The sequence below is a fragment of the Taudactylus pleione genome, unplaced genomic scaffold (genome assembly GCF_031769625.1).
Source record: "Taudactylus pleione unplaced genomic scaffold, aTauple2 ptg000366l, whole genome shotgun sequence".
NCBI lineage: Eukaryota > Metazoa > Chordata > Amphibia > Anura > Myobatrachidae > Taudactylus > Taudactylus pleione.
Genome location: NW_028284767.1, coordinates 5,157,066 through 5,229,154, shown reverse-complemented (window position 1 = coordinate 5,229,154; position 72,089 = coordinate 5,157,066). Strand labels below are relative to the sequence as shown.

Here is a 72,089-nt window from a genome sequence, read left to right as displayed (position 1 = left end):
CTATTTTTTGCAATACCAAATCCTTGTACAATGTACCATGTTTTCTGCTGTCTGTAAAGCGACTTTTGGGAGAAAAGTGCTGTATAAATAAAATTATTATTCGTGGCAGCACAGACGGTGTAATGGTTAGCGTTACTGCCTCACAGCACTGAGTTCATGGGTTCAATTGCCACTACTGTGCAGAGTTTGTATATTCTCCCTGTGCTTGCGTGGGTTTCCTTCGGGTACTCCGGTTTCCTCCCACACTGGTAGGATAATTGGCTCCCCACAAAATTGACCATAGTGTGTATGTGTGTGAGCATGTGGTAGGGAATATAGATTGTAAGCTCCACTGGGGCATGGACAGATATGAATGGTAAGAAATTCTCTGTACAGTGCTGCGGAATATGTGTGCGCTATATAAATAACTGGAATAAATAAAATAATAAATTCTCTGTCTTGTATTGCTCCTCTTCAAGGCGTCACGAATAGAAAAAAACCTTTATTGCGCTGGGCTCCATATTTATGCCAGTGCACTGCAATATTCACTGCAGCTGCACAGGCAGGGCTGGTGGCAGTGGTCTAAACCTAAACTGGGCCCTGCAGTCTCCTGAGTGGTCAAGCCCTATGTATCTCAGTACACCGGTCCCCCTAGCACCCCCTGTTGCTGGGTCTGTATAAAATCTACCTGCATATGGGTCCTGGGGACACATTATACTCTATGGCAGAGGTGCCCAAACACGGTCTTCAAGGCACTCCAACAGATAAGGTTTTAGAGATAGGGATATCCACAGTTGAGCACAGGTGGTTGAATCAAATCAACTGAGATACTAATTAAGTCAATTGAATACATAGAGGGGAATTCAATATGAAACGTAAACCTCGCTATCGAAGTTTACGTTTCATATCGGAGTTTTTACCTGGGATAAAGTATCGGGCGCGCGCCCGCTTATCCCTGTATTCAATATGAAACTAACGAAAACGGGAGCCTGCGAAGTGGGATTTGCGTAAAGTTATGAAATTTTCCTTAAAAAAATTGTAGGATCCCCCCCTAAAGTTGTAAAAACATGGGGGATCACTATGGGTACCCCCGTTTTAGCCTGCAAATGAAAGTCAGGGATTTAAATAGCCGCAGCAGGTGTTTTTTCCCGACATTGAAGAAGTGTTGCAGAAGAGCAATTAGGTTATTTTTTTCGGTTTTTTAAGTGGTCCCATCAAATTTGGAGTACATGAAAATGGGTACTAGCATATTTTGATGTCCCTAAAGTAAGTTTTTAAAAATTCTGCAATTGTGCACCTGCCGCTATAAATCTATTCTAGAACACACCTGCCGCATACTTGCAGAATAGCCCTGAACCTATTTCCCTATTGTTAAACAATTTTTTCCCATTTTTTTTTTTTCACCCCAATTTTTAAATGAATTTTTTGGGGTGTCCCTATTTTTTTTTAAAACTTTTTTTGACACAGTTCTTTTTTAAATGTCATTCCCAGGGGTGCAGGCTATTTTTTTTAAGCCTGCACCCCTAAACCCCAATTCTGCACTTTTTTTCGACACCTATTCAATGGTGAAAAGTTATCCCCGTTTTTTATCAAAGACTTTTCGAACCTGCGAAAAGTCTTTGAAATGGAATACGGTGTAAAACTAAAACCTGCGATAATGATGTCATAGGTGCGATATTAACGCAAAAAGTTGAGTTTTCGCTCCCATATTGAATACCTCTGATAGTCTTTGCAAAGGCAAAAGAAAAATCCCTTTGTGGGGCACTCTTTTTGAAAATGAGATATGATATGTAAATATAACCTAACATTTATTAATTACTCGCTAAAATATGTATACACGTGGCGTGATGTACAATATAGTGTTTTTCACGGTGGGTGTCTGAGGTAAAATACAAACAATATATATAGTGATAGTTCAAATGAATGAACCACAATTAAGGTGAAAATACAAAATTAAGGAAGTATTGACCTTGAAATAATAGGGTACTTCCTATCAAATCCGGTTCAAATTTGACCTCTATAATGGTTGGAATCAAATGAGATACCAGAACATGTGTACACATAAGAGAGAAAAAGGGGGGAAAGTGAACAATTTCAGTATGAATAACTGATGGGTGCTATAAAAAAGGGGGAAAAAATGTAAATGCTACAGCACATGTCCTTTATTTAAAATGGTGAATAATCAATTGATACCACAGTGTCAAAAATAGTTTCCTTAATAGTAGCAGCACTAATACCCGTTTTACACCGGAGCTAAAACCAGGGTTATTGCAGGGTTAACTCGGGCAGCTCCTTGGTGTAAAAGGGGCGAAGGTTGGATCGCCGGGTCGAGTGACCCGGCAATCCAAACCAGGTAAATAGCAGGGTTTAGCACGGGCGTAGCCCGTGAAACCCTGCTGTGTGTATGGCGCACTCCGGGTCTTGATGACCTGGAGTGCGCTACAAGCCGGCCGATTGGTCCAGCTTCAGTGGCGCTTGGAGATGACGTCATCTCCAAGCGTCCACTTTCACGCCAGAAAAGCCGGGTCTATGCAGACCCGACTGCGGTGTGAGCGGCTCCGACTCGGGAATATCCCGAGTCGGCGCCAGCTAAATTCGGGGTCTGATCCGGATAGGAACCCTGTAATTTTGGTGGAAAAGGGGTATTACAAACAGAGATGACCAAAGCAATAATCAGTGAGGATGGTGTTCAAATATTAACATATAATGGCCACAAAAAGACATACAAATGCAAAAATAATATATAGACCTATAATGGTCGGTAATTGCGTAGTAACACAGCTGACTTCCTAGACTGACGGAGGCCACTGCGGGATATGTGAGCAACCGCCTGCAGCACACCGTGCGCTCGACAGGTTCTATGCTAACTATTTGTTTTTCAGCTGAGAGGCATCTATAGCGGGACTCTGTATCTAGATTTATAGATTTTTCTCACATAACTGCTGACTTCCTATACCGATGGAGGTCATTGCAGGATATATGAGCAACTGTTTGTATGCAGCACACTGTGTGTACGATTAAGGTCTTATGTAAACCTATTGATTACAGAGGACAGGTTGTTATAAGGGGACCTTGCAATCCGGTTCTTGATTACGCTCATCAGCAGGCAGATACACAGGTCATTAACCTTATCTTTCTATTTTCTGGTGGAGATTTGACTGATCTAGGTGAATTTAACTCCTGCAATGCCATTTGGCACCAGGGGTTATCTTGGGACTAAATCCCAAGAATCTTTCGGGGGACCATTGAAAGAAACCCTTATACGCAGAACATTATGTCTGTAATACGTAAGTAGGGTATGCATTATTCTACTGCCTTTACCAATGACGTGTGATTATAGGAGACTTATTTGGAATCACTGAGTGGGCGGGAAGAATAAAGAAACCTTTTTGGGATTTCTATTATATGTTCTGATGTGAGTTGGGGTACGCACTGATTGAATTCGACTAATTGACGGAATTATGCCATCTGCCCTTACGTTTGATACATAATTATTATTTGGAACATTATATTAGACCAGTGATTTTCAACCTTTTTCAACTCGAGGCACACTAGGCAAGATTTTAAAATTGCCAAGGCACACCATCCGGCGATGCGGCGTGCGCGACCTATGCAAAAACATACACATTGGCTCTCACATAAAAAAACACGCATTGGCCTTCACAGGAATAAAACACACATACAATGGCCCCAAAGATATAACACACACATACATTGGCCCCCACATAAAAAAAACATAACATAGGCCCCCACAGAAAAAAAAACATAGGCCCCCACAGAAAAAAATTAACATAGACCCCCACAAAAAAAAAAACATAGGCCCCCACAGAAAAAAATAACATGGGCCCCCACAGAAAAAAAAATAATAGACCCCCCACAGGAAAAAAATAACATAGGCAACCACAGAAAAAAAAAATAACAAGGACCCCCACAGAAACAAACAAAAAAACAACAACACATTGCTCTCCACAAAATCAAATCATACTGGCTACCACATCAAAAATAAATGTAAATTTTTTTAGACTTACCTGTCTGTCATCGGCTGCAGGTTCCCACGGTGCAGAGCTGTCAGCAGTGGCTGGCTGGTCGCGGGCGGCTAGGAGGAAAGGGCTTCCTGGCCGCTGGAGGGAGAGATGTACTGGCTGGCCACGGGCGGGTGGGAGAGATGGGGGGGCTGGTCGCGGGCGGGTAGTACTGGTTGGCCGCAGGCAGGAGTTAGTGAAGGGGTGGCTAACCGCTGGCGAAGGTGGGAATACTGCCTGGTCGCAGGTGGGAAGGAGAGAAGGACTGGCTGGCCGCAAGCGGGAGGAAAGGACTGGCTGAGACTCTGTTGGGGTGGGCAGGCAGGCCAGGCAGGCAATGCGGCATGCGTGACCTGTGATGTCATGCTGCCGCGTTCAGGCAGGTCACGGCCCGGACATGCCCCTGAGCCTCCCAGAGGAGCTCAGTGGCAGCGCTGCCCGGGCCGCAGCTCTTTAATGTGACTGGCGGCTCTAGCGCTGCGGCACACCTCACAACCGCCCGCAGCACACTAATGTGACGCGGCACAGCGTTTGAAGACCTCTGGATTAGACCATGAAGACGGTCTCTCCCGTTTTTGTATTTTTTCCTTTATATGTGCCAACTGGACTAATCCCTGGAGACCCTAAGGACTATCCACAGAAAGTGATTTGTGCGAGGACCTTTTCATCTCTTGAAAAAGATTGAGTATCTTTTCTTTTTTGCTCTACATTTTTTTGTATATCCAGCGCCACCTGGCAACACAATAATCTTCTTGTTACAGCTATATAAGGGAGATGATATATTTCCTGTATACATCAGAGGGACTTGTGCAATAATTCTCGCTCACTACCTCATTAAAGGAATATGTGCAATATTAATTGATAATTGTCAATATGAAAGTGTTGACCACTGGAGGTCATTTCATATATTTTAATCGAATCCCAGTCTCATGATATATTTTCTGACTGTTATCTTGTACAATTGTCCTTGTTCTCTTTATTGTTTTTGTGTGGTAACCAAGAGTAGCGGGAGATATACAGTATCATCAATTTATTACCATCTTTACCAATCAGTACTATTCTTGGTTAAATCTGTTTTTTCATTACTGCTTAAAGGGGAATGTGCAATATTGCGGCTTATTAACACGTGCTATACCATCCGATTAAACTTATATATTTTTTCCTTTCATTTTGTTGTGGCTGCTATAAGGGAGACGTGTAATATTGTTATTGGATCACTGCTTTTTACAAGCTTGTTGTGGCTGCTATAAAAGGGAAACGTGCAATATTGTCATTGGATTATTGCTATTTACAAGCTTCACCAATATATTTTTTCTCTTCTGCTGCTAGCATTAGGGGTATGTGCAATATTAGTTCTCATTTGAGACCTAATTAAAATCTCTCTTACTACCTCATTAAAGGGACTTGTGCAATAACAGTTGACCACAATTACTACACAATTACCGACCATTATAGGTCTATATATTATTTCTGTATTTGTATGTTTTTTTGTGGCCATTATGTTAGTATTTGAACACCATCCTCACTGATTATTGCTTTGGTCATCTCTGTTTCTAAGTGTTGCTAATATTAAGGAAACATGTTATTTTTGACATTGTGGTATCAATTGATTTTTCACCATTTCAAATAAGGGACATGTGCTGTAGCATTTACATTTTATCCCCCTTTTTTATAGCACCCATCAGTTATTCATACTGAAATTGTTCAGACTTTCCCCCCTTTTTCTCTCTTATGTGTACACATGTTCTGGTATCTCATTTGATTCCAACCATTATAGAGGTCAAATTTGAACCGGATTTGATAGGAAGTACCCTATTATTTCAAGGTCAATACTTCCTTAATTTTGTATTTTCGCCTTAATTGTGGTTCATTCATTTGAACTATCACTATATATTTTGTTTGTATTTTACCTCAGACACCCACCGTGAAATACACTATATTGTACATCACGCCACGTATATACATATTTTAGCGAGTAATTAATAAATGTTAAGTTATATTTACATATCATATCTCATTTTCAAAAAAGAGTGCCCCACAAAGGGAATTTTCTTTTTCTTTTGCCTTTGCAAATACTATATATTCAATTAATATTTTTTTCCCTGGGAGCACCACCAACATTCTTATATTTTGATAGGAGTCCATTCCAGTGATTTGTTTCTACTGTTGGTTCATTCATACTTTTCAATATTATCTAATTATTATTTGGTTTAAATAGATCTTGTACATTGAATCTTTCCCAAATCCCTTTTTCCCATGATTTTTTACTTTATACTAATTAAGTCACCTGTGGTTAAGCATGGATATACTTAAAGCCTGGACTGTTAGGGTGCCTTGAGGACCGAGTTTGGGAACCTCTGCTCTATGGGAAAGATGCTATAATTGAGTACTTATTAAGCTCCATGCAGTTATCACAGATGTAGAGGGTAATTCCGAGCCCCTTACAGAAGGCCCTTCAAATCTTATCCACGATCTGGGCCCCTCAATTGGAGACTATCTTCATGGTAAGTCCATGCAACCTGACAATGCTTTGGTGAAAATGTGGGAGAGTTGGAGCACCAACTGCAGTTTTATCAAGGCTGTGAAGTGGACTTGCTTAGTATTGTGCCTGCACAGGAATTTCAGGATTGGGGGAAGAAAGAAACAGAATTTCTTACAATTGGCCAGCAAAATTCCAAGAGAATAAAATCAATTGTTTTCCTTTTTAAATCTCTTTATCAGTATAATGAACAATTTACAAACATGTTCAAATGTTTTCATAAAAAGTATAATGTTGAACAGGAATACAAAACAAAATAGTGTTTTGTAAATACAATAAAAAAATCTGTCAAATGACTAATTTTGTATTTGAAATATCTTTAAACAACAATACATCGAGAAAAATAGGGACGGGTAGAGAAAGAAGGAGGGAGGGGGGGGGGTCAGGCAACGCCTAATACAACCAGTAACTGGTAAAATCAGTTGTTTTCCTGATGATGGGATGCCCTGCCAATCATGTCCCCATTGCTGAACCAACAGCAGGTGTCCTGGAAAAACAAACCTATTGGCCCTAGGCAATTTGGTCAGTGTTGACATTTCGAAATGGTTCCTGTCCAGCATATTTAAAAAGATGATTGCTACCAGATTTAAACCTAGAGGTATAAATGCCTTGCTCTCCATGACTGATGGTTTGGGAGAGAATTGCTGGGAGAGTGTGGTGGTCTTAATATTACTAGACTCAGGGCCTGATTCAGCAAGGATCGCAATTGCAAAGCTGCACTCAGGCAGCATTGCAATAATGCAAATGCAGCAGGAGGTGTATGACACCCCCTGTTGCATCTGTGATCCCAGCACTGCGATGGAGGTTTAGGGAGTGGGAAGGTTAGGTTTAGGCACTAATGTGGGTTAGGGTTAGGAACCCCTAAGGAAGGGTTAGGGGGGGGGTGAGAGGGGAGGGTTAGGTTTACTTACCTCCACTATCAGGATTTACACCTGCCGGGCTCGCGTTGTTGGGATTTGAACCGGCGGCTAAACAGCCGCGGGCAATACAATCCTATTCCCTGGATGGGTACCTGTCCTTTTAAATTAACCCTCATTCCAATTTCTACTGTATGTATTTGGTAATGCTGTCGTCTCAGGCTTAATCAGCAAGTATTTTCTGCGCCTTTGTGGCATAGTGCCAGGTATAAGGTCAATTGGGCAGTCCCATACTTTTTGGGGTGGTAGATTTTATTTGTCCTTGTAATCAGTGGGTTAAATAGTTAATTTCTACATAGGCATATAAGTTGTAACACACATATATACCCCTTGCTTGGCCTCTTTGAGATTTGCTAAAAGAGATTGTCTTAATACAGTTGCTGTTTTTCCATAGAATGGTCAAATGACCTTTTGGGGTCAAAGAAGCCATAAATATTGAGGCCTAGCTCTACCTGTCATTTCTATTGCAACTATAAGTATAATGAGCCATTCATAGCTTCTATGTTCTTATCAGTTAGCTACATTCCATTGTAAAGCTGTGTAGAGATGCTAAGCATTATGGGTAATTAGCAGTGATGTCCAGTCTCTACACACAAAGGAGCCTTGAAATAGAGTTCATCTCCAGACATTAGGATACGTCATTACTGTATGTCTTTGTCTGGTAATATCTTAGTGCTTACAGAGCATGTGCAAGAGAGATAAGTTTGGTCAATGCTATGCTGGACCAATGAGTGCTTGATACCTAGCACTGTATGTAATTAGTATGGGCTTAATATCCGGCAAGCCAACACCCCAGACTAGGGTATATAAACCAGAGGTACACAAAGGACCCTTTAGCTCATGCTCGGATTTCAAAGTCTGCAGAAGAGGTGCCTGCAATGTATATTGAATTATCTGGGAGTTGGAAAACGAGGGCTCCCCAGAAGAGAAGAATATAAGATGAAGTACATCTTATGCTGAGGATTATGATTTACCGGTGTCATTGGAATACATAGATAAAAGTTGAGTATACTCTTTACTTTGTATGTTGTTTGTTTATTGTTTGTTTGTTACTTGTAAATAAAGTGTGTTCATTTGTACTCACTCATATTGGTCACACATGTGTACTATTTCATTTCGATCAGAACGAAACCCACCGTTATGCACTTGGTGTCGAGAAGTGGGATTGGAAGGGTTAATTAGTTTGTGACCAATTGACTGATTCTGTAAAAAAAAGTGCAAAATTATGTTTTGCGTTTTCTCTGCTTACCTGTATATTACATTGTAATGTTTTCTCTGTCTCATTCCTGAGAAAAAAGATTGTGATTTAGCTTAAATCACATTGTATGTTGTTTTGTCTTTTTCTTTTATTAAAAAAAAAGAGAATTGAGAAAAAATGTTTTGCAAACTTTTGAAACATGTGAAAAATGCCAATGGTAGATTACAGAATAAGTTGAAGAAATTTCAGATATGTGTTAAAAAATCTCGGTTTAATCCAACATGTTTAGGGACGCCTTTTCAATGTAGTGATGTGAGGTTTTTAAAAGCAACCGATTTTGAATCAGATGAAGTTTTACGTGTTTCTGAGTATTCTGCCATTTTGCCTTTAAACAATTCCTTAGGGAGGAGGAGGGAATCCTCACAAGCAAGAGATGAGATGTCAGCTAGCGCAGATATAAGTGCTGATTTATTACACACAGAAAGTGTAGAAATTTGTGAGCTAGAGATACAAAGAGAAGTGTGTGAAGTTACGCAGAAAGAACTTGAAACAGAAATTAAGCAATGTATTCACGCTACAGAAAATGCATTTGATCAGAGCAGTGATTGTGTGATTAAAATTTCTGATTTCACAAAATGCAAACAAAATGTTGAAATCCATGAATGCAAGGAATATGTCCAGAAATCAGAGTCAAAATTGAATGCAGATGAGGTTTCTGATAACATGCCATTGGTTAGTGATACTCTTAAGGTGAATGATGGTATGTCTGACTTGTCCAGGAGTGTCCCGTTTGCTATGCACTGTGAACTGATTGAAAAAAAAGATGTGTTTGCATGGCCATTCGAAGGGGTGTCGCTGAGTGAAGGGGTGGTGATGATGCCTTGCCCAATGAGACATGGGCATTGCCCAAAGCCAAGAGGTGGGAAATGGGCAGGATTGCAGTTATAGACCATGCCCCTGAGACTGAAGACTTCCCCCATGACAACATTAAATTTACATGGCATGATCAACGTGTCATTGTTGAATTTAAAAATGCAGAAAGTGAAAAATCCATTGCAAATGATGTTCATGGTTTACTTGCTCATTGTGAAGGAGGGGTTGGTGGGTACACACTGACTAACGACAAGGGGCATACATGCAGTACAGACACACTGACTGTGGGTTTGTGTAGTGACAAAGTTGCAGATTTTGTGTTTGGTAATGAAATTCGCATCCCAGTGTATTTCCTTACAAAGCCTTACCAGCCAAAGGTTTTGAAGCAGCTGAAAGACACACAGTTGCTAACAACAACGGCAGAAACTCTCATGCTAATTGAGGAGATCAAAGCGCTACTTGCTGGCCGAGTGAAATTTAAACCAATGTTTGAACTGTCCATACTGGATTTCTTTATGATCACAGCTCCACGGTGGTGGGAAGATTTCCAAGACAGAGAGCATTATTGGTTCATGGACTATGGTGTCGCCTGCACCCACACAGGATTGTTGTGGATTTTTGCTGAAGCAAAGCAGCTATTTTTACAAGCTGACAGCCGACAGACAGAAGAAGGCACTAACGAACTTGTGGAATCTATGACTGTTTTCCAAGTCGCTGACAAGACTGGATGCCCTGTAAGTCTTCAAACTGAGAAATGGACATTTGACACAAAGTCTATATGTGCTGCTGTCCAAAGCTGGAAGATCGACGTGGGACATGCTGATACACACACGTACAGCTTCAATGGTGTGTGCACAAGTGAACTGAGCACAGAACATGGTGTGCAATTCACCGCAAAGACAGCACCGATGGTGCTAGAACTGTTAAGCCATGACGGAGCTGACGCTGCATCCGAGCAAGCTCAAATCAAAGGGATTCCTTGTATCCAAACCATAGTCAGAGACTTTGCAAACACCTGTTACATTTGCCAACAGCTGGAATTGTGGCCTACCTTGCTTGCTACTGAAGGCCTCATATACTGTGAAATGACTGCACAAGTCTGGCAATTTGAATTCATCGTTTGCCACCAAGAAGATGGAGAACGAGTGCTGTACTGAACAGCTACAGAACACTGTCATTCAGGAGTGAAGTTGTCTCAAGCAGAGTGATACAAGATAAGAGACTTTCCTGAAGATGTGACAGACTGATTTGTTGATATTATGGGATGTCTGAGAGCATTCAAGCAGACAAAGACACCCATTTTACAGAAACAACATGGAGTATATTGGGTTTTTCTATGCTTCATACCATTCACAAAACTGACATCAGTATGATTGAATGAGTGAATGTGTTGTTTAGAAAACAGGAATGTTCCTATATATATATATATATATATATATTGTGACACAGTCAGATTAGGAGGTCCCTCTCCTGGGTAGGGGACTCCTTCCTTACACACACACACAGCAGCAGGGAAGCAGCACACCAGTCTGGATGCGAGTACAAGCTGGTCGGCGCCAGTCTTTATTGTACAAAGTCAGAAATAACATAAAGAAAACATAAACATAAATCCTAGCCCTGTCTGGGCACTAACTTCACAGGTGGTTCCCTCACTACCAGAACCTGGCAGGGCCTAATGCCCTCACCAGCAACAAAAGCACAGCACAACACTCACAGTTAGGTTTTCAAGTGTCTCTGAGCAAACTCCCTGTCTGCTCTCCCAGGTGAGACAATCAGCCCTAAACACACTAGGCTTATATTGGGCACTCTCAGGTGGAAACCCTAACAAGCCTGTTACCAGGCTAAGAGAACCAAAACCTGGAGTGGCCGTGGGTGGAGCCCTCCCTCTCCTCTCACCCACAACCCCCAGGTCCCAAACCGGCTTTTCAAAAAGCCGAAACTCAAGCCTGCTACACTGCAGACTTTCTCCTGGGGGTTTAAAACACACAAGACAGGAATCTGGGACAAATGGACCTGCCACAGACCACTTTACCAACGATCCTATCACATATCCCCCCCTTTTGTTTCGACCTGTGGGGCGGAACAACTGAAGCCCCCAAACAATGAACGCATGACAACGCGTCAGCATTGGCCAGCTGGCTTCCTGGCCTGTGTTCCACTGAAAATTTAAAAGTTTGTAACGCCAAGAACCATCTCGTAATTCTCGCATTACTGTCCTTATTTTCGGACATCCACTTCAAAGGGGCATGGTCAGTGATCAATTTGAACTTTCTTCCAACCAAGTAGTACCTGAGAGCCTCTAATGCCCACTTTATGGCCAACGCCTCCTTCTCCACTGTGGCATAGTTTCTCTCATGTACATTCAACTTTCTACTTAGATAGAAAATAGGGTGTTCCTCACCCTCCTTGTTCTGGGACAGGACCGCTACTATACCTACTTCTGATGCATCGGTTTGTACTATGAATTCCCTTTCAAAATTAGGAGTCATCAGGACTGGTTGGGAACACAACGCTACTTTCAACTCCTGAAAAACATTCTCTGCCTCAGGACTCCATTCTACCATGACTTTTTGTTTGCCTTTGGTCAGGTCAGTCAGTGGGACTGCCATGGTGGCAAAGTTGGGTATAAACCTCCAGTAGTACCCCGTAATTCCCAAGAAGGCTCTCACCTGCTTCGTATTCCGAGGCCGTGGCCAGTTTTGTATGGCATCAACTTTATTGAGCTGAGGCTTTATCAGGCCTCTGCCAATGGTGTATCCCAGATATTTTACTTCCTCCATGCCTAGACAACACTTTTTTGGGTTGGCTGTCAAACCTGCCTTATAGATGGAGTCCAACACTGCTTGTACCCTGGGTAAGTGAGACTGCCAATCAGGACTATGAATGACCACGTCATCCAGATAAGCAGCCGCATACCGTCTATGGGGCCTTAGAATCCTGTCCATCATTCTTTGGAAGGTAGCAGGTGCCCCATGTAGCCCGAAGGGCAACATCTTGTACTGAAACAAGCCCTCTGGTGCTGAAAAAACTGTCTTTTGTTTGGCGCTCTCGGTTAACGGTACTTGCCAATACCCTTTGGTTAGGTCAAGAGTGGTTAAATACCTTGCCGTCCCTAGTCTCTCAATCAGCTCATCCACTCTTGGCATCGGGTAGGCATCGAATTTTGAAACACTGTTCAATTTTCGGAAGTCATTGCAGAAACGCACACTCCCGTCGGGCTTTGGAATCAACACAATGGGACTTGACCATTCACTATGTGATTCTTCAATAACCCCTAACTCTAGCATATTTTTAATTTCTTTCGACACCGATTCTCTTTGTGCTTCTGGTAACCTATAGGGCTTTAGATTAACTTTAACCCCTGGGTCAGTGATGATGTCATGTTTAATGACCGAGGTTTTCCCAGGTACGTCAGAGAACAGCACCCTATTTCTAATCAGAAACTCCTTGACCTCTTGTTGTTGAATTGCCGACAGGGTTTTTGCCACTGTCACTTCGGGAACTAAGGGCCCTGGATTTACTGGAGGGGCTCGGTCGGCCGACAGTACCGTTCTATCTTTCCAGGGCTTTAACAGATTTATATGGTATATCTGTTCCGGCTTTCTTTTCCCCGGCTGGTAAACTTTGTAATTGACCTGCCCCACTCTTTCTAAGATTTCAAAGGGCCCTTGCCATTTAGCCAAAAGTTTATTTTCCACAGTGGGAACCAATACTAACACTCTGTCCCCAGGAGCAAAGCTGCGTAACCGAGCATTGCGGTTGTATACCCTCTGCTGTGCCTGTTCAGCCTGTTCCAGGTGCTCTCTCACTATCGGCACTACCGCAGCAATTCTCTCCTGCATTTGAGAAACATACTCAATCACCGTTTTGTAAGGACTAGACTGCCCCTCCCATGTCTCTTTGGCAATGTCTAGTAACCCCCTTGGGTGTCTCCCATACAACAAGTCGAAGGGTGAAAATCCGATGGAGGACTGGGGAACTTCTCTTATGGCCAACAATAAATACGGCAATAAGTAATCCCAATCCCTACCATCCTTGTCGACCACTTTCCTAAGCATGTGTTTTAACGTCTTGTTAAACCTCTCGACCAGCCCATCGGTTTGGGGGTGATAAACCGAAGTTCTTAACTGTTCGATTTTAAACAGGCGGCATAACTCTTTCATGACTTTTGACATAAACAGTGTACCCTGGTCAGTTAGTATCTCCTTAGGTATACCCAGCCTGCTAAAGACATGAACTAGCTCTCTGGCAATGGTCTTGGTTGACGTATTGCACAACGGGATCGCTTCCGGGTACCTGGTAGCGTAATCCATTATGACCAGAATATACTGGTGTCCCCTGGCAGACTTCATTAAGGGTCCAACCAAATCCATCGCTATTCTTTCAAACGGCACCTCTATAATAGGCAATGGAACTAGTGGACCCTTAAAATGTGGCCCGGGAACATGATACTGACACTCAGGGCAGGATGCGCAAAAGTCAGATACCTCTTTATGCAGCCCGGGCCAGAAAAACCTCTGCATTATTCGCTCAGTGGTTTTCTCTACCCCTAGATGGCCTGCCGTTATATGACCATGGGCCAGATCCAACACTGTTCTTCTGTAGGCTTTGGGAACTATTAGTTGTTCCACAACATCTTCCCCCTTCTTAGTCACCTGATATAACAAATCCTGCCACATTGCCATGTGGGGATAGGACAAAGGACTATCAGGGTCTACAGGTTTACCATCAACTACTTTTACATTCTCCCTGGCTTTTACCAAAGTACGGTCATTCAACTGCTCCACGGCAAAGACCTCTCTTCTGACCTCTAAATCAGGCAGACGATCACCTGGCCCAACAACACTTCCCACCTCAATGGGAGGCACATCAGTTGGCGGGCCACCGTCACACTCCGCATTCTCTAGTTCGCCAATCATAGTAGATAAAGGGAATAACTCTGACTCAGAAGAAACTCCCTCCTCCACTACATCGACAACCTTCTCAAATGGATCGGGGTTGTTCACCACTGGAACAAAACGGCTTTCCCACAACTTCCAGAAGTGAGCAAAGTCTCTCCCCAATATTGCATCGTACATCAGACCATGCACCAAACCCACAGAAACTATAGCAGAACCACATGGTGTCTCGATGTTCACCTCGGCAGTAACATAATATCGAGTATCCCCATGTATGCAGGTCACACCAACAGTTTTCCCCTCATGCCACAAGGGGTTCACCAGCTCAGCTTTTATAAGTGTCACCAAGCTACCAGAGTCTAACAGTGCCTATCAGTCTCAGCCTGCCGGTCAGCCGTACAGGCTATCTGTGCAAAGAAAGACCCCCTGCGGTAGACATGAGCAGTATCACATTGCATAGGTTCAGTTGTAAGTGAACAATTAGCGGCAATATGGCAGAAGCCACCACATCGGAAACACTGAGTCATATTAATGTCTAGTCGTTTACGGGGAAGAACCTTCCCGGCCTGGCAGGCCTGTCTCCAGGTTCTACACCCTCAGTCTTAGGTACATTCCACCGCCCAGCACCCTTCTCCCCTGGAACAGTCTTACCAGTGTTTGTGGGAGTTCGCCGGTGCGCCATCGGGGCTCGGTGGGGCATACTCATCAGCTCCTCAGCCGCCACATACCTCTCCACCAGCTTGACCAACTGGTCCGCGGACTTAGGGTCTGCATAGCTCACACACTTGCGCAGAGTCACAGGTAATGATCGCAGGTACCGGTCCATCACGACCCTTTCCACGATCTGTGGTCCCGTCAGCGTCTCGGGCTGTATCCATTTTGAGGACAGATGGACGAGGTCATGCATCTGTGAACGTGGAGGCTTATCCCTATGGAACTCCCAGTGGTGAACCCGTTGGGCACGAACAAAGGTGGTGACTCCCAAGCGAGTTAGGATCTCCTGTTTTAGTTTTTTATAGTCCTTGGCATCAGCCAGGCATAAGTCGAAATAGGCCTTTTGTGGCTCCCCAGACAAAAAAGGTGCCACCAGACTTGCCCACTGCTCCTTGGGCCAACTCTCCCTTTCGGCCGTTTTTTCAAATGTTGTGAGGTAGGCCTCCACATCATCGCTCGAAGTCATCTTTTGGAGGAAGTGACTGGCTCGTATTGAGTGAGTGGTGGCGGGAGGACCAGTGGTAACATCTCTGGGCTGGGCGACCAGGTGCTGTACCACCTCTTTTATGGCCTGGCTGTTTTCCGCTAAGGCCCGGCTGTTTTCCGCTAAGGCCTGGCGGGTTTCCTCGATGGCGACCTGTTGTTGCCTCTGGGCTGTCTCCAAGGCCAACAGTTGCACCCTGGTGGATTCCTGCTGAGCCCAGGTAGATTCCTGCTGAAGTTTGTTCGTCTCCTGCTGAGCTCTGGTATATTCCTGCTGAAGTTTGTTTGTCTCCTGCTGAGCTGATGTAGCTTGGAGCAAGGCCTTAATAATGTCCTCCATTTTGTCCTGGGGCGTAGGTTGGAAGCTGAACCTTGCCTCTCTGAGCATTGGCTGACGCCTCCTCTATGGGACTCCAAGGACACAGTGTTATTTCCACACTCACAAATTGGGTGTCTGTCCCTTTAATTTTTAAACGGAAAGTTTTCCTCTCGCTGCAACTTCAGTGTGTGTGGGTGCCCGCATTCTCCACCATATTGTGACACAGTCAGATTAGGAGGTCCCTCTCCTGGGTAGGGGACTCCTTCCTTACACACACACACAGCAGCAGGGAAGCAGCACACCAGTCTGGATGCGAGTACAAGCTGGTCGGCGCCAGTCTTTATTGTACAAAGTCAGAAATAACATAAAGAAAACATAAATCCTAGCCCTGTCGGGGCACTAACTTCACAGGTGGTTCCCTCACTACCAGAACCTGGCAGGGCCTAATGCCCTCACCAGCAACAAAAGCACAGCACAACACTCACAGTTAGGTTTTCAAGTGTCTCTGAGCAAACTCCCTGTCTGCTCTCCCAGGTGAGACAATCAGCCCTAAACACACTAGGCTTATATTGGGCACTCTCAGGTGGAAACCCTAACAAGCCTGTTACCAGGCTAAGAGAACCAAAACCTGGAGTGGCCGTGGGTGGAGCCCTCCCTCTCCTCTCACCCACAACCCCCAGGTCCCAAACCGGCTTTTCAAAAAGCCGAAACTCAAGCCTGCTACACTGCAGACTTTCTCCTGGGGGTTTAAAACACACAAGACAGGAATCTGGGACAAATGGACCTGCCACAGACCACTTTACCAACGATCCTATCACAATATATACAATGTTGGGGTTTTAGAGCAGGCTGTATACAGTACATGTGTATTTTGATAACCGGAGGGTGGTAAAAGGTTGAACTTTTAAGTAAGATATCTGGTGCACAGACACAAACACTTATGATAAGGTTGTTATGAAGAAATGTTTAGTAGGAAGAGAATAGAGACAAGTGTAAGATAATTGCAGCAGGATAAGTAAATGCTTATTTTGTTTTGTTATGGTTTATCTCACACTGTTTATTTGTTTAAGCCAACAGGTTGATGATGATCGTCGCTGGAGATGAGAGAACGTTGCTGGCGATGGCCTGAGAGTGATTTCTTATACAGGAGAGAGAGTCCATGAGGACAACAGAGTTATAAGATTTGACAGCACAATCATTACATACATCTATGTGTATTGTGCAAGACTGAACTTGTGCCTTATATTGGTTGGATCCACACTCACCAATATTCTCAAGACTTTTTCAAGATTCCATTGAACTGAACTGAACTTTGCTTTACTTTACTGATATATATATGATCTTATAAGTAACTGATATATTTGATACAATCATATGTATTATTCACTGTTATTAGAGTATTCACATGATATAAAGGAATATAATTTAGAGAGTTAGAAATGAAACAAGAGTTCAGTGATGCTTATTGACAGATTCTGCAATACAGCCAAAGTGGTCAATTCCTGAATGGAAATGTTACTTTAGTGATTTTATGTTACTTGTTATATATAATCATAGTATTAACCTTGTTATATTATATATTGTTACATAGTGTGTTAAGATAAGTAGTGAAAGTACAATGGAGGTTTAGATTATGCAATGGGGATCATGTTCCTTATATTTAATATGTAGAAATTAAGGTGGAATGTAATCAGTGGGTTAAATAGTTAATTTCTACATAGGCATATAAGTTGTAACACACTTATATACCCCTTGCTAGGCCTCTTTGAGGTTTGCAAAAAGAGATTGTCTTAATACAGTTGCTATTTTTCCATAGAATGGTCAAATGACCTTTTGGGATCAAAGAAGCCATAAATATTGAGGCCTAGCTCTACCTGTCATTTCTATTGCAACTATAAGTATAATGAGCCATTCATAGCTTCTATGTTCTTATCAGTTAGCTACATTCCATTGTAAAGCTGTGTAGAGATGCTAAGCATTATGGGTAATTAGCAGTGATGTCCAGTCTCTACACACAAAGGAGCCTTGAAATAGAGTTCATCTCCAGACATTAGGATACGTCATTAGTGTATGTCTTTGTCTGGTAATATCTTAGTGCTTACAGAGCATGTGCAAGAGAGATAAGTTTGGTCAATGCTATGCTGGACCCATGAGTGCTTGATACCTAGCACTGTATGTAACTAGTATGGGCTTAATATCCGGCAAGCCAACACTCCAGACTAGGGTATATAAACCAGAGGTACACAAAGGACCCTTTAGCTCATGCACGGATCTCAAAGTCTGCAGAAGAGGTGCCTGCAATGTATATTGAATTATCTGGGCGTTGGAAAACGAGGTCTCCCCAGAAGAGAAGAATATAAGATGAAGTACATCTTATGCTGAGGATGATGATTTACCGGTGTCATCGGAATACATAGATAAAAGTTGAGTATACTCTATACTTTGTATGTTGTTCGTTTATTGTTTGTTTGTTACTTGTAAAAAAAGTGTGTTCATTTGTACTCGCTCATATTGGTCACACATGTGTACTATTTCATTTCGATCAGAACGAATCCTACCGTTATGCAGTCCTTGTTATCAAAGACCCTGCTGAAACCTTGATACTCCTCAGCAGGCCTTCTAGACTCCATTATTTGGGTAGTAGCACTTATCATTGCTGCCTTCACTGGTTGTAGGCAAGTGGTTTGACATGACTCATCCCACTCCTATATTATTTTTAACCCTCCATTCATTGGGTTGTGCTTACAACTGTTTACCTTGAGATAGATGGACACTGGAAGGGAAGGGGCATGCAAGCAAAACCAAAGTGCACTAAGGACATTTTGCGCATAGTGTGTAAATTTTAGAGGTGGAAAGCAGTCACAGATAAACCTGTAAGCAGCATATTGGTTGCATCTGCTTCACCCTCAGTGCAAGATCCATGCTTATGATTATTAGCATGGACCTTGCTATTATGTTAAAATAATAATTTAAAAAAAGACCTACCCTAGCCACCCAACAGTAGTACCAACATCAAAACTGATAACAGAGGCTGGAAATTGCAAAAGCCAAATCTTGGAATCCCATCCAATAATGTGGATACCAGCACTAAACCATAACAGCCAGGGCTGGTGCCACTATGGTGAAACCCAAAGTGTAGGGTCCCCTTGCCATAATGAGAAGCAGCCCTAGGCCCACTGGGACCAGTAGTACAAGCTATAAAAATGGTGGAAACACATAAATACTGCCTCACACACTCCTTCAGAATTTTTTTGCTCATCTAATTCCTGGGTGTTGACATGTAGTTAATTGGTTAAATGCTGTAAGCTGTCTCTTACAGTAACTAGTGTTCATTCTAGCACCCTGCACCTGTACAGTTCCTCTTTCCTGACTGGAGTGTCGCTTTCTGCTCTGGGGCTTCCAGCACACCTAGCTAATGCAACAAACTGCTGAGATACAGATAAGAGTGCGCTAGAATCACCAGAGCAAAGAGCAACAACCCAGTCAGTCAGTCAAAGAGGACCTGTGACATGTGCAGAGTGCTAGAGTGAGCACAAACTGTGTGTTATTGAATGTGTATGTCTCATCAGCCCCAATAACATCACATGTCTATAGTGCATGACTTGTCACATGTCTGAATCACCTAACTTAAAGGTCAACCCAATTAGACGGCAGGTGCAAGACTTGTTTACATGGCTCTATAAAAAAGTCTGCATGTGCCCAAGCCTTTCACTGCGTTATTGTAACCTCACAGTGCTCTACAGCTGTACAGTACTTAGTCCAAGAGAGATTATTACTTTATCATGCTGACTGCTGTTTATCTTCTATCACCTGTGACCCGTTATCTTCAATAAAAACTTCTCTGGTTTGGAATCAATGTGTGAACTAACCTCCTTGTTCACATCTGCTATGCACCTACCAACTTGTATGCATCTATCAATACTGGAGTGTTTGCAGATCCTCTGTTCATGTTAGCAATCCATGGGTTAAAATTAAAGCCATCAAAGAAACTAGGAACTACAGTACAGTGACGTATCAGTTGTATTTATTACAGTAGGGCTTTTAAATGGTATAATGTTAGCCAAATAAATAGAAGTAATATGCTGCTAGTGTATGACACGCTCAAAGTGTCTCATATACTATGTGCATATAATATCCTTTAGGATCTTAAGGCTGCGCATTCTCTGTAAAATGAATATTTTGTTCTGGCGCAAATTGTATATGTTTTAGACATAAATTACGTCCAACCCTACATCAGTTGCACTGTTGTTAATTTGCTCGGCAGGGAAACTGTAGAAGGTTATGGTATAAAAGATAGACAGTAAAAGGTTGATAGTGTCTAAATAGACACCAGATGTTAGACAGTCAATAGGTCGACAGAAAAAAGTTCGACATGGAAGGTCGACAGGTACAAATGATCAACATGGTCAAAAGGTCGGCCCGAAAATGATTGACATGTTTTCTTTTCCTAACACTAATCTACACCGTAACCCTCCTCTTGGTGCCTGACCCTTACCGTCCCTTCTAGTGCCTAACACTAACCCCCGCTCCAGGTGCCTAACCCTAACCATCGGGGTAAGTCTCTAACCCTCCAGTAACTGCCTAAGCCTAACCCTAGAAAAAAAAAATGTTGACCATTTTCATGTCGACCTTTTGTCCCTGTCAACCTATTGACTATCTAAAATCTGGGGCCAAATGTAATAGGGTGAGAGTTTAGTAAATGTGAGTGTTTAGCCAGTAAAACTCTCACACTATTACATTGATCGAGTTGTATTTTCAAAACAGGAAGCACCTGGATTAGAGTTTAAATCTTGAGAGTTTTTTGAGTCTGAAAACCATACAAGTCTGCATGTTCTGTGACTTTATTACATTGACTGAGTTTAAAAATGTGAGTTTTCTCGCATTTTCTAAACTCTCACCCTATTACATTTGGCCCCTGGTGTCTATCTAGACACTCTCGACATTTTTACAGTCTATCTAAATCCGGATACCACTGTAGAGGTCCTACTCAAATGTAATTATTGGTGTTTAATATAATGTAAAGGGGAGTTACCAACAAAAAAGGAGTATTCCTCTTTCAAACAACTTAAAGGTCATTTAGTTTTCTGTAAGAAACAATTTTTTTTTACAAACATCTACATCCTGAATTGAATGTTAGAAGATGCACAACAACATTCTAGAAAAAAAGAGGAGTTGCAATATTGATATTTAAAGATTCTTCTAAAGATAAAGGGGAAAATTCATTGTGCAGGAATTCATTGTGCATGTTAAAAAATGTGGGACAGCTCCAATGTCATATAGCTCACCTACATAGTGAGTAAAATACCTGTAATTTCTATTAAATGTGTCACAGACACATCCCCTGTTCGTTTGGTGCGACACATCCCACCTGTTATTACCCTTTACAGTGCTGGAGAAATATGTTTTTCCATTTTAGGGTTTGGTGGGGGACCCTTATTCTCTTTAGGCTTCAGTCAAGGGCATCCATAGTCCTTGATTTAATAAGGTAGAATAGCCTACAGAGGTTAAGAGGGTCTTCAGTGAGCACAAAGTTTGGAGGCTAGAGGAAAGATTTGTTTTGTGACAGAGGAAGCTCCATGGAGTTGGTGTAGACGGAAAAAAATTGGGAATGGGAGCAGGTGAGTGTGTGTGGAGGAGAGACACAGATCATGCGCAGAGTAGAGGGGTCCAGTGGGGAGACATTTTGAAGAGTGAAGATGTGCATGTTGATGACGTTTCATTGATAGCCTTGTATGTTAAAAGTATTTTATATTGAATACTGTAAATACAGGCAACAATCTAGGGATTGACAGAGTGGAGAAGTAATAGAACATTTAAAAAATGTTGCAAGTGTTAAAGTACATATTGTCGTATATAGGGTTAATAGAGTCATTTCCACATTGTTAAAGAACAGTGTTGTTGGGAAGGCCTTAAAAAGAAGATACTGTACTGCAGTGTTCATTCTAGGTGCACTCTAGGTGCAGGCTGCTGATCAGTGAAAAGGGTATATTTTAACTTTGAAGGGGAAAATGTTGCCCTCCTCACTGACTAGCACCCTGCACCTAGACTGAACACTACTGCAGGGATGGTGGAACATTGCCTCTGGTAACTGTGCTGACTATGCTAATAAGTCATTGTTGAGCACTGAATGATCACATGTTGACATGTGTAGAAAGTTATTATCCTGATATTGGCAGGAAGTTGTCATTGTACATAAACAAGTTGCTTATGCATAAACAAGCTATATATGAGCTTGGTGTTTGTGCTTTATACATTTGTAAAATACATGTAAACAGATCCTACTAGTGTACAATACTCATCTGCATTTTCTCCATTGTGGAAGATTTTTTTCATAACACCATTGTGCAATTCCTTAGTATTTAAACAATTGGAAAGCATGCGCGTGCTAGTAAAAATGCACATCAGACAAAAATCAAAGCATTCATATTAATTTTGTATAGAGCTAATTCAGTACTCTGATCTGGAGGACTTTATATGTATATGGAAGATCAGAGCTTGTTATATTATATGAAAGGGCATAAAGATACTGTAAGCCAGCTACATGAGCTGAGTGGACACAGATAATATCGTACTCAAGTGTGAATTCAATATATGACTGAGTTCAAGTAATTGTGGCTCCCATTCATTAAAGAATATTAAATAGCCACGATTGGTGATAACACCAATCTGTCTATTACCATCAGAGGGTGTTCAGATAATTTGAGGATTCATCCTTCAGTGCTGCTTTCTTTTATGTGTCAGATATGTATGCCAATATATCATTGCTATTTAAGTTAAGTGTTTTGTTATTACTAATAAATTTGACCATTTTGATATGATAACTTTATTATTTGCACTCCTACTTGTGTCTGTTATATTACCATTTCCCTATCATATTGTTGTATTTAGTAACATATTATACAAGTTACCTAATTAGGAACTGCATTAATGTGACATAGTTGTATTTATTTTAAATGTTCTGCACCTAGTATTTTGAGATTTTCACTCAAACTCACCTATTCACCCTATCCCTGTGTTTCTCAAACTTGGTAATCAACAGCATGTGTTTTCAAGGTATCCTCAGGAATATTTAGTACCACCAATTATTGTGTTAGTCAAATAAAACACTTGTGATCAGCTAGATGATCTGAAAAACATGTACTATTAAGGGGCCCATACATTTGCTGCCCGTTTCACCGATTCCCCATACGACCTTCGGACAGCGCCCATCGATGATCGCCGAACCGTAGAGGAATTGGTGAAATTCTTTATGTTAAAAATCCCCTATTTGCTGATCGTGATAGACAAATCAGTGAAATCCAACATGTTGGATTTTACCGATGCCCTGACCCCGGAGTCGAGGGATCGGGTAATTGGCCCAATACATCGCAGATGTATGGGGGCCTTTAGGGTTCCATGAGGACCGGGTTTAAAGGTGCCCACAGACACAGCGATATGCTCACGATCCGACATCGTGTACGATTTCACCTGAACTCTCCTTGGGAGTTGTGAGCACGATTAGGTCCAAAGAGCTGCCAATTTGACTTCCAATCTCACGATCTATCGGATCGTACGCATCGTGAGGATAAATTGTGAGTTTCCCAAAACATGCTGGACCAAGGGCTGGCTGCAGCAAAGGGATACTCGCTCTCACTTGTCCCTGCTGATGGAGATCAAGGAGAACAACCCGGCCGACTATCGCAACTACCTGCACATGTATGACGTCACCTTCCAGGAGTTGCTGAGTATGGTGAACCCCCACATCCGGAGGCAAGACACAAGGTGGCGGAGGGCAATCCCTGCTGAAGAGAGGCTGGTGGCTACCCTAAGGTACCTGGCTACCGGAAGGTCATTTGAAGACCTGAAGTTTGGGACACTCATCTCACTTCAGTCCTTGGGCGTCATCATTCCAGAGACCTGCAAGGCTATCGTTAAAGTGCTGCAGTATCAGTATTGCAAGGTAAGAAAAAAAAAAAATACACTACACATTCGTTTCTTGTGAAAGAAAACAAGTTTTTTTTTTTTTTCCAATTTAACTCTTTATAATAACTGTGATAGCCAATAAGGCTGCATTAACAAAACTGTGCTGCATAGCAGTCATGAACATTTGTGTGGCAACAACAGTACACTACGTTATTTTTAATATATAAAATAAACATGTATATAAATTGTACAAAACAGCATTACCACCAAATTTTATCAATCCCAATAAGTAGCCTGCTGTATGTTGTACGGTGGGTCAGACACCAGATTAAACAGGCCAATACACACATGGCACAAGTACAGATTATGGCCCCGGCTTCCAGCAATCTGTACTTGTGCCATTTGTGTAGTGACCTTGTCCAATTAGTGTCATCACCACCGTATAGCATACAGCCAGCAACTATTGGGAGTGATAACATCTGGTGATAGTACAGACAAGAAGAAGAAAAAAAAACTAAAAATTAAGAGTAATGCGGCAAATCTTCCTCTGACTCCAGCAGAGCATTATAAATGGTCTGGCTTGTGGTTGGGGTGCTGGGTGGGGGAGTGATCTCCAACTGGGCTGGGGGGGGGGGGCTGACATAGGCACTTGGGGCAGGCGAATAAAGCAGTGGGTCTGCAATGTAGGTGGAGTCGTGCAAATTGCTGTTGCTGTTGAGTGACCTAATGATAAGCTCATAGACGAGCCTGTGGAATTTTTTCTTAGTGACCTCATCGATTTTTCTGCGACTATTAACATGTGCAGTAAAATCGATATCATAAGGGGCTTTCTGAAGGATGCTTTCAGCTTTTTGGAGAAACAAGTCCTCCTGTTCTGTTTGCTGCTGATTTCTTGCCTGTTTTTTTTTGGGGTGGTAGTGAAGATGATGGTCCTGGTAGAATGGGTGTTATTGGGGTCAAGTTTTCCAACTCGCTGTCCCCGAGCAAACTTTGGTCCGGCGTGGAGGACAAATCAGGCTCTTGGGTGGGAGTCTATATAGAAAAAAAAAAAGAAAAGCAATATTATAGTCATGTTTTAATACATTTTTTTCACACATTGGTGGGCAGTTGGGTTGCATTAAATACAGCACCAATACTCACCAAAGTCCTGCAATCAGGACTTCAGGTGTGCAGGCTCTATCGTGCTTCCTTCACCTCTATCCATGATGCTGCACAAGATGGCGATTGGGCGTGTACAGAGTCCTGTCTGTCAAATTCCCTAACATACGATGAATCGTGAGATACATCGTGAGTAAAAAACACTCATGATTTGGATCACATAGTGTCCCAGATTGGCAAATCTGCCCTACAGCACGGCAGATTTGAAGATGTGATGTACGACGAGCGGGGACGCGCATTGGCATCATGATCGTGAGTAGAAACGTACGATTTGGACATATTTTACACGATTTGTCATCACGATTCGTCGAAATCGGGCAAATCGTTTAAAAAATCGCTATGTGTGTGGGCAGCTTAAGAAACACAGTCCTAGCCAACCAGACCTCTGCCTGACTCCAACTTTTCTTCCCACTCATCTTTCCAATATCTCCAGTCCTAGACATGTGATTATTTATATTGCCATTTCTTTGCCCTGTTATGTATCACTGCTATGTACAGTGCATAAAAAGGCTATAATATAAATAAAGGCTAATAATCATTCCTAGAGGTGTTTGAATTGTATTATTTTATATGATTTTCAGCGCAATCAAACAAATAGCATCAGCATAACAACACAGATATACTCTATGGTCAGTGGCGGGCTGGGCCGGGGGGCAGTGTGCCATGTGCCCCCGGGGCTGCAGCGTCATGCGGGCCGCGGGAAGTCAGTGTCACTGTGACACAGACTGCACCGCGTGTGTAGCGTTGACCGGACGGAGTTCGGTCGGCGCTACACAAGTGACAAACACACAGCCGCTGGCTCCGGCAGCTGTGTGTTTGTTTTGATCAGCAGCCAATGAGAGTCTGTCAGACTCTCATTAGCTGCTGCTGCGCCCACTGTAGGAGCCGCTCCATCTTCCGGCTCCCGCAGTGGGCAATGGGAGAGGCGTCATGATGTCATGACGTCTCTCCCATAATGCAGAGCGGCCCGGCCTGGGAAGGACAGATGGAGTAGCGGATGGCGACGGCAGGAATTGAGGTGTTTTTTTTTTTATTACGGGTGTCTACTGGGGGAGGGGCGGGCACTACAAGGGGGAGACCACTACTGGGGGCACTACAAGGGGGGGACTACTACTACTGGGGGCACTATAAGGGGGGGGCACTACTACTACTGGGGGCACTACAAGGGGGAACCACTACTGGAGGCACTGCAAGGGGGGACTACTACTACTGGGGGCAAAACAAGGGGGGGACTACTACTACTAGGGGCACTACAAGGGGGAGGACTACTACTACTGGGGGCACTACAAGGGGGGAACCACTACTGGAGGCACTGCAAGGGGGGGACTACTATTGCTGGGGGCAATACAAGGGGGGGACTACTACTACTGGGGCACTACAAGGGGGGACTACTACTGGGGGCACTACAAGGGGGAGGACTACTACTACTGGGGGCACTACAAGGGGGGAACCACTACTGGAGGCACTGCAAGGGGGGAACCACTACTAGGGGCACTACAAGGACAGGGGACAACTACTAGGGGCACTGCATAGGGGGGAGGGGACTACTACTAGGGGCACTACATAGGGGGGAAGGGACTACCACTGGGGGCACTGCATCGAGGGACCACTGCTGGGGGCTCTATAAAAAGGGCAATACTGGGGGTACTGCATAGTGGGGAGACTACAACTGGAGCCACTATTTAAGGGGCACTGCATAACGGTTACCACTATTGGGGACACTGCATGGGGGTGGACTGCTACTGGGGGCACTGTATATTGGGTACCACTACTGGGGGCACTATATAAGGGGCTTACTATTGGGGGCACTGCACAGGGGGGATCACTACTGGGTGCACAACTTGAGGCCTGCATAAGGGCGTCCTCTCCTGGGGCACAGTGGGGCACTGCATATGGGCACCACGACGGGGCTGCCATTAATCTTTATTTTTACTTTACATTAATCCCATATGGACCCGCTTCCTCCCTGGAACACTTGAGGGGGGGGGGGGGCCGTAGCACTCACGTTCTTCGGGCACCCTGGCTACACGCTACTCCTCTGTCAGGGCCGCCTGCATGCATTTGCTCCCCATGCTAAAAGTTGTGAGCCAGCCCGTCTATGGTACTTATTAATACATTTACTTGTTATACTGAATTTATTAATTTGTGCCACACCACTTCTTTTCAGCTGGTTACACACCCAAGTTAGATAAATGCCAATAAGTACACTGAATGTTAAACTGATAAGGCAGCTATCAAAAGCCATTGCCACGCCGCAATTGCTCTTCACTGTGGGCAGCTTGTCATACAGGGTTTACCATTGCTGCCTCACAACATTGGGGTCACTCATGTGTTCATTTCCCACCATGGCCCTATTTGTGTGGAGCTTATATATGTTCTTCCAGTATTTGTGCAGGTTTCCTCCCACAATCCAAAAGCATACTGTTATGTTAATTGGTTGCTAAAATGTACCCTAGTATTTGTGTTTATGGTATGTGTGGTAGAGAATGTAGATTGTAAGCTCCACCTGGGCTGATGTGAATAACTAAATATTCTCAGTAAAGTGCTGTGTACTAATGTGCACTATATAAATATCAACTGATATTAAATAATAAATATCACTGGGTAAGTAACTATAGGCAGTTATAGGAGACGAGATACAAATGTATAAAAAGCATTTGTTTTCACAGATCCTTAAGGTGTGAGAGTGGATAGCTTTAGGAGTTTGCTGTGCAGATCAAAATTGGAGTCAAGTTGTGTGCTTTTATTTGTATATGGTTGGGACAAGGAAACTGCTGCAAGCTGCCAGATCAGGGATATTGCATGGAATTATATTGCATGGATATTGCAGCGAATGAACTGTAATCTTGCAGAATACACCTAAATGAACTCACACAACCATGAAACGTACATGGTAAGGGTCCCAAAAAAGGCCCTTCCAATATGCACATCTTCTGTCCTCCTAAAATGTGGCTTTGGGCAGTTATGCCAGAAGCATGTGTGTTGCTATGTAGGGATAGATAGGGCAAGGAGGGCATTGAATAATTCCTTGTGATGGCATGTAGTTATCACAATGTAACCATTTGATGGTTAGTTAGTGCAAATGCACAGTGGACATCGGGAGTTTGTGTATGTGCAAACGAACTCTGGAAGGAGTGTCTGCAGCAGAATGGATGCCAGCAGCTTTTGGAAAAAAGCATGCCATGATGATAAATATCGCAATGCTGGCATCAAATGGAAAAAGCATTTCCATTTGATTGGTAACATTGATAGAAAATTATCAATGGTTCGGTAACCCCTAGCTAAGTATGGCCAATTTACCTTTATAATATACTAGCAAAGGGACCAGAATCACCTCAGTCTGCCCCTTCCCTGCTGTATACTTACCCTATTTCTGTTGCAGAATGGTCCTCCGTCCTCTCCAGGGGGAGAGACAAGGCTCCCGAAGCGTATGTCGGAGATGGGACAGAGCTTAGCCAATTTTTTTAGAGACTAGTAAAGGAACATGGCATATCCAAGACACCTTATCCTGTCCCTGCTGTAACCCAGCAGAGTTGTCGGTACTTGTGTACTTTGCAGACTCATTGCAGAGAGAACCCAAGTGTCCTACACTCATTATTGTTATCAATCATGGTAATGTCTAAATCCCCTTCAGCCAGTGTCCAGCATCATTCCCTACCATCCAAGTGGGCACAGACGGGGAACATCCCCATGTGGCGAGCGCAGCGAGCAACCAAGCCCAAAGTGTGGCGAGCTCAGCAAGGGGACAACTTTCTTCTTTAGGTGGGGACAACTTTCAGTACTTGTGTACGTAAAGTACACAAGTACCATTTAAAACATTCATTGGGTTATCTCTGCAATGAGTCCGTAAAGAACACAAGCACCGAGTTGTCTTCCACCTTGTTCTGTCCTATCGCTCGCTGCAGTGGGAGCCGGAGACAGGAGGGACATTAGCCGATTACTATACATGCAGTGATTTCATTTATTACCAATTATTTATATAGGGCACATATATTCCAGAACGCTTATATTTGGCCTAACACATCAGTCCCTGCCCCAGTGGAGCTTACAATCTATATTGATATTCCCTGCCCCATGCTCACACATACACACTAGGGTACATTTTTGTTGGGAGCCAATAAATCTACAGTATATTTTTGTAGTGTGGAAGGAAACCAGAACACCCAGAGGAAACCCACGCCAGCACAGGGAGAATATACAAACTCCACAACGAGGGCCGTAGCAGGAATTCAAACAGTGCCGTGAGGCAGTAATGCTAACCATTACACCATCTGTGCTGCCACAATACAGACTAGCATGACATGTGTAGCCACGGAAAGTCAGAGTAACATACCTCCATGGCCAAATACTATCTGACCTCTGGCAGCCTTTACCATCTCCACATGATGTGGCCTATTCTTCTATATCTTCATTTCTAGCCTCAAAGCTAACTACACACGGTGCTCTTTTGTACTGTATATAATACCAGCCTTTCGCTAGCTAAGGGGAAGTCCTGTCTCTGCTTCTAACCGTGAGGGAATTCGATAACAGGATTTTTATTTGGGTGGTAAAGATAGGGGGAGACAGGGTGTGATACGTGCACATTATTATTATTATTATCGCTAACATTACACTACACGTCACGTTACTATAGTGCCTGTCCGCTCAGACTCAGCCCTATATGTATGGCGCCCTTTGTTCTACCTCCCCCTCCCCCACTCTCCACAGCAGAGACACACTCGGTTCAAACGGTAATTTCTAGTCTCACGATACTTGCACTCTGCTGGTGATTGGTTCAGGCGAGCGTCATTCATTTGTAGAGGCGGGAGCAACCACAGCAACCAGCACCCTAGACTACGCCCACCATTCCTGAGACAATAAGAAAGCGTGATTAGGTCCCGCCTATGTTTTCCGGAAATAACCGAAGTGCCCAGGAAGCCCCGCCTCCCTCTTCCGGACACAGACGATTCCACGCTTAGTCCCACCCACTTATTCCGGAAACTGCCGAAGTTCCTAGGTAAGTGTGGAGCGGGCGCCTCGTCTTCCTCTCCCGGAGTAGCAGAGCGCTGAGGAGGCAGTGAGGGCGCCGCACTCACACATCGGCCGCACCTGTCTCCGCCATGTCCGACTTTGACGAATTCGAGAGGCAGCTGAACGAGAACAAGCAAGGTGAGTGGAGCTGGCTGCTAGCGGCCGCTGGGTGGGGGCGAGACAATGTGCGCGGCGGCTCGGGCCTGCTGCTGGGGCGGAGCTCCGGCCTTATCGCGCCCTGGGCCTCCTCCACGCGTCAGGCGCCGATCTCCAGCGGGCCGTGGTGGGCTGCACTAACGTAGTCTCGCTAGCGAGTCGCTGCTAGGCCTGGTCTCCATTGCAGGCGGAAATGTGCATCATTGTACTATCGCCCTGTAGCCGATGGCGCCTCAGCTTCCCTAGTAGTCTGTGCCCGACTATCATTACCGTATGTGAGCACGGCTCCTATGGGCCAGTCCTCTCATACAGTATACGGTACATGAAGGAAAGCTGCAGTGTCCTTTATTATACTTTCAATTAAAAAGTTTAATGTGCAAATATCGAAGTTATGTGTGTGTGGATAGAGATATATCTATTTGTGTAATAGAAGTTCTAAGAGGGCTGTTGATCACTAAGCTTACGTTAACTGTTTTACCAAGTAAAGGTTCCATTTCCTTAGGGCAGGGGTCTTCAACCTTGGCCCTCCAGCTTCTGTGGAACTACACATCCCAGCATGCACTGCCATAGTTTTAGCATGCTGTTATATCAAAAAGGTGGCAGTGCATGCTGGGATGTGTAGTTCCACAGCAGCAGGAGGGCCAAGGTTGAAGACCCCTGCCTTAGGGTATCAGTATGTTCTTATGGACAGGACACATAAACATGATGAGTAATTGATTTACTTTTGAATGCATGTAAATTATTATTTTTTTGTTTAAAACACACAAGTTTACAGCATGCGTGATGTAGTGTGTGTATATCAACAACGATAGTCCGTATCTATTTAACTAACATCAATGGAAGCTAAGGTAGTGTGTATGTGCTCTGCCTTCTAAGTCACTAGACCAGTAAAAAATTAATGTGGCATTTTAAATGCTTCATTAGGAATAAGTGTCGCTACATTTGACCTTATAGGGAGCAGCTAGTGCTGATCATTACAATATGTCTTTGCAGTTCTATGTTGTTCAAATGACACTCAATGTAGACAAACTGAAACAGGTGTCTGGGAGTTTAGAGGTAAAGCTGCATTGAGAAGGAAGAGTTTGTGGGGATTTCTCTTCCCTCCTTATGAAATACCTCAAGATACAAACCTGGGGGAGGGGAAACGGAGAGACAGGGAAGTGTGTATTTATGTACATATTGCTCCCCTACATTTTTGTATTAAGTCTGGTAATTGGTATCTAATACCCCTTTCAAACTTAAGCCTAAAACCATGGTTATTGCATGTGAACATGCATCAATCCAGGTCTGGCAACAGTGACGCTTTGAGATGAGATCATCTCCAAGTTTCCACTGAATGCGGGAAGATCAGGGTCACTGCAAGACTTGGGTCTGCTGTGAAGGGTGGCAACCTAGAAATAACGCGGGTCATCCCCATAAGTGTGAAAGAGGTAGCCCGGCTTCAACTCGTGCTCAGTATCCCGGGTCCAAGACTGTTTGAAGCTGGGAATTTGTCTGAAAGAGGTAATCGTACAAATCCTGAACACTCCACCCCTTCCACACTTTTCTTTGTGGGTGGGGGGGCATTTTTGGAGAACCGTTCTGGCCTAATCCAATTGAAAGAGTTTGCAAAAGCGAGGTTTGTTTCCTGAAACATGTATATATCGCAACAGAGAAATGAGACCCAATTAGAAATGGCAATTTGTGGTAGTTGTGACTGTTTAACTTTTCTACAACATGCAACCTGGGAGAAGTGAATAAAAAGTAGATAAACCATCCTGACCCCAAAAAAGTAGATGGCAGATATCATTGTTTGATTATTCATTGGGGGCGGGGGTCACAACATTTGTAAAAATATATATATATATATATATATATATATATATATATATATATATATATATATTTATATATTTATCTTTTTCCCCCACCTACCTTTTCAATGGGACTGTGCAAAAAAAAAAATCACAAACTTCCTCTGGAAAATTAATGCATCTAATTGGGTTGTCCCCTAGGTATTAAGTTTTTAGCACTCGCATATTACGCAGCACTTTAGAACGAATAGTTCTTCACATCAGTTCCTGCTTCAGTGAAGCAGTTTTTGCCTAATGGGTGCCCAAAAACAATAGAAAAACATCCCCAATCTCCTCACTTTAGACCTGAGTGAAGGCGATTTAATCTTTGAATCACCTCCACTGTGTTTGCAGAAGGATTTTGATGCCATTTATTGAAATCTGTCACTTTAAGTACAAGTACATTCATTTTTATAAGTTCATCAATTCGTTAGTGCCTTTTTTTTTTTTTTTTATGCGGTCCTGATTGGTTTCAATGACTGTTTGTTATAAGTTCCCAATACGCATTTAACCAGACTTCAGGATTTCTTCGGTGCTTTTCAACATATTCTCTGTCTAGTGTAAAAATAATTTAGTGATTTTTTTTTTTTTTTTTTTTAAATCTCCAAGCTACAGAAGTGCACATAAGAAAAAAAATAAATACATTTTTGAAGATATTTACATTGCTTACATAGTGTCATTGTTTACTGTATTTGTGAAATGTAGCTTATAAACTGAAAAGAGAAAAATTTGAGGCACTATCAAAAAGATCTGTTAAGTAAGTCAAAACTTCAATTATGCTCCGACGCGGTAAAGCTGCATATCCACTAGACACTGAATTGGACTATTTGAACGATGCGCCCCTTGTGCTGGTAGTTGACATCTTTCATTGCCCGTACTTGCAGGGCAACCTGACGATATAGTCGGTTCTGCAAGTACGAGGATGAGGAAGGTTGACTTCACTGAACAATATTGTTCAGTGTGGGTGCTCAATGTCATCAACGACATTGAGCACATCACTGCTGGGGAAACACTAGACGATATCGTTTATGGAGCATATTGTCTAGTGTATACACTGCTTAAGTTATCGTTTTAACTAGCACAGAAGAAAAGGTAAACTGTATTTGGTCACTCTGGGGGCGATTCAACGCAACTTGGATAGCGTCGGGAGCGAGCTCCCAGAGCTATTCAATTGAGTGCGCTGTGTGGTCGGAGAATACCAGTGTATCGCGCCTTAACAAGGGTATTAAGGAGCGTTAACCGGCATTCTCTGACCAAAGTGCTGGGTGTGCGGCTGTTAGTGCCGCGCTAAGCAGAGAAACAGCTGCGCGCCTGGTACTTTGGTCATATTTCTCCTCGCATCCCCATGGCGGTGCGAGAAAAAAATCCTTAGCCCGCCCAAACAGCACATTGAATAGCGAGCTCCCAGTGCTATTCAATTCGCGTTGAATTGAATCGCCCCCAATGAATATTATCCGTATATTAAACCATAAGTGTTAGAATACAAAGTAATTATTGGGGGGGACTACAATTCTGCGTGAAGGACGTGATGTGCTGTTCCAGAATAGCATATTGCGTCTTCAGCATCGCAAATGTTTCCTCACACCTTATGCTAATGCGAGGAGGAATAACTGTCATTACTGTAAATGGCTGATATGTACACAGTCAGGCTTTGCTGCAATGCCTAGCTGCACATTAGTGATTTAAATCTGCCCTTTTGTGGTAGATGCATGTTGGCATTACAGACAGTCATTTGAAGGTGGAAGATCATTTGCTCTCCTGAAATAAATAATACAAAAGTGTCCTCGTATACTATTGCTGCAGTTCTTGGCATGACTGGTCCTGTGGGTCCTGTTTGGGTAGAGCATATTTCTTGCTTGGAAATAAGTCTTAGATGCAATTGGAAGACCAACCACTTCATGAGGCTGCACTGATTAATTTGATATGCGACACTCAGTACATCTTAGTCTGAGGGGTGATTCTAATGTCTTGTGTGCCGCCTGCTGGATGTCTATACAAATAGGCACCAAACTGAGTATTTAAATTGTGTCCTTGTTTAGGCGCCCATTAGTATTTAACGTGGCTAAATGCACCGTGTTAGCCACGCAAATCGGCTAAACCCGTTTTCAGAAGTGCTTGAGACGCCCAAAGCAATGGACTTGGCACACTGCTTTTCTCACCTCAGGTGGCTTGGGGAATAAATGTCGGGCACCAAGTCGTACATAGACGCCCAGCCGGGTGGTGTCCAAAACAGTTGAATCGCAGCCTGAATCTATACAAAGTGCTGCGATTCAGCGGCAGTGGCTTTTTTTCATGCCAAGTTCTGTTGTGTTTTGTTTACAAACACAGTTATGAGTCAAATATCAAATTAATCGGTGCAATCTCATGGAGTGGTTTATCGCATCTGGTTGCAATTAAGACTCATTTTCGCACAGGACCTGGCGGCTCACTTCTGCCGCATAGTGTATTGAGACTAATTGTACGAGGACTAGGGAGGCCAATCCCGGGAACGGGATCCCAGTATTTGGGGCTACAAATGGCCGGTATTGAATCGATCATGGCACTGGCCATAATGTGTTTATTTTTAAAATGCTGAGCAGCTCTAATGCTTCCCGGCTCCCCCTTCCCCCAGCTGGCACTGCGCAGCGTGATGCCGACTGGACCAGATCCGCCAGAAGCCAATAAGTAACTGAAGGCTGGGCAATTCTTTTTTTTTTTTTTTTTTTTTTTTTCATCCAGGCCAATTCCAGGAATCCTGGAATTTAGTGTTTTTTTTTTTTTGTTTTTTTTTCAATCCTGACTCCCTGGATTGGAAAAAAATACCTGGGAATGGCCTCCCTAATGAGGACACATCTGTATTGTGTATAATTAGGATAGGCTGTTCGTGTTCACGCTAGGTCCGGCGCCAGACCTAGAGAAGGGGCACAGCTGCGTGCCTGAAAAGGGGTGTGGCCAATGTAGAGGGCCTGTCTTTATTTATTACCAGTTTTTTATATAGCGCACATATTCCGCAGCGCTTTACAGAGAATATATGGCCACTCACATCAGTCCCTGCCCCAGTGGAGCTTACAATCTATGTTCCCTAACACACATTCACACACACACACACACACACACTAGGGTTAATTTTTTTCTGGCAGCCAATTAACCTACCAGTATATATTTTTAGAGTGTGTGAGGAAACCGGAGTACCTGGAGGAAACCCACGCAATCACAGGGAGAATATACAAACTCCGCACAGTTAGGGCTGTGGTGGGAATCGAACCCACGACCTCAGTGCTGTGAGGCAGTAACGCTAACCATTACACCGTCTGTGCTGTCTTTAAAAGCGTCCCCTTTTCGTCAAGCTTGGGTGGTGTGCCCGGCACTTAAGGACATGAGGGGCTTTCCCCAAGCACTGCTGTTGGCGTGAATGGACAGCAGTATTCCCCACCTGCGGGACACTGCGACCCATGGATGGGGATAGCAACCGCAGGCATTTTCTGCGGGGCGCCACGCAGGAGGGCAGGGTGCTTTTTAACGTTTTGAAATAGGGCAGGACTTGGCGACCTGCTAAAACAGCCTAGCGGGAACACTAGACTGTAAAAACTTCTGGGTGTATTTATTTTCGCGGATTCATGTGTTCATCATATTGGTGTCCAAATCTGTTTATGCAATTTGATTAGCTATCAAACTGTTTGACACTTGGGGTAGATTTCAATTGTTTTAGCGTGTCTGATCTCCTGTCTAAAGTGACAGGAGATCACGGGGTGCCATTCAATTAATGCCTATGATCATGCCCATAGAGGTCTGGTTTAGCCACGTAAAACGGCTGAACCCAACCAAAGTGCTGGGCTTGTTTGTGAAAAGTGCCATTTGGGTGCTCAAATGGGTAACACTTTGTGCATTTCAGCTCGCCACCCCTGGCGCTGGCAGCTGATCGCGCCTGGCAGTACCAACAATTGAATAGCTGTTGGGGGGTAGAGGGGGTCGGCTGCCAGTGAAAATAATTGAATTGCGGCCATAGTGGGCGATTCAATTCAGCACGATTTTGAATAGCCCTGGGAAGGAGTTGCCGGAGCTTTTCAATTGACCGCGCTGTTAAATCCAACTACAGGATTTCTGAGGTACAAGCAGAAATCTGACTTAAGTGCCGGCCGCAATGCTGTTTTCGGATTTAGCGTGGAGCTAACAGCCTTGTGGCTGGTACTTTAGTCAGAGAATGCTGGTCAATGCGACTAAATACCAAGCTTAAGGCGCGGTAACCAGCATTCTCCGACTTAATTTGTTTTTGTTGAACTTAACCGTACAGTCAGTTGAATAGCTCTGGGAACGCCTTCCTGGCATCATGCTGAATTGTATTACCCACTCGGGACGATTCAATTCTTTATCGCACCCGTTTAGAGTGACCGAGAGCTGTTACTTGACCCTGCTGGTCCTGACGGCTGTGCCCAAATGCACGGGATTAGCCGCGTTGAGCGACTTCTCCCATGCTAAGTGAGGAACGCCCTGCCCCAAAGCCTTCGTTAGGTGGATTTTTGCTTGCACCTCAGGAAGCGGTGAGCAGAAATCTGCGATATGTACTGGGAACACAAAATTGAATTTGCTCCCTGCCATAAGAGCACAAACAATTGAGTCTCCTCCAAAGGGACTCGTGCAGAGTTGTACACACACAGCTTGCAACTCCCCATTATAATGTGGTGGTTTATTTTTTGTGTGTGCATTAAGCGCAAAACTGTGGATGACAAATTGGCTTCGTAATCTGTATATACACCTAAACTTACTTTAAGACCCCATATTTCCCCAATTCTGGAAGCTACGAAGATGGGGGAACCCTCGTCTGAATGAAGTTTCCTCTTTTGAAATGGGTGACCCCATTATAGGCTGCCACAGCCACCTGCCTTGTTTTAACTTTTTAATGCGGCCTGCTGGGTGCTATCTCCAGCCGCAGTGTCCAGTGGCTGGGAAAAGTTACGATGCAACAGTCACTGGTGAATAGATTCTATGGCACTGCATCTTTTCACTCTGCAAGGAAGAGTGTTGGAGCTGCTCAGCATCTGTGCGAGTGCTAGGCACGCCCCCTACAGTGACAAAGGGGGGCATACCTTAAAGATGAGCCCCTCTTTCAGGCAGGTGCAGTAGTGCCTGCTTTCATGCCAGACTCCCTGTCCCTCTCCTTTACATGGCGCTAACATCCTTGCGCCCGGCACTTTTGACAGAAGATGCCTGATCTTACGACTAACCACCCTGCTTTAGTCGCGAGAATCGGCATTCTCCGGTTTAAGTGATTATAGTCTGACTAGAATTGAATAACTCTGGGACCAACATCCCGGTCAATTGGGCTTTATTCAATTTTGCATGATGCTGAATAGCCCTGGGAGGGAGCTATTCAATTGTTTTTTACGTGCCCCTTATCTGCCTTATGCCAAATGTTTTTCCCCAAGAGGCCACCCCCCTTTTTTCAGACGCCATTTCGTCAGCGTATACATCGCTCCACTGTGTACCAAGTTTAAAGTGGTACTAGCAGTCAGTCTGTAGCAATAAAGCTAACTTTCATCTTTTAAATACCAAAGGCAACAGAGATGTTTTGACTTTAATGTCCATTTTGTTTGGATTAATCTTAATATCTAATACACGTTCATTATGTTTCAAGGAATTAACTCTATGCTGGTAGGTTATTGTGGTTTTATGCACTAGATTCTTACCCCATAATGTTGGCATATACAAATAAGGAGCATGTGATCTGATGGCATAAAAGGGGCTCATGGGTATGAGGGACATAAATATGGTCTGTCAAGAGGGGAAATTATGTTTGGACCCAGGGAAAATTAGGTGGTACCCCATATCTTTTATATATATATTTATTTTGATGGGTCATTAGGACCCACCTAATTATAAACTCAATAATTATTGCATGTACTGTGGTTTTTTTTTTTTTAAGCATCTACTACTACAGGTTGAGTCTCCCATATCCAAATATTCAGAAATACTGAATATTTTTAGCATGACTGAGAAAGTGAAACCTTTGCTTTCTGCTGGTTCAATGTACACAAACTTTGTTTAAAGCACAAATTATTAAAAATACAGTATAAAATAACCTTCAGGTTGTGTGTATATGAAACCTAAATGAATTTCATGTATGTACACACTTTTTCTGATGCGCAAAATTATTAAAAATATAGTATAAAATGACCTTCAGGCTATGTGTAGAAGGTGCATATAAAACAAGATATTTCATTATTTTGTACAAATATCCCAAAATACGGAATATTCCGATATCCAAAGTACCCCTTGTCCCAAGCATTTTGAATATGGGAGACTCAACCTGTATTGTGAAGATGCACCTGTTGCCATAAACCAGGCACAAATTATGCTGTTCTCTCCAAGGAAAAATGAGGTGCTTTGCTACACATGCCTGGCTAGATGCATCTTGTGTATATGGCCAGCTCTGCAAGATGAACAAAATGAAAATTTTTCCAGGGCAAATTTTACAGTTGTGATTTTGATTTAAATTCCATCGGCATGAGCCCCTTAGTAGTAACCAACCCCTGCAGTGGATAGTCCCAGTTTTGAAAAGGAGCTAACACTACGTCCTTTCCTTGTAAGGAGATACTGGTGTTAAATGAAATGCAGTTTGGCACTTGCAAATCAACATCACTGGAATCTTGGGGGTGATTCATTTACATTTAACATGCTGTGTGAACGCCAATTGTGACTGCAACTAGATGATGTACCACATGCCTGGCGTGGTCACATCAGATGCAGCCACACCAGACTGGGCTTTCTCTGACATTGTCGCACCCCCTTACCTCCCCGTTAACTCTACAAACTTCTTAAAGCTATATAAAAATAAAAAAATTACCCAAAATTGTAGGCTTTTATATATATATATATATATATATATATATATATATATATATATATATATATATATATATATATATATATATATATATTTTTATATAAAAATAAAAACTTTGGTCACATGCAATACCTATTTGATTTCACATTAAAAAAAATAATAATAATAATAAAATTTGAATTGTGTTGAACTCTACAAATCTTCAAACGGGCTCTCAAAACCCACTACTTCATACAGCCTTCCGGCTCTCATCCTTACCCGCTATTACATGCTCCTTCCTCCCTGTCTACCCCATCTGTCACCCCTCTGTTTGTCTACACCTCCCTATTAGAATATAAGCTTTTTGCAAGCAGGGCCCTCTAACCTCATGTGCTTCTCCTTACATATACTTTCATCTTCTCCTTACTCCCCACTAGGGCACCTAACACTTTGGTTGCTTACGCTCTGTTGCTTATTAGTGTTATGATTGCTATTGTAGTGATGTATATAAACCATGTCCTTGTCCTGCATTGTATTGTACTGTAAGTCACTGGTTTCTTCACTTATTTGTGTACTTTGTAAGGTGCTGCGGAATACTTCTGGTGCCATACAAATAAATGATGATAAATGGCTTATTTACGTTGTTTGACTTAAAATAATTAGGCAATTTTGGACATTTTTTTTTAAAAATAGCCAGTTAGGTGGTTAATGTGCATCTTAACCATCGTATATAACATTTAGCAAAGCAAAAGCATGATTCATACTGATTTTTACTGCGTGTTTGGGTTCATCTGGATGTGCTGTGTTATTATAGTAGAATTAATCTCATCAGATGGCTCTTGTGGCAATCTCCAGTTTCATAAGGTAAAGCCATTTGTGATGTGATTTGTGTTCAACAGGAGATGAAGTGTTTTTGGAGATCAGCAGTGCAACAGGTTGCCTGACAGTTCTCAATATGCTTGTGTGCCCTTGCTTTACCTCAATGGACAGGCACGCATGCAGAGAGAGTTAATCTAAAGTCACGTACACACTGGGCAATGTCGCCAGCGGCAGGCCCGCCGGGGGTGACTGCATCGTTAAGTGCATCCACATTTGATGATGCCGGCAACGACGAAAGTTGGGTGGGAGCAGGGCCATGCTGCATCATGACATCGCTAATGATAATCGCAGGTTGAGCTGCATGTACAGACTGGGGATATCGTTAACGATCTGTTCATACACACTGAACTATGTATCGTTTAACAATATCATTATCGCTCATGGATTTCGTCCAGTGTGTATGCGCCTCTTACAAAGACACCTATGGAGGGTAGCATGGGAATGCACCACTTTATTCCATATGTCATATAGCATCCTTAGTTTGTGTTTTAAATATTCACTGTGGTAACCCTTTGGCTTCATACAATCAGTTGTAGCATGTAACTGCTTTATGAGAAATTCTGGGAATGGTTGTAAAAACAGCCTGCTGATTTACTTAACAGTTCAAGAGCCATCTTGACTAGGGCTGCAGTCAAGGAAAATGTTCTCAGATTTTAAATGTTTCCTTTAATTCAGCTGTACTTGTAGTCTCTGAAACTACATTGCTAAGTTATGTAGTTTAATTTTGCCTGCATTGCATTAATAATCTTCTTTCACCCATCCAAGAGCGCGATAAGGAGAACCGACATCGAAAACGTAGTCATAGCCGCTCTAGAAGCCGTGACCGAAAACGGCGGAGTCGCAGCAGAGACAGAAGAGCTAGAGAACAGCGTAGTGGATCCAGGGATCGGCGGAGACGCAGGTAGGTTATTGGGGAAACGGTTTCCCATTATGCTCATATTCTTAGGCCTTTATAAAATGGGGCACATTGAAAATAATCAAAGATATCACTTCCTAAGCATGATTTTCACCTATCCTTCATTACAGCAGATATGTGCTGCTGCTTGGTAGTGTTGGGTGTTTCTGATCACCTTGACCTAACACCAGATTTAACAAAAACACCTCCAAAAGGCTAATTAGCGCTGTCCCCATTATCAATGGGGATTGTGGTTTGACCCCTATGTAGCAAACTCTGAAAAGCTTAGCTTTTCAGAATTTGGACCCGTTGGCTTATGCTATTTTCAGAATGCGTAAATTGCATTAAGCTTATGGGGGGCATTCTCGCACGTGAAGGAACTTGAGATCCATTCCCGCAGCCTCCGTCCGGCTCCATAAATGGACACTGTGTGTATGCACAGTGTCAGCTTCTCCGGAGTCTTCAGAAAATGTGATGTGCCAGGGATGTAACTCTCTGTCCCTGCGAGTTACATTTAATGCTTTAATAAGTCTCTAGCGATAGAGACTGATAATACTGCGGCACTGCCACGATTATTAATACATAGGCCCATTGGTGTGCTAAGCTTGATTATAGCAGGGCAAATCCATTTTTTTGGGGTAATGTCATACACTTGATTTTGTGCAAGTATATTGGACACTGTAATTCCTTTACACATTTTTCCACCATATACTGTTTTTTTTATTTTTTTTTATTTTGACACCTTTTTACTATTTATATATTGTGCAATTTGCTAATGTTCTAAAAAAAATTTTGAGGGGGAGGGCGCTATTAAGATTTTTTTTTTTTTCCCCCTAATTCATTATGCCTCCACCTTCTCCCATTTCAGTCGGTCACCAAGGCATGAAAAGAAAAAGAAGATCCGTAAATACTGGGATGTCCCACCTCCTGGCTTTGAACATATCACTCCTATACAGTATAAAGCCATGCAAGGTAAGTGTATGAATTATCAGTCCCTCTCTGACATATTTCAGTGTAATGTTCTGTGTATACCTAGAACTATGGTGTGTTAGGGAATAGGATGACGCTGACCACCTGCTTAGGCCTGCATACCTTTAAACATAGTGCTCCTATATTGTAAAGATTTATGAGCAGCACAGTTACACTTAATAGTCTACATTTCCAACCGCTCTACTAAAGTGCACAAAGCATAGGCACGAACTACCTTTTAGATATACATTGTTAAATCTAGAACCATGCTGATACATAAATACATAATAAAAGTCTTAAATGTAATTGTCGTCTATCAGATTGCAATTTGCTAACTTCAGTTTAAAACTGTACAATTGCATAGGTGAATCTTGAGTTTAAAATTTTTACAAGTCGTCCATTTTACATCACTGGAGGGAATGCAATTGTTTTTGGACACCCGAACGGTCATATTTAATTGTTTCAATTACTTTTAGCACATGTGCCCAAATGCAAAGGGATAGCCTTGTAAATCAGCTAAAGCCTTGCTAACTTCTTAGCATGATGAGTTTGTGCAGCCAAAAGGTTGAATTTGGGTTTATTTCTGCTCACCACCTCAGGAAGGTGCGGGCAGAAATAATGGGCACCTGCGGTCCAAACAAATAGCTTCCGCCACTTTAGACTGGAGCTGCAGGAATGAGTAAACTATTGAATTCCCACCATTGTGCATTTCAGTTTTAGAAACTTGTCTTGATCGGGTTATAGGCGAGTGTGTTTTCCAGTGTAATTATTTTATAATCTGGCGTTATTTCCATGGGCCTCTCTCCATGCAAACAAATTACGATTGCCCCACATTTTCCTTGAGTTGGATGCACTATTTAGGAAAAGCATGGAGTGCTTTTCATGTTGGTGTTAATCTTGATACTGTTAGAACATTTCTAAGTAATAATTACAATAATTGACTTGGTTACCAAGTAGTATCTAAAGCAGTACATCAATAAAATATAAAATTTAGACTTGGAGATTTCTAAATCTGTCATGATGGTGTCACAATATCATTTCGGATTGTTCATGTTTTAACCTTGAAATGCAGGCTTGCTGTAGCAGTGATTTGTAGCAAGAACATGTTACCTGCAGCTTTGTGTTAATGGTACTGCAAGGGAAATGTGAAAATGATTCATATGCTGCTTTAAAAGCAAAGTGCAGAGCTTTGTAATACTGATGCCTCATTGTATGAGCTCTTGACCTAAACTAGTCATAAGGGCTTTACTTGCAGTGTTTTTGTGGTGGTTTTTGCTTTCTCCCATTTATGAATTGCATGTGTGTTCTGTTTAACAGCTGCTGGCCAGATTCCTGCTACAGCTCTGCTTCCAACCATGACACCTGATGGGCTAGCTGTTACACCAACCCCTGTGCCTGTTGTGGGCAGTCAGATGACCAGACAGGCCCGTCGACTTTACGTTGGAAATATTCCTTTTGGGATAACAGAGGTACCACGGACTCTTCTACTAACACTTGTATTCTGGGTTTCCACTCTTTAACAAGATCCTACATTTTGTGACTCTCTCAATCACTATTGGCATTTTTATTTCAGTGCAGTTATCCTTTTCTGCTTTCAGGTGGTGTATAGTGAGTGTCTGTGTTACACCTCCTTACTATTAACTCCTACAGTAGAAATTCAACTGCTGCTTTACACTTCTTTTTTTTTTTTTTTTTTTTTTCTTCTCTCTAAGCCAAACCACACTCTATCACCCTTTTATATCTTCAAGCTTCGTTTCCTAAATAGTTAACTTAATTTTCGTGGGAGACTGCTTTAATGTTTTGGTTCATCCGATCATTGTTCGTTTAACACAAGGTGCATGATAAAATGATTCAGATTCTGGATTACACATCTGGTACAAACATTCTCAGCAGCACAACTCTGCAATTACAAACTGCTAGCGATGGCTGCTTAGTTTGGTCCACTTGCTGATTTTTGTCGTGGTATTTTATTAATTCTGACACGGTACGTATCGGATAAAGTTTGGAGCTCAGTGTTTACTCTTTTTACTTCTAGAAATGGTAACAGTTTTAGACACCAAAGGGAAAATGTAACAAATGGCCCTGCGATCTCTGTGTTATTGCCTTTGTTTCAAAGTTTGACCAAATTATACTGCAGTTAGCTTGTTTGCAGAAATTGGTAATTACTTTATAAACAACTTTCTTTAAACAAACTTTGAAAAAACACGATCAAAGAGTTGTTTCCATTTCTTTTTAAAGTGAAAATTGTGGGGCTGAAATCCCTTCGTAGCAAAATAAGTTTGCTACCATCATGCAAGGCAAGTAGGACATTCTAGATCTTACAAATGCTCTTTCTTTTTCTGCTGGCAGATACATCAGACAACCTATCTCATTCTGTTTTTCCCACAGGAAGCAATGATGGATTTCTTTAATGCTCAAATGCGTCTTGGTGGGTTAACACAAGCCCCAGGAAACCCAGTCCTTGCTGTACAGATCAACCAAGATAAAAACTTTGCATTCTTGGAGGTTAGTAGAATTTTTTTGTTTTAATACACTGGGAATTGGTCATAATATTTTTTGGTTAGCTGTGTTAGAGCCATGGGTTTAGTTTTGACCAGGGCCCTCTCTATCTTGCGTTTGTTTCCCCCCATAGTTCAACACAGTTCTTGTAAGTCTTTCTGACAAATGGACCATACTGGTTTGTGTGCACTTATCATAAATAACTCAACCGGCAAGGACTAATCTGAGTTATTAAATGGTAATATCCCTGATTAAATATTTTGGATATAGCACTGCATAATATGCTGGTGCTTTAAACATAAATTCATTTATTTTTTTGGGGGGGGGTTTTAGCTTCTCTTCAGTACTAATTTGTTTGCTTTCCCCTGCAGTTCCGTTCAGTTGATGAAACGACACAAGCCATGGCTTTTGATGGAATCATTTTCCAAGGCCAATCATTAAAGATTCGGCGTCCTCATGATTATCAACCATTGCCTGGCATGTCTGAAAACCCGTCCGTGTATGTTCCAGGTAAGCCTTTTATGTTGCGCCAGTTTGTCTGCGGTCAATTAAATAGTGCACAATGCTGCAATGTGAGTTCTCAATGCCCCTCATCTGTCTTTTTAACTAAGTTTTTTTTTTTTTTTTTTTTTTTTTTTTTAAAATACATTTTGCATAGCTTTCGGAGACCAACTGGTTAAATACACCTTGAACAATAACACCCTTTATTTTCTACCAGAGCACAGTGCACATTTTATTATTGCAGAGCTTGCGGTTCCAACCAGGACTTCTGAACAGAAAAAGGCATAGCTGGAAATGTCCTTTGTGTAAGATGGATCATGCGTCATATTAAGTGGGTTTTTTTCTCTCCAAATATCATTCCTTTCTTAACAGGGGTGGTATCCACTGTTGTCCCAGACTCTGCACACAAGCTATTCATTGGAGGTTTACCCAACTATCTGAATGATGACCAGGTAACCATGGCGTCATTAAGCCTATGGGTTGGTAATTTCAGGCTTACTTATTTGTTATTTTTCATACCCGGGGAATGTTTTCAATTTGGCGTCCTCATTGAGATCGCTGTGGTCCCAAGCTTTAAAAAGACCACTTTCCTGAAGTGTTCAGCTTCATCTGACTTCTCCTTTGTCTACGCCAATAGAGAAGTCATCAAGTTGAATGGACACAAACTCCACAGGAGGTTATTTTCCTGAAAAACTGATCTAGTAACAGTAGCAATGTACTAAGGTGCTCCTGGTGTTTCTACTGTTACTACAGTTATTCAAGGGGGGGTTGGGTTTCATGTGCAGAAAACAGCACTTCACCTCTAAAATATTTTGGGTGGGCATGTGAACCTAATGGCTCATGTATTAACCAGTATAGTGTGCATATTGTACTCTAAGCACCATAGTCTTGTCTCTTACTAAAGAGTAAAATATATTCCAGGTGACAATCATGCTCATTCTGTAATGTACATGACCAGCCCCCTACATATGTTCAGTGTTGAGCATGAGGCACTTGGTTAGTGGTAGACTGGTCCTTCAAAGTTTCAATCTGACACCTATAATTATATTGGTAGCAGAATCTAGTTGCTATAGTCGGCAAGCTATGCAAAGTATTATACTGTAACTATGGGCCCTAACTTTATTGGGTTCAAGGAGCTCCCGGAGCTATTCAATTAAACGCTCTGTTAAGCCCGACTAAGAATTTCTTCTTGCACTTCTCGGGTGGGAGCAGGAATCCGTCAAAAACTACTGGCATGATAGTTTTCTGCCCTTGGCGTGGTGGATACAGCATCGCGCCAGGCAATTAAGTTGGAGAATGCCCACTCGTGACTAAACACTATGTTTAAAGCACGAGAGCAAGCATTGTCAGACATAACAGCGCGATAAATTGAATGGCTCCGGGGGGTTCCTTCCAGCGCAAATCAATTTACTTTGAATTGAATTGGGCCCATTGTATTGGAAAGTACTGGTATTTAAATTTTTTTTACCCAAGGAAGCAGCATGATTGCTTAGTCACAATTAATTTTATGCAATCGGAGAGGTACTGCAGAATCTAGCCGTATGTTACTTAATATGGACCATTTTGAGTCCATTTATCAATTTCCCAGTACCCAGGAATGAAAAGTCTTTTACATCCATAACTAACTTCTTGGCAAATATGAAACATTAAATCTACTTGCCCCCATATGAAAGTCACCATTGTATTAAGTAAAGTGATTGGAAGTTATCAGCGTTTCCCTATTTGTTTCTAAACTTTAGTTTAACCCAGGAATTGTTAAGAAGTAGTCGCAGATCATGTTTAAAGCTGTCAGTGGACCAGTTACACATGCGCTCTTTGCAAACCTAACATTTGGCTGCAACCTTGCACTAAATCAGGGCAGCCAATCACTGAAAGCCACTGACTTGTCTGATTATTTGCAGTACTGTGCACATTTGCATTTGAATACGCTATAGTTTTAAAGGTCCTATAGAGGTCATTCATAAACTCATTGTGGTGCTGTTAAGGATAAGGCAGGTGTTAAATGTACATTTTTAAAGTGAAAAAAAAATGTAATGTTGATCATATTGAAGTCGTGTGGTTTTTTTTGTTTTTTTGTTTTTTTTTAATTCCCTTCCAAAGCAGAGATATATAACTTAGTATCTCACTGCATATCTGTGAATAATGGCATCACCGCACTAGTTGGTGGTTTGTGTAATATCTAATTTTCTAGGCATTTCAGTATTGCCTTAATTTAATCTTTTCAACTTTTTATAGTTGAACCATTTGTGTATTCTATAAAACGATGTATTATGTACAAATAGTTTATGTACCAATTGCATATTAAGATTTGTTAGACTTAAAGCCTAACATTATTGTGGCATATGTTGTTATATAAATGTTACCTAATCAGTAGAACCTGTAAGTTCCTCAGAACATGATGGCAGTTCACCATTTACTACTGTCTTTTTTTTTTTTGTTTTTTTCTAAAATGGCAGATTACATTGTGCTTTTATATTGACAAAGTAATTTGTATTGTCTGTGCATTTGTGTAACATTGTTGCTAATCTATTCCTTTTAATATTATTGGTATTTCTGTTTAACAGGTTAAAGAGTTGCTTACATCTTTTGGACCTTTGAAAGCTTTTAATTTGGTAAAAGACAGTGCTACTGGCCTATCTAAGGGATATGCTTTCTGTGAATATGTAGACATCAATGTCACAGATCAGGTATGATCCTTAGTATGTAACTGAGCACATTCAAATACTAATATTACTAATATTTCCTTTTAGATGAATCTTGATTTTTTTTTTTTTTGGATTTTTTTTTTTATCAGTCTTTTATTGGGCTATGAAGTATTTTTATACCAATGGCATATGCTGCCTCTGTTAGTTTTGTTACTACTTTATCCAGTGTAGAGCATGGCACTGTAGCTAGACTAATTACTGGAATGTGTATCAGAGACTTAAGAAATATTTACCCCTCACTGAATGCCATCTTTTGGGGATTACCCCCAGTATTTGCTACCTTTTGCCATATAGCTTCTGAAGAGGAAGTGGTGCTTATGCTCTTGTGCAAGTTATCTCCTCCACATAGAGCTAACAGCGAGGAGAGCCATGCTTTCATTGATGGGCCGAAATCATCTTATCTGTTCAAGCATGTGAGGGGAGGGAGGGGGGGGGGGGGCAGTATTTCTCTAAAATCTTAGGCATGTTAAATATACAGATTTCTTACTTTGGCCATTATGACAGATTGTTTTTCATCTTGCATATAAAACGATGTACTTTTTTGGTGGTATAGCAAAGATGTTTTCCAAAGAGCTGTATAGATTACTAGTGTCTGGGTTAGGCTTACACATTTCAGCAATGCAGTGTGCATAAGGTAGCTCCTAAATCTGTTTTACCCCTTTAAAGTAAAATGCACGATTTGGGGGCAAAGAGGGGTGCTGTTGGCGTTCAAACAGCACATTTTTCTTTTTTAAAAACAATTTGCATACTTCTCTTCTGAGTTAAGGTTGCATAAATTAACTTTTTTTTTTTTTTTTTTTTTTCCACCCCACCTCCTTTCTAGGCCATTGCTGGACTTAATGGGATGCAACTGGGAGACAAAAAGCTTCTTGTACAAAGAGCAAGTGTTGGTGCAAAGAATGCAACACTGGTAAGGTTCTATTCTACAATCCTCCCAGCTGTATGTCTTTAGATGGTCACTATTTTACAGAATTTATTATTATTTTTTTTTTTATCTTTTAAAGTTTTAAACTGTTTAATGATGCTCTATATGTTGGTTCAAATGTTTTACAAAAGTTAGAGTCCTTATTAAAACCTGCCGTTCACTTTTGGCAGAGCACAATAAACCAGACTCCAGTGACACTGCAAGTTCCGGGCCTCATGAGTTCCCAAGTGCAGATGGGAGGTCATCCAACAGAGGTATTGTGTTTGATGAACATGGTTTTGCCCGAAGAGCTGCTGGATGATGATGAATATGAGGAGATTGTGGAAGATGTACGAGACGAGTGCAGCAAATATGGCATTGTTAAATCTATTGAAATACCACGCCCGGTTGATGGTGTGGAAGTCCCTGGATGTGGCAAGGTATGTTTGCTAGTATCTTATTGGTTTAGGTATGCCTCTCTTACATGTTACTTAATGAATAATGCTGCATACTCACAAAGATTTTCTGTCCAACCATCTAACTAGTTGGTTGGTTGGAATGAAAATCTGGTAACGTATGGGAGTAACTGATCAGCAATTTGCTCCTAAATGCCAGAAAACAGATGAGAATGGTCGTCAAAAGTTTGTTAAATGTTTGATCTAAACAATTTGCTCAAACAGTTTTTGTCCATTTTCTGGGGTTTGGGAGCAAATTTTGTCATTTGCTTTCATACCTGACCAGATTTTCATTCCAACCAATCAACTGGTTGGATAGAATCTTTTGTGTGTACCCAGCTTAGCTTAGTTTTATTTAGGTATACTGCAGAGCTGAGCAGTGGTCCTGTGTGTGTAAATCTAATTTAACTTGATCCTCCAGAAATGGTGTTGACCTGAAAGTGTCAGTCACTTTTCTATTAAAATGATCATCTCAATATTTACATTATTTTAGTGTCTATATTGAATATAACCTTTTCAGTTTATTTGCATAAACCTATTGACCTATTCCATTGCTACTTTGCACCTGCCTATAGCTAGCTGGGTGTGCATTGGTGTCCAATAGTTCATGTTGTAGCTTCAGGCTAGTTTAGCAAGGACCTATTCATGGTTTTTCAGTGGTGGGCTTTGTTCTCGGGTTATAAAGGAAAGTCCATTCTTTCTCATTTAAGGAGAGGAGCCCATGTACATCTGTGCCTAGGAAATCTGATGTTGGTAGACTACAGAATGCTAGTTTGCTCTAACTGTTTCAGATATTAAAGAAAGTAGTATTGCACACTCCCCTTACAAAAGCATGATTAAGTGCAAGGTAATTTGCGGTAATGACTGCAAGAATCTGGCCTTTTTAGCATTAGTTGTATTTTTGTGATTTGAAATGAGTTGTTTTTTTTTTTTTTTTTAGATATTTGTGGAATTCACTACAGTCTTTGACTGTCAGAAGGCCATGCAAGGACTCACAGGACGCAAGTTTGCTAATAGAGTGGTGGTTACAAAATACTGTGATCCGGATGGTTACCATCGTCGTGATTTCTGGTAGATGTAGTCGAGTACTGAATACGGAGTGGAAAGAAAAAATGAGTTTCAGAGGGAAGTGGAAGCTCAGAAGGACTTGCCTGTCTTTTCTCTGACCACCCCCCCCCCCCCACCCCAAAACCCCTCTCATTGTTTTTTTTGTATTTTTTTTTTTTCCCTTCCAGGAGGCTTTTTCTGATCAAGTGTTTATATTTTATGGCCAAATTGTTATGTCATACTTCCCTGAGTCTCCACAACCGCGTTTTCTCTTTTTAAAGTACACATTAAAAACCTTTATTCCCTGCCCAATTTCCTATTGTTAATGCGAAACAAATCCTGGAAACCCCCTTTTTGGCCCCATGGACCATGAGAAATGTTGGTGGTTATACTGTAGTAATATGTTGTCTCTCCCAAATTTCTTTCTGTGGCAGTTTCATATTTGCAAAGTCAAATTGCTAATTAAAAAAACATTTTGTTGTATTTTACTTTTTATTCTTTATTGTATTTTTTTTCATCTTCCCCCTACACTATAATAACATTGGATCTATATAGATGGCAAATTTTCCTTTTCTAACTTTCATATACTCAAGACATAGGCTCATGCATGGAATTAGAGGAGATTTAAAACTTACAGATTAGGCATCCTTTTTTGGGGGAAATGAAGTAAATTTCAAGAGTCCAATTGACAATTTGTATTGTCCTTATGTCACAAAACTGTTAGTGTTTTTCTAGAGTTACCCAACCTGCCCCCTCCCCTTTTTTTTCTCATTAATGCATATTTAAAGAATAATTTTTCCTGTAAATAGCTCCTGTGTCATTCCAACATATGGTGAGAGGATGCCCACATTTTATGTACACTGAGGACAGAATGTTTAAAAATAAATGATAATGGTAGCATATGTTTTACTGGTGAATTTGCTTCTGTCCTGTTAATCAAACTAATAATGTTGAATGGTGTTTGAACACATGCCTTTTAATGTATTTCTCTACTTGTGGGATTTGTTGTGTGTGTATATATCCTCGTCCATAACGGGTAGACTGCTAAGAAGTTTTCAAATACCCTGAGAAATTTAGCACTGCTTCATGCAGATTCTAATAATTGGCTGTGTATTATGACATTATTACAAACTGCCAACAGTTGGTTACACATGCTACTGTTGCATTAACAATATAATTGGATAACCTTTTAGATATGAAGTATTCCTTAAAGGCCTGCAGAACTGGCAGCCGTCTGGCAAGAACCCATTAAAAATTTAAATTGCACAAACCTGGATTTTGTGTCTTTATGCTACATAAACCTAAAGAGACACAGCCCTGCTGCGGTAAGTTACCCTGCCCCCCTTTTTTTTTTTTTTTTTTTTTTTTTTTAAATGTATAGCTTCCTTTTTATACAGCTGGTCACCTGACTGGTCCATAGCTAAAGATGGCCTCCTGTAAGCAATTTGGACAAGTATTGCACCGGCAGAGCTTTTCATTTGAAGCCATGAACAATAGCAGTGGCCATCCCTATTATGCATAGGGATGGCAAAGCCTTTATTTGGATTTTTTTTACTTGTTATATTAGTTTATGATGGGGTGGTGTGCGGAATCCAGAGTTTGGCCCATTTTAAAAAAAAATTCGAATGGGAAAAACCTTTTGAAGCCTTTCCCATCCATCTACCTAATGGAGATAAAGTAACGTGCAAGAATTTGCCAACAAGAACTGTTCTGAGACAGCGCCTTCCTTAAGCAGTATGTGGATGGAACGTTTAAAGCACTACCCTTAAGTCCTTAATTGGGGCATTCAATTCAGAGAGGTGAAGACCACCAGTTAGTTGGTCCCAGAGCTATTCAATTCACTTTGCAAGTTATTCCGACTATAACAAATTAAATTCGGAGATTGCCATTCTTACAACTTAGCCTGGGTGTTTAGTCGCGAGAACCGGCATTCTCCGACTAAAGTGCCGGCCGCGATGCTGTTAGTGCCACTCTAAGCCGGCAAACAGCCTTGCGGCTGGCGCTTTAGTCTGATTTCTGCTGGTGCGAGAAGAAAATTAAGCCAGGCTAACAGCGCGCTGGATTGAATATCTCTGGGAACTCATTCCCGGTGCTAATAATGGAGCATTGAATTGAATCTGCCCTAATGTGTTTAAACAAACTTCTAATTTATAAATTACACACTCGCGTATTTTTGCCCATATGCAGAGATGTGTTCTTCACTTCAGGCACACATCAGACTTTTGTGATTACTCCCATGTTTTAAGTATATCCTTTTTTTACAATAAACGCTGAATAAAACAGAATTCCTAATTTGTATACAAAAATAGCATCATATATTTCCAATCTGTTGGCGGAGCATTCCCAGATACCAAGTATAAGCGGTTCACTAATACTGGCAAGATGTTTATACTTCTTTAGGGTCCATAGGTTCCACAGGGAGACCTTGGGGTGTAGGTGATGGACCTGGAATCTGGGCACCACGCAGCTCCCAGGATGCACTTAGTCCACTCTCCCTATACCCCGCCCCCGAGCCAGAGGCACCTCCAGTTTTGTTGATGCCCAGCCGGAGTCTGTCACCATTATGCGGGGGGCTGCTTAGGTAGCCCTTAAGCTTTTTTCGTTTCTACTTCAGGGTCCATAGAAGGTCCACAGGGAGACCTTGGGGGTATAGGTGGTGCAGAGTCATCTGGGCACCTTACGCAGTAAATTTTTGTCCCAGAATGCAATGGGTTTTACTCTAAACCCTGCCTGGAGGCACGTTAGTTTTGTTGGATGCCCAGCTGGAGTCAGGTCCCTGAACATGCAGTGGGGCTGTTGCTAACAGCCCCTGAAGTTTGAAGATTAGAAGAATACTTTTCTTCTAGTGCGGACTGTCTAGTGGAAGTTTGCACTGCCGCGTCATCAAAAAAAGGGGAATAAAAAAACCAAAAGAAAAGACTCTTATGATTTAATAGAAAGTGAGATTAGTTGGTGCACACCTGGAACCATGAATGTAAGGCTAACATCAAAATTAAAACTTAACTTTTATTTGGCTGTTTATAAATTGCAGGAAAAAGAGATTAAAATCAATAGAGTAGTGAAAAAGATTGAAAATAAAGTGATATAAAAATCATAACCTCTCTCTTATTTGTGTTTTTAATAATTGTTTGTATGTCAAGTATGTTTGTTCCGATTTAAAAAGGGAAAAACCCCCATTGGATTATATTTCCTTCAGAATAATATTATTATTGTGTTACATATAGCAACAATATAGACTCCATCTAATGATGTGGCAATTGTCTCAAAATTTGTTATATTGTTTGTGAAATCTCAGCTCTCAGGCAACACTGTTGCAATCTGCTCTTTTTATTGAGATATATACTGATTCTTCAAGCAAATTTCTTTACTGATCATCTAATCATCTAGTATTGTGGAGATGATATTTTAGCTATATGAGCAATGATATATCTCAACAATACTAGAAGATCAGTAAAGAAATTTGCTTGAAGAATCAGTATATATCTCAATAGAGAGAAGATTGCAACAGTTGCCTGAGACAGCTGAGATTTCACAAATATAAATTTTTTTTAGACAATTGCCACATCATTAGATGGATTCTATATTGTTGCTATATGTAACACAATAATATTATTCTGAAGGAAATATAATCCAATGGGGGTTTTTCCCTTTTTAAATCGGAATAAACATACTTGACATACAAACACAAACAATTATTAAAAACACAAATAAGAGACACAGAGGTTATGATTTTTATATCACTTTATTTTCAATTGTTTTCACTACTCTATTGATTTTAATCTTTTTCATGCAATTTATAAACAGCCAAATAAAAGTTAAGTTTTAGTTTTGATGTTAGCCTTACATTCATGGTTCCAGGTGTGCACCAACTAATCTCACTTTCTATTAAATCATAAGTCTTTTCTTTTGTTTTTTTTTGCCCCCTATTTTTTTCATTAGAGGTATATGTTAGTATACAATGAGAAAGGTAGCACCCAAGTATCTCATATGAAGAAACATACATCCAATGGATTGTATCCCAGGATGTAAATTGATAAATATTATTAACATATAGAGGGGATGAAAATATACAAGGGAACATTGTTTTGTTTTTCGTGTAAATACAAATTAATAAATACATGAACATAATGTAAATTCTGTGCGGAACTATTCCCATTGTTTTTCACTGCCGCGTCATCACCCTACTGGTGCTGAGATGCCAGTACAGATTCGGGGAACTCGGCGGACCTCTGGGGTCTTAGGTAGCAGAGACCCCGGAGGATCCCTAGACTGCGGCCAGACACTACAGAGCAGCAGGTAAGCGTCACACCGTGATGTTGTGTGCCGAATCAGTCTTTTTTTTTTTTTTTCTCTCCCTGGGGTCGACAGCGTGTGAAACCAGGCAGAGAGTCCTGTGCTTTCGCAAAGCCGCCTGAGACAGCGGGCTGGAGTTTTTGTGGAAACACTCCAGCGTCCTGGGGGTTAATCGCTGGACAGGGGAGGCAGCATTCCCTGTTTTACAGCCAGCTCCTCCCTGCTGCACAGCGCGCCTTTCCACTGCAGTCTGGTTAGGCTGTGACATCTTCCCTCTTCTGACTCCACCCCCCCCATGAGGTCTTCGGCCATTTTGCCTGACTGCGTATCGCAGATCTCGGCGGGTGGTGTGGAGTACGGGTCCCCCTACAATAGTTCTCGTGGTGGTCAATGTATGTAGTGCTTTGTCCTACTAGATGCTAAGTCTGTGTAGTTGACCATTAAGTGCAGGTATTTTTTTCTGCATTTGTCTGCTAGCGCTGTCTGTCTGAGTTTCTTTCTGTAACTGTCAGCCATTTTGTTATCCCTGTACCTATTCTGAGCCATAGCACTGGTGTTGTGCGGGTGCTGCTAAAGTCGCAGTCTGTGACCTTGCTACACAGTCACATCTAGAGTGGTATCCTCTTCACTATGACTGGCAGTGAGAGTGATATGCCTAATTTGGCTCCTACTAAACTGCTCTGTAAAAAAATGTACAGCGGTGTTAGGGGTGGGGGACATAGCCTCTAAGGAGTTATGTTTTTCGCTGTTATACCCCTCCAGGTCCCTCTTTGGCTTCTGCTGCTCAGCAAGAGCTGCCATGGGAGTGCTTTGCAAAAGCACTAATGGCCATGGTGGGGCAATTGGCAGGCCCTCCTGGCTTTCCCCAGTTTGGTTTTCAACAGCAGCACCTTATGCCAGCATAGAACCTGCAACAGTCTTACACCCATGCAGGTATTGCCTCCCCAGTGGGTTAATACATTTCACACTAGTGCAAAATGCAACTGAGGTATGGCAAAATGAGGCACCAGTCAGCAGACCAGCTAAAATTGTCTTGCTGTCTTCGCAATCTACTGTGTGAGATGTGCCATCTGATGATGGATTGCTCCCCGATGAGTCTGACTCTGAGCTCCCTCCTTAGGTGGCAGAGTCCAAGTCTAAAATATACATTCCAGGTCTGATACAGGCTGTGAGGGCAGCCCTGATCATTGAGGAGGATGAGCCTCCTGCGCCTAGGTCTTAACATGCATATTTCATGGAAGAAAAAGTGGCTGAGACTATATTCCCGTTGTCTGATCAACTGGTGAATGACTTGGAGCTAGCTTGGAAAATGCCAGGGAAGTGTTATTAGCTGCATTTAAGCATTTGGCCTCTGCTTATCCTTTTTGCTGAGCATTTATTTTACGAATTGGGAGACTCCACCGGTGGTGGATTCCCATGCCACGTGCTTGGTAAGAAGCGCAACGCTATCTATGCCTTCCGTGTCATCCCTGAAGGATTCTACAGATAGGAAGGTAGAGGTCTGCCTTAAATCTGTTTTATTCCCTTTTGGGGGCTGTGTACAGACCAGCTATGGCCATCTGTTGGGTGGATCAGGCCATGGAATGTTGTGCTAATAACCTGGAAACATATATTTAGTCCCAAATGCTACCAGAGAACAGCTGAATCTTGTGGAAAACCTCAGATTCTGCTACTTACATAAACGAGGCAGCATTGGATGATAGCTTACTAAATTACAGGATTTCTTCGGAGGCCATTGTAGTTTGCTGCACTTTGGCTCCGTTCTTGGAGAGCAGATGCGGACTCCAAGAAGGGGTTGAAGTGTTAGCCTTATGACAGTAAAGTCTTGTTTGGACCTGATTTGGACAAGATTGTGAATACCTTAGCAGGAGCTAAATCTGCTTGTCTGCCTTCTGCTCCAGCCTCTTCGGGGGCTCTGACTCAGAAAGGACATTCGGGCCCCAGGTAAGGCTAGAGCTCAGTCCTTTCCCAGGCTATCCATCGCCAAGAAATCTGCTAGGCCGAAGAAGCAGGCTTGGAGTACCAGACGTCCAGCTGCCAAGCCTGGTGACAGGCCGCCTCCTGGGGGGACCCTAGGGTGGGTGGCAGACTTCTTAAGTTCACCCAGTGCTGGTGTCAAACTACCACGGATTCCTGGGTGAGGGAAGTGGTCTCTCTGGGGTATGTCCTCTCTTTCCACAGAAGGCCTCCCTATCAGTTCTTTTGCACAAGACGTCTGAAAAACACGGACAAGGCATTGGCTATTCAAGAGGTGGTACACTCCATGCTGCAGGCAGGGGTCATTGTACCGGTCCTGTTGTCCCAGCCTTTTTCTAGTCCAGAAACCAAACTCTTCTTACCGTATCAATATCAAGTCCCTGAACAAATTCCTCGTACCCAGGTTCAAGATGGAAATCCTACGCTCAGTTATACTGGCTATGGAACCTGGGGATTTTATGGTGTCTCTGGATATTGAGGATGCATACCTGCCTTTTCCGATTGCTTCAACTCTTCAATGTTTTCTCAGGTTTGCTGTGTCACAACATCATTTCCAGTTTCGGGCTCTGCCGTTTGGCCTTTCAACTGCACCTCCAGCTGTTTACAAAGGTCATGGCAGTCCATCTGCGGTTGCAGGGGATCTGTCCGTTACCATACCTGGACAACCTCTTACTACTAGCAGGGTCCCCAGAGGTGCTTCACCACCACCTGCAGCTGACGATATCTGTGCTCCCAGGTACACGGCTGGTTGATCAATTGGAAAAAGTCCACTAATTCTGTCTCAAAGGATGCTCCATCTTGGAGCTCTGTTGGATTCACAACCGCAAAGGATTTTTCTGACAGAAGAAAAGATCTCCTCCACTATGCAGATGCCTTCACAGTTGCCAAGTGTCAGTCCACTCGGCAATGCAGTTACCGGGATCTATGGCGTATGTCCAGTTTCATTCCCGGCCTCTGCAGCAGTCGATCCTCTCCAAGTAGGACGGGTTGCCCCATCATATACGGACTCAAAGGATTGTGCTCTCTCCGGAGGTACGCTTGTCTCTGACTTTGTGCCTACAAACGATCCACCTCACCAGGGGACGTCCCTTTTGGATCTCTGGGTCCTTCTGACGACTGATGCCAGTCTTTCAGGGGAGGTGGACTGCAGAGGAATCTGCGCTACCAATCAACATATTGGAACTTAAGGCAGTTTTCAGGGCCCTGCAACAAGCAAGGCTGCTGCTTCACGGAAAATCCTGTGTAAGTACAGTCAGACAACGCCATGACAGTGGCTTACCTAAACAGTCAAGGAGGAACTCTAAGTCAGGCAGCAATGACAAAGGTGTCACGCCTTCTGACATGGGCGGAAGGCCATCTACCAGCCATATTGGCAGTGTTCATTCTGGGAGTACTGAATTGGACTTCCTCAGCCGTCACTACGGGCATCCAGGGGAATGGTCTCTTCACCAAAAAGTGTTTCAGCTCCTAGTGGACAAGTGGGGTCTTCCAGACATGGACCTTTTATGGCCTCTTGACTAAATCACAACCTGCCACAGTACGGGTCCAGGACAAGAGACGCCAGAGCGCTCTTGGTGGACGCTCTGTCAGTTAAGTGGACTTTCCAGTTTGTGTTCCTGTTTCCTCCCTTCTTCCTCTTGTTTTTCGAAAGTTCAAACAAGAGGGAGGCACGGTTCTGCTGGTGGCTCCAGTGTGGCCCAGACGTCCATGGTACTCAGATCTTCGCGGTCTCTCCTTCGACACGCCGTGGCTGTTGCCTCAACATCCGGACCTGTTGTCTCAGGGTCCTTGCCTCTACCCAGATCTTGGTCGTCTCTTTGACGGCGTGGCTCTTGAGACATCCCTCTTAAGGTCTGGCTTCTCCGAGCTGTTTTCTTGCCACGCCCCATCTGAGGTCTCTGGCAGCCTTTTTCTTCTTGGTGCAGTCACAGCTCTCTCAGTACAGTGTGTGGTCCGGTCCCCCTACATACCTCTCCCTGGGGTCAGTGTATGTAGCACTATAGTTTACCAGACACTGAGTCTGTAGTGCCAATTTGCAGTGTGCTTTCTGCATTGTATATGACTTATGCTGCCTGTGTGTTGTTTTTTTTTTTTTTTTAAATACCCTGTCGGCATATATCTCTACATCTGCCCTAATACAGGTGTAGTTAGGGTGGTTCTTATACCTCACATATATAAAAAGATTAATATTTGTGAGGTCTGTCACATACTGTTTGTGTGCTGCACTATGCCATATTTAGGCAGTGGGCTCCTGCAGCTTACCCTGGCATCAGACAGGGCCAGTGTATTGCGCTCCTACTATTATCCTATATACTCGTGGTTGCATTGTACCCAGTACCATATTGGGTGTCATATTACTTTGCAGATGTCAACTGTAATGAGCACACCTCTGCACCCATTCTACTATCTTGCAGATTATGTGCTGCAGGTTTAAGTGAGGAGTATTTGGTTTGGGATGGGTTGTGTTCGTTGTTATAATCCTCCATGCAGGATGAGAAACCCCTAAAGCCAACTAAGGGTACTGTTTTGTCATCTCAATCCACCAGCTGAGATGTCGCCTGATGACAGAGATTGCTGATGCTTCTAACCCCGAATCCCCTCAGTAGGAGGTGGAGAATAAGTCTCATATTGATATTGCTGCCTTGGTTTGTGCTGTTAGGTCCATATTGGTAATAGAGGATGACTGGCCAGCACCTCAATCCAAACACCCTCTGTTTAAGAGGGTAAAGGTGACATTGGCAGTATTCCATCTATCAGATCAGCTAGTAGAACACATGGCTGCTGCCTGGTAAGCGTTTGGCCTCATGTTACCCATTTCCTGAGGCTCACTGGAAAAAATGGGAATCATCCCCTGCGGTGGATTCCCTCCACCTTACATGTTTAATTAAAATCGCTACATTACCTATGCCTTCCATTTCTTCTTTTAAAGATCCTACAGATAGGAAAGTGGAAACTTGGCTGAACTCAATATACTGTTTCAGGAGCTTTGGCCTGACCGTCCATGGCGATCTCATTGGTAGCTAAAGCTATAGAACGCTGGGCCGATGCACTTGAGGACTCCTTCCCCTGGGAAGCTCCTGAGAATCAGATGTCATTGGTTGGCAACATTAGGGATGCACTGGATGCCAGTCTACTGACCTCCAGAGTCTTGGCCGCGTCTGCTCACTGGTCCATGTGGCTGCACTCTTGGAGGGTGGATGCTGATTCTAAGAAAGGCCTGGAAGCCTTACCATAAAATGGGGAGACCTTGTTTGGTCCAGACCTGGACAAGATTGTTGACACATTGGCAGCATCAAAATCTGCGTTTCTGCCTTCAGCATCTGCCCCTTCAAAATTTTGAACCTCTTCCTTTCGGCCTCAAGGGAAGCCCAAAGGACAGTCCTTTCCTAGACAGCTGCCAAGAAGGCCGCCAAGTCTAAGAAACAGGCCTGGAGCACAATACGCACTGCTTCCAAACCAGAGGATAAACCCTCAGCCTGACGGGGCGGTCTTCCTGCAGGGGGATCCCAAAGTGGGAGGCCGACTTCCCTTTGCTCAGTGCTGGTGTCAAACCACCAAGGGTGCTTGGGTAAGAGAAGTGGTCTCTCACGGGTACGCCCTCTCATTCCTTCAAAAACCTCCACCAGTTTTTCATCACAGGCTCTTCTTCAGACAAGAACAAGGCCTTACAGATCCAGAAAGCCATACAGTCCTTGCTACAGGCAGGGTTAATTGTGCCAGTCCCACTATCACAGCGAGGGACTGGTTCTTAGTCTACTCTTTCTGGTGCAGAAGCCGAATGGATCTCATTGGCCCATCCTCAGCCTCAAATCCCTGAACAAATTCCTCAGGGTGCCTAGGTTCAGGATAGAAACCCTACGCTCCATCATACTATCTATGGAACCTGGGGATTTTATGTTATCGCTGGATATTCAAGACGCATACCTACATGTCCCTATAACACCCTCTCACCACGTGTGCTATGCTACAGCAACACTTCCAGTTCTGTGCGCTACCCTTTGGCCTGTCCACAGCTCCAAGGGTGTTTACCAAAGTTATGGCTATCATGGCGGCCCATCTGCGGAATCAGTATCCGGCTACTGCCATACCTGGAAGACCTCCTATTGGCAGGTTATCCAGATGTGCTTTGCCACCACCTGCAACTGACAATTGCCTTTCTACAGGTGCATGGGTGGTTAATCAATTGGAAGAAGTCCTCTCTGAATCCCTTGCAGAGAATGATTCATCTGGGTGCCCTCCTGGAATCCAACAGCAGAGAATCTTTCTGACTTTAGACAAGATCTCCACATTACGAGTACGCAAGTGCCTCAAGTGGGATCCATAGTGTCCACCTTTTGACATGGTGGAATATGCTCCATTTCATATCAGGCCCCGGCAGGGGCTGATCCTCTCCATATGGAACGGATTGCTCCACCGGATCAAAGCGCAGGCAATAGTACTCTCTCCGGAGGTGTGTCTGTCTTGGTGGCTACTGACGTCTGATCTAACCAAGGGTCGCCCCTTTTGGATCACGGACTAGATACTTCTAACAACGGACGCCAGTCTCCGGGGCTGGGACGGAGTGACAGTCCGCACTCTTTTCAGGGTCGTTGGACAGCAGTCGAAGCATCACTACAAATCAAAATATTGGATCTTCGCCAGGTGTACAGGGCCCTCAAGATGGCCAAACACATACTTCACGGAAAACCCATGCAGGTTCAGTCCAACAACGCCACCACGGTAGCTTACATCAACCATCAAGGAGACACTCGAAGTCGGGCAGCAATGACTAAAGTGCCACGTATTCTGACATGGGCAGTGTGTCACCTCCTGGCCATTTCGTCAGTGTTCATTCCGGGAGTTCTCAACTGGGAAGCGGACTTCCTCAGCCATCATGATGTGCATCCAGGAGAATGGTCTCTTCACCAAGAGGTGTTTCAACTCGTAGTGGACAAATGGGGCCTCCCAGCGGTGGACCTCAACGCCTCCCGACACAATCGCAAATTACCAGTGTTATCGGTCTATTGGAACACTCACGGCGCAAATGTCAAAGAGCAGCAGCTCCACAACCTTATCTTATCTCGCCCAACACAAGAAAAAAATTAACATGAAATAATTTTTTGATAGTGTTACAGGATCGCTTTCTATTATCAATAATATACTTAGGCAAAAACAGTCCTTATGTAGCTTGTCACTCTCTTCAGAGGTTCCTCTTCAAATATTCGATGTATAAAACGAAAAAAAAGAAGAAAAAAAAACACGTGTAGAATTGTTTTTCAAATAATCATGCATGTAAAATTCTTTGCAGGAGCAATTTCTACAAGGGATGGGTTTTATCTTCTCAATTATGCGATATGATAACGTACATACTCCTATTTAGTGTGGTTTAAAGCATATAATGGTTTCTTTGGTAAACACAAATTCTCAAAATTGGTATATCTGGCACAACATAGAATACATACAATCTACATGTACCCTACTCACATAGAACAGAGTGGGGTAAATCATATAACTGTATCTTTTCCAGGATGGTCACGTACCAAAACTTACCTCACGTAAATATGGCTCAAACGCATAAAGGTTTCTTTTGGTCGGTTATTCCAAAAAATCCCAAAATAATTTGATGAATAGTTCAGTCTTTAATTTGATAAATATATAAAAATTGACACAGTATAAAAAGCAATCTTTCAATCATACATGGAAAATCTTTAGAAATGAGGAAAAAAAAAAATCACAAAAACATCCAGGTACAGTTGTTTTACAGGTATTCTAACCCAGAGACAGTCCGGACCGGTCTCTAAAGAACAAACCTAGTACCTTAATGTAGATGTAATATCCACAATCCAAATGATCTCCAAAATGATGCACAGAAGTTCCTCTGACAAATTACCAGTGTACGGGTCCAGAACAAGAGATGCCGAGGCAACCTTGGTGGATGCTGTGTCAGTGAAGTGGACCTTCCAGTTTGCACACCTGTTTGCTCCGGTCTCCCTTCTGCCTCGAGTTTTTCAGAAGTTCAAACAAGACTGAGGCGCTGTCCTACTGGTGGCTCCAGCCTGGCCCAGGCGTCATTGGTACTTGGATCTTCTGAGTCTCTCCATCGACACTCTGTTCCTATTGCCTCAACGTCTGGACCTGTTGTCTCAGGGTCCTTGCCTTTACCAGGACCTGGATCGTCTGTCTTTGACAGCGTGGCTCTTGAGACATCCCTCCCAAGGTCCAAAGGATTCTCTTGCTCTGTCATTAACATGATGCTTAGAGCGCGTAAGCCACCTTCTGCTAGGATTTACCACAGAGTGTGGCATACATATTTCCAATGGTGTCGTCCCAGAAATTACGACCCTCAGGTGTTTCAGATTTCCAGAGTACTGGCCTTTCTTCAAGCTGGATTGGACCTCGGCCTCCACCTGGCCTCGTTGAAAGTGCATGTCTCTGCTTTGTCCGTATGGTTTCAACGAAGACTTGCTCCACTTCCTCAGCAGAAAATAATGGGCTGCCAATGGAGAAATTCAATTGTTGCTCTGAGCGGGCACAAGTGCTGCAGGTGCCTATTTCTGCTTGCACCCTCTTAAAGTGACATGCATAAATCTGTAAAGTCCATCTTGTGCAAACTCCATCCCTCCCCACCTTCCCCTAGGAGTGTACAACCTGCATGCAATTGGAAATTAAATATACCTGAATGAGTTTTGTCTTTTAGAGTCTAGCAATGTCAGACCTTGAGTAAAGGATACATAATGGAAGAACTACTATTCACTTATATCACTATCTACCGCTGACCCAGTGAACAAAACACTGTAATGTTGGGTACGCGCTCCCCGCGGCCTCTGCTGCATGTGTACGGGTGGTCGGCAGATCGCCCGTACACACTGGCTGATGGCCAGATATATCTGCCATCGGCTGTGCAGCACAGCAGACGCGATATGTATAAACGACGGCGTTCACTGACATATCGCTGGTACACACTGGCTGACGGGCGTATGAAGGCCTGCGTTCACCGACATCGCATTGGGTGTGCTGCACAGCCATTGAACAGATGTCTGCAGACATATCTACCCATCAGCAGACCGCCTGTACACACACAGCGGCAGCTGCGAGGAGGGGGGCAGGACACGAGGGCACAAGCAGATGATGGCCGTTCAGTGTGTATGAACGACCATCATCTGCAGATCACTCGATCTGCAGATATACCTGTCAGGTGTGTACCCACCTTAAGGGTAGGAAATGTATGGTACTCCAGCTGCATGTACTGACATAGTTTTGCTGTTAAGGAATGCTGACACTGGCAAGGCATGCTGGGACATGTTCCACAGAAGCTGGAGTGCCACGCGTTCCCTACACCGGAACTAGAGTATTAAGTAAGCTCTCATGAGCAGGGACCTCTTCCCTCATGTGCTTCTCTTTACATTTTCTTCTACTCTCTACTCCCCATTAGGGCACCTAACACGGGACCGCCAACTCCCGGCAGCTTATTGTGAGTGCTTTAATCACTATTTCAGCAATGTATATAAGTTGTGTCCCTGTCCTGCACTGTAATGTACTGTAAGTTACTTGTTTCTTGTTCACTTATTAGTTCTATGTACTATGTAAGGCGCTGCGGAACACTTGTGGCGCCATATAAATAAAGGATAATAATAATAATAAAGTAAATAGGCTGAATTATCTTTGAAATCTTTCAGGCGTTTTTTTTTCCCAGTAATTTGGAGTGCCACTGTGCACATGAATATCATTGATAAAGCGACAGCTGCCTCTTACTTTAAGTAAAAAAAAAATTATATATATATTAGGGCATTCCACATGAGATCATCCAAAAAAATGAAATGTCCACCACCCATCTTAGATTTGTATGACTTTTTTTTTTTTTTTTTTTTTAAGAGGATGTCAAAACTATTTCTGCCAAATATCTCGACTTCCTGACAATTAGTTTCTGAAATACTGATTTTTTTAATGTATTAAACTATTTACGGCTTATTTATTCCAGTTTATTTTAAATATCACAGAATTTGGACCCCCTAGGTTAACTCTTCCTCCTGAATCCAAACTAAATTAGTAAAATAAGAAAAAAAGAGAGAGTGTGCTGACATCAGCAATTTATATTTATTAACAATATTTATATAAAAAATATATTATCAGTGTCAATCACACATATACATAAATTGCCGGCCAGCAATGTTTAATACAATTTAGTTAATAATTCCATCATACACCACACACAAAAATAAAAAATTCATATAATGAATTTCAACAGTGAAAAAAATCCCTTATAAGATTATTCCAACAAACAGAGATAATTGTTATTAAAGTTAGATCTCTCTTATTGCAAGCAAAAATACTATCCTTTCAAAAATTGTAATCAATAGAATTATATCTAATATTCAGGCAGCAATTTAAAACAGATACTTTGTACAACAATGAAAAATCCCCTTTAGGATTGAAACATAGTATTGAATTTCTAAAATGTCAATCTAGTGCAAAGCTTTCCAATAGCACTTGTTCTCTGTATTAGATAGTTGAACTGCTTCACCTGTAATTGACTTTAAAGCAACTTTAGGTTTGAAATACAGTATTGAATTTCTAAAGTGTCAATCTAGTGAAAAACTTTCCAATAGCACTTGTTCTCTGTTTTAGATAATTGAACTGCTTCACCTGTGATCAGCTTTGAAATAACTTGATTTTTATGATGTTACTAATATTGCTCTTATTGAACTTCAAATACACACATTATTTATTATGCAGGGAAATCATCAGTCCAATAAAAAATTGCTTAATTATCCCCCATGGCCATGTGGTAAAAGAAGAAAAAAAATTATATATAAAAAGGAAAAAGAAAAATTATATCCTTTGCCGGAATGGTGAACCCGCAGGTTATGATGATCCAACAGCCCGTAGGCCCGCTGCCAGAGTCTGTGGTTAAATCGCTCTCCTTCGGAGGTTGTGCCTTATCAGCTCCTACTGAGCGTGTGTTCAGCAGCACACCTGTTTGCTCCGGTCTCCCTTCTGCCTCGAGTTTTTCAGAAGTTCAAACAAGACTGAGGCGCTGTCCTACTGGTGGCTCCAGCCTGGCCCAGGCGTCATTGGTACTTGGATCTTCTGAGTCTCTCCATCGACACTCTGTTCCTATTGCCTCAACGTCTGGACCTGTTGTCTCAGGGTCCTTGCCTTTACCAGGACCTGGATCGTCTGTCTTTGACAGCGTGGCTCTTGAGACATCCCTCCCAAGGTCCAAAGGATTCTCTTGCTCTGTCATTAACATGATGCTTAGAGCGCGTAAGCCACCTTCTGCTAGGATTTACCACAGAGTGTGGCATACATATTTCCAATGGTGTCGTCCCAGAAATTACGACCCTCAGGTGTTTCAGATTTCCAGAGTACTGGCCTTTCTTCAAGCTGGATTGGACCTCGGCCTCCACCTGGCCTCGTTGAAAGTGCATGTCTCTGCTTTGTCCGTATGGTTTCAACGAAGACTTGCTCCACTTCCTCAGCAGAAAATAATGGGCTGCCAATGGAGAAATTCAATTGTTGCTCTGAGCGGGCACAAGTGCTGCAGGTGCCTATTTCTGCTTGCACCCTCTTAAAGTGGCATGCATAAATCTGTAAAGTCCATCTTGTGCAAACTCCATCCCTCCCCACCTTCCCCTAGGAGTGTGCAACCTGCATGCAATTGGAAATTAAATATACCTGAATGAGTTTTGTCTTTTAGAGTCTAGCAATGTCAGACCTTGAGTAAAGGATACATAATGGAAGAACTACTATTCACTTATATCACTATCTACCGCTGACCCAGTGAACAAAACACTGTAATGTTGGGTACGCGCTCCCCGCGGCCTCTGCTGCATGTGTACGGGTGGTCGGCAGATCGCCCGTACACACTGGCTGATGGCCAGATATATCTGCCATCGGCTGTGCAGCACAGCAGACGCGATATGTATAAACGACGGCGTTCACTGACATATCGCTGGTACACACTGGCTGACGGGCGTATGAAGGCCTGCGTTCACCGACATCGCATTGGGTGTGCTGCACAGCCGTTGAACAGATGTCTGCAGACATATCTACCCATCAGCAGACCGCCTGTACACACACAGCGGCAGCTGCGAGGAGGGGGGCAGGACACGAGGGCACAAGCAGATGATGGCCGTTCAGTGTGTATCATCTGCAGATCACCATCTGCAGATCACTCGATCTGCAGATATACCTGTCAGGTGTGTACCCACCTTAAGGGTAGGAAATGTATGGTACTCCAGCTGCATGTACTGACATAGTTTTGCTGTTAAGGAATGCTGACACTGGCAAGGCATGCTGGGACATGTTCCACAGAAGCTGGAGTGCCACGCGTTCCCTACACCGGAACTAGAGTATTAAGTAAATAGGCTGAATTATCTTTGAAATCTTTCAGGCGTTTTTTTTTCCCAGTAATTTGGAGTGCCACTGTGCACATGAATATCATTGATAAAGCGACAGCTGCCTCTTACTTTAAGTAAAAAAAAAATTATATATATATTAGGGCATTCCACATGAGATCATCCAAAAAAATGAAATGTCCACCACCCATCTTAGATTTGTATGACTTTTTTTTTTTTTTTTTTTAAGAGGATGTCAAAACTATTTCTGCCAAATATCTCGACTTCCTGACAATTAGTTTCTGAAATACTGATTTTTTTAATGTATTAAACTATTTACGGCTTATTTATTCCAGTTTATTTTAAATATCACAGAATTTGGACCCCCTAGGTTAACTCTTCCTCCTGAATCCAAACTAAATTAGTAAAATAAGAAAAAAAGAGAGAGTGTGCTGACATCAGCAATTTATATTTATTAACAATATTTATATAAAAAATATATTATCAGTGTCAATCACACATATACATAAATTGCCGGCCAGCAATGTTTAATACAATTTAGTTAATAATTCCATCATACACCACACACAAAAATAAAAAATTCATATAATGAATTTCAACAGTGAAAAAAATCCCTTATAAGATTATTCCAACAAACAGAGATAATTGTTATTAAAGTTAGATCTCTCTTATTGCAAGCAAAAATACTATCCTTTCAAAAATTGTAATCAATAGAATTATATCTAATATTCAGGCAGCAATTTAAAACAGATACTTTGTACAACAATGAAAAATCCCCTTTAGGATTGAAACATAGTATTGAATTTCTAAAATGTCAATCTAGTGCAAAGCTTTCCAATAGCACTTGTTCTCTGTATTAGATAGTTGAACTGCTTCACCTGTAATTGACTTTAAAGCAACTTTAGGTTTGAAATACAGTATTGAATTTCTAAAGTGTCAATCTAGTGAAAAACTTTCCAATAGCACTTGTTCTCTGTTTTAGATAATTGAACTGCTTCACCTGTGATCAGCTTTGAAATAACTTGATTTTTATGATGTTACTAATATTGCTCTTATTGAACTTCAAATACACACATTATTTATTATGCAGGGAAATCATCAGTCCAATAAAAAATTGCTTAATTATCCCCCATGGCCATGTGGTAAAAGAAGAAAAAAAATTATATATAAAAAGGAAAAAGAAAAATTATATCCTTTGCCGGAATGGTGAACCCGCAGGTTATGATGATCCAACAGCCCGTAGGCCCGCTGCCAGAGTCTGTGGTTAAATCGCTCTCCTTCGGAGGTTGTGCCTTATCAGCTCCTACTGAGCGTGTGTTCAGCAGCCGGGATGGTCAAACCAAATTACTTTATTAGCCTTACGTTTGTAGTTGCAGTAATAATGCGAGCTTTTGGCAAGGAGTTAAACACGCTAGGTTAAATCAACATTAAATATCCAATTTTTTTAGGTGCCTAACAAAAGTATACATAACTACCAGAAAAAAAAAATCAGCATGGTACTCTGTTTCATAGAGGAGAAAAAAAAAATATTAAAGTTGACGTTCGATTACTGTACCGCATACATTATCTACACAAGAAACCATGCTGTTAAAAACCAAACCAAAGAAGTGAACAAAACTGAGGCAGAAACTGATGGGAAGTGGATTCCCTTCCCAAACCGAAATAGTCTCTCTGGAAAGTTTCAGACAGAAATAGTCAATCGTGGCAGCCGCTCCTTCAATGTGCACATTTGACCAAAGTAAATTGGTTACAATCACTAGTACTGTGGAACGATTCTGTGGAGTTATTTGTAGTACTGTTGATGATGCAACAGCCCATATGTATACAGCAAAGTCCCAGGCTGAATACCTACGCTAGTTGAAGGAAACCATACGACCAGAAACAAAAGCTATTGTACTACTAGATTTTGCAGAAAATTATTCATTCCTGTGTCAGGATGCATTTCAAGGATTCCCCTGGTACACTTCACAAGCAACACTCACCACTTTGCTGTATATCTTATGCAAGATGTTTGTGACACTTTAAACTGTATGAGTCTGCTTTATAAGTGATACCCGTGACCATGTAGCCATAACTGTGCATGCCTTCATTACTGTAGTTATGAAAGACTTAGCAGAACTATTACAGGTTGAGTCTCCCATAACCAAATATTCCGAAATATGGAATAATTTTGGCATGACTGAGATAATGAAACTTTAGATTTTTGATGGTTCAATGTACACAAATTTTGTCTAAGGCACAAATTATTAAAAATATTGTATAACATTACCTTCAGGTTGTGTGTATAAGGTGTATATGAAACAAATAAATTTCATTTCTGTACACAAACTTTGCTTGAACCACAAAATTATTGAAATTATTGTTTCAATTTACCTGCAGGCTGTGTGTATAAGTTGTATATAACACATAAATGCATTCTGTGTGTATATTAGGGTCCATTCCTAAGATATTTCATTATGATATGAAAATATTCCAAAATACGGAATATTCCGTTATCCAAAATACCCCTGGTCCCAAGCATTTTGGATATGGGAGACTCAACCTGTACCAAAACTAGAGTATGTTCACTACTTTAGAGATGGTGCTAGTGCACAATTCAAGAACTGCATTGGCGGGACAGTTAAACATCTAGCCTCCCGCACCAGTCTGCAAGCAGTGGAAACCCATCACATCTTAACTGGACAAATGAAAATGTACATGGCATAACGTTTTTCTACGTGTCACAAAGTGAAATACAAGACTGCAAAACCAAACTGCAGAGCAGACTAGAAACAGCAAAGACTGGCAGAAACATGTTCTCATCACAGATTTTTGCCTATTAGTAATGATAAGCTACACATGTACAGCTTGTCATCAGATGACATGAACCAGAGTTAGTATCACTATGACAACAGTCACAAAAAATGTAGACAAAAGTGATCTGGAACATAGCAGCAGTCTACGATAACACCTGGTACATTGAATAATATACCCAGTGTAATGAGGAACAAGGTGTGCTGGTGCACTTCATGAAACGAGATGAACAAATGTGTTGTCTTGGCCTTCAAGAGAAGTGGTTTGTTCCATTTATTCACATCCTCTGTGTAACGGAAGTGCCTATTATACAAGGAAATACTGGAAGGCGGTATACACTGTCTGCTGACACTTTAAAGGAAATTTGTGTGTTCAAGGGGAAAATAATGTGATTGTTGACTCAACTTTTCTGTTTAAGTTTTTAAATTTCATAGTTTCTTGCGTAAATTATGTATGTGGTACTACAGTAATCGAACGTCAAATACATTTTTTTTCTCCACTATAAAACAGTACCACGCTGATTTTTTTGTTGTACTTGTGTATACCTTTTTTAAGCACCTAAAAAAAAAAAATATTGGGATATCTGATGTTGATTTAACCTAGCGTTTTTAACTGTTCCAAACGCTCGCATTTTTTGCCATAACGCGAAACGTAAGGCTGATAGTTTGGTTTGGATTCAGGAGGAAATGTTACCTTAGGGGGTCCAAATTTCGTGGTGATTCCTTAATTAACACCGTGAAATAAACTGTAATAAATATGCCGCTGTAATTAAATAGTTTAATACATTTTTAAAAATCAATATTGTGGAAACTGATGATCAGACAGTCGGGATATTTGGCAGAAATAGTTATTTTGACATTCAACTAAAAATATTTCTTAAAAATCTGAGATGGGTGGTGGACACACCTGGTTGAACTAATGTGGAAAGATTCTCTAAAAAAATTTTTTGGGTGGGCTTTAAGATTGGTTTAAAACTGCATACACACAACGATTTTTTGAACAATTATCGTTAAACGATATCGTTTAAAAAAATTGTTCACTTTCTGAGTCAAACGATGAACGATTATCGTCATGCGCGTTCACATTTGTAGTTTGTAATTCAGTCAGACTTGTCAACGCAATGATTTTCATTAAGGGAATATGCAAAAATCGTTCATTACACTTTAAAAAATCTGACAGAAAATCGTTCATAAAATCGTTGGTAACAAAATCGCGTGTGTATGCAGCTTTAGAGTTTAAAAGGAGGCTTATTTAAACATATTTGGTTAAACCATGCATTCTGGAACAGTGAGTGAATAACTTCGTGACCTTTAAATATACAGATGTGTTCTCATACCTCTGGTCTCAATATGACACGCAGTGTGACTTGCCTGGTGTGACTGAGCTGCTTGGTCCTGTGCTACTCTGCTAGCATTGGGCATATTCTTTTGCCGAAAATGTGTCTAAGTCGCAATGCTTTGTGCTGCTTAATTTGGTATGTGACACTTGTATATTTTGAGTGCACCTGAGTTTGTATATGAACCACAATGGAACTTAAAATGAAAAAAAAAAGCTGCGGCTGCTACATTGTGCACTTAGTGTACGGATTCAAGGACTCAGTGGCACACAGATATACTAGTGTCATATATCGAATTAATCAGCACAGTGCTGGTGCGTCCTAGTTGAATTGCATTTCTGGCCAAAAAAGGACGCCTGGCGCTAGCAGAGTCTCACAAGACTTGGCGTGCTGAGTGCGGTATTTTAGCTCGACCGCAGCACAGATGTGTAAGGACACATCTGTACAGTGAGTACTAAATGTAAATTATGATTTTTCCTGCAGTATTGTTAGACCTACATGAGAAAAATTCAAGTTCCGGCATTGCTAAATTCTTAAGCAGCATGATCGAGTGTATGTACTTTGTTAATTGATCGCTGATATTCTTCTCACTGTTTATTTGTAAGAAGCTCTAAAACGCTGCTGTGTTGGAAAGTCTGTTACAAATAATACATTTTTACCTAAAAGAAAATAAGACAATTAATAAAAATGGTCCCCACCCAGTCTTGAATTACAAGTACTTGTGGAAACCTAGAAAGTGTCTACTACACTGCGTTAAGCAAATAGAGAAACAGATTCTCCTGGACAAGTGACAAAAATAAAGAGTTATGGTAGACTTACCTAGATAATTCCTTTTCTTTGAGGTCCATAGGGTCCACAGGGATACCATGGGCGATATTATGGTTGGAAGACCAGTCATCAAACAGTTAAAGCTTTGGCTCCCAGAATGCCCCGGGTCCTCCTCCATATATACCCCGCCCCTAGCCATAGGACTTCAGTTTAGTTAACAAGCCTAAAGGCAGGAGAAGGAAGAACAATCGGACAACAGAAGCACTCTTACAGAAGATGAGGGAATCTGTGACCAAAATAAAATCACCCAATGAAGTCAGGGTGGGTGCCTGGAGTTATCTAGGTAAGTCTACCATAACTCTATTTCTTCGGGGTTCATAGGGATCCACAGGTATAACATGGGGATGTCCTAAAGCAGTTCCCCTAGGGTGGGGGACGCTCCTGAGCAGAAAGAAGAACTTGTCGCCCAAAGTTTGCATCCTGGGAGGCAAAAGTATCAAAGGCATAAAACCTAAGAAAAGTGTGGACAGAAGACCACGTGGCAGCCTTGCACAATTGTTCAGTAGAGGCACAATGACTAAATGCCCATGATGGCCCTACAGACCGAGTAGAATGTGCTGTCACCGTGCTTGGGACAGGAAGATCAGCCTGTGTGTACACCCGAGAGAGAGTCATGCGTAACCATCTCGGCAGAGTCTGCTTATTAGCTGGCCATCCTCGTTTGTGAAAACCATATAATACAAAAAGAGCATCTAATTTTCTAACACCATTTGTACGCTCCACCTAAACACAAACCTAGAGCACGAACAACATCCAGGGAGGCTTAAACTACAGAAAGGTCTGGAGCCTGGAACAACAATATGAAATATGAAAATGGGACACTACCTTAGGAAGGTAACCCTCCCTTGTACGAAGAACAGCTTTATCCTGGA

General features: G+C 42.2%; 1 protein-coding gene across 2 annotated transcripts; it reads left to right on the top strand.

The window, feature by feature from the left end:
- The first annotated feature begins 29,937 nt into the window (after positions 1-29,937).
- On the top strand, positions 29,938-50,141 carry U2AF2 (U2 small nuclear RNA auxiliary factor 2). 2 transcript variants are annotated; one of them, XM_088444547.1, is made up of 11 exons: positions 29,938-30,150; positions 40,444-40,579; positions 41,442-41,545; positions 42,860-43,011; positions 43,931-44,047; positions 44,413-44,551; positions 44,915-44,994; positions 47,107-47,229; positions 48,071-48,157; positions 48,343-48,591; positions 49,547-50,141. In XM_088444547.1, exons 1-11 carry the CDS (start codon positions 30,102-30,104, stop codon positions 49,679-49,681), a joined length of 1,371 nt encoding a protein of 456 aa, XP_088300673.1. In that variant the 5' UTR covers positions 29,938-30,101; the 3' UTR covers positions 49,682-50,141. The 2 variants fall into 2 exon arrangements, with proteins under 2 accessions (XP_088300673.1, XP_088300672.1); XM_088444546.1 differs by having other exon boundaries at positions 29,939-30,150; positions 44,915-45,021.
- Positions 50,142-72,089: the final 21,948 nt, after the last annotated feature.

What these genes read in the sequence shown, in the direction of transcription:
- U2AF2 (XM_088444546.1), top strand. Translation starts at nt 30,102, where the DNA reads ATGTCCGACTTTGACGAATTCGAGAGGCAGCTGAACGAGAACAAGCAA. An exon ending in AGGGATCGGCGGAGACGCAG is followed by an intron (nt 40,580 to 41,441) that starts GTAGGTTATTGG and finishes CTCCCATTTCAG; the next exon opens with TCGGTCACCAAGGCATGAAA. An exon ending in ACATCAATGTCACAGATCAG is followed by an intron (nt 47,230 to 48,070) that starts GTATGATCCTTA and finishes CCTCCTTTCTAG; the next exon opens with GCCATTGCTGGACTTAATGG.